The following is a 72089-nucleotide window of genomic DNA, read 5'->3' as shown; positions in this document are numbered from 1 at the left end:
GACAGCATTCTGCCCGCAGTTTATTCCCCAATGACCCTTCATGTGATTTGTTGGTATCTAAAGAGATTTCAATATTAGGTATTTTTTATGAAGCAGGATACAACCAGTTAACAAGAAAATAGAAAGCAGTATACACTGAGCTTCAAGTGAAAGAAAGAGAAGCAGTTATGGGGTTCTCATTGAAAGTATGGGAGAGAGCATTTCCGGTTCTTTCAAGTTCCTTGGGAGTATCTGAATGTGCTCAGAGGAGAACAAGGATCATAAAGATCTGTGGGGAAGACATCAGTCGTTTAGGATCTTAAAGGGTGTTTTTCCTAGGACATGATTATACTTCTTTGATCAAGAGAAATAATGAAATTATTAGTTGTTTGTACTTTCAAGATTTTCTTCCAAAAAAATTAATGATTACTGTTTATTTGGGAGAAAATTTCTCCAAAATCTAAGTGTGTTTCTTTTTCCACTATTTTTTAAACTTTAATAGCTAGTTTTAATAATATGCTCACAGCAGTTATTCAGTTTTCTGTATCCATCACATGTGTTCAGATATTTGAATTAGAATAATATATATTATTTGCCTGATACGTGAAACATTCTTGTTAAGAAAGAAAATGAAAGAACTGTATCAACTAGACAGAGAAGAGATGATTATGACTCCTGGTAAGTAATAAGAAAGTCAATTTCTGAGACCTCCGAGCTAAGACCTAAAACAACTAAAAGACTCTGAGTTCACACATGAAGAAAACATTCACATATTTATCAACAGTCCTTCAATGTTTTGTTAAATTCACACTATTGAATTACTGAAACAATTATTAACTGGTTTTAGCCAAGGTTACCTATATGTTGTGTTTTAAAACATAAAAACAGCAATTTGACCTGCCATCTTGTCATTATTTTTAATGTCTGCAGCAATGCTACAAGGAAAAGTAGATGCCTAAATTCTTAAGTAGTAGCCACTGTGAACTGGATTATATCAGGATTAAGGAGCCCCTAAGGTTTATAAGCATTAAAACATCCAATCCTATTTTACATAATGTGACATTTATTGAATTTTTCTATGTATACACAAGAATATGTTTTCAATGGAAAGCATGTAGATTAACCCGATTAACAACCCTAGAGTTTTGCATCAAGTTACTGTTGTTATTAGCATTCAAAGATTCCCTAAAGGGGGGCTGAAGAGATGTTTTGTGCTCCTCAATTGCTTTCTGCCTACTTTTTGAAGAGACATGGTCTCTTAATAAACCTGCTAATTTTGCTAGACTGACTAACTATCAAGCTTCCGGGATTCTCCTATATCCTTTTCCCCCAGCATTGGAGTTACAGGAATGTGCACCCTAATCAACATAGGTGTAGGGGACTGAACTCAGGTTCTCATGCTTGTACAGCTAAGCAGTTAGCTGCCAAGCCATCTTCAAAGCCCTAAATGTCACATTATTTATTGCAGTGAAGTCTGCTTCTTGTCTGGTGTCTAGAATCAAGTCAATGCACAAGCTTACTGATCCATACTGGAAGAGAAATTCTCACCTGCATGAAGAAGTCCCCTTTACCACAGCTACATCCATCTTTTAAAGAGAAACCCAAGTCCATTGATGGTAATTAACATGTTTAAGTCACAGAGAAATACTTAAAACTGACCTATAGTCTTTGCAATTGAAACTCATTCTTAGGTACCAAAAATGCCAGTAGTCAGGGGCTAGGATATTAGAGTTAGTCCAGTTTAGAAATTAGTCTAAGCCTCACCTCGGGCTTCTACGACCAGTCTCTGAAAGCATGACTATAGCAGAATGACCAAACCACTCTAGAATCCTTGGTTAATAGGGTGAACATTTTTTTTTTTTTTTTTTTTTTTTTTTTTTTTTTTTTAGAAAGTTTGTCTGGCGAGATTGCTCAGTGATAAACTTGTTTGCCTCCGAGCCTGACACACCAAGTTTTATCCCTGGGTCTGACATGGTTGAAGAAGAGACATCACTCCAGCAATCTGACCTCTGACATTCACATATGCACAGTAGCAACCATGGCACACACATCGTTTCCTGCACACAGAGATTTAAAACGGATAAATAGAGATTTTTAAGAAAGTGTTAATTGTGGGTCTCAGTGTGCATTAAATGGCATTAAGTTTTTGTATATTCTTCCAGAATACAAGAGATAATTGGTTCTTATAATATATTTGCTGCTTTTGTACTCTGATGAGATTATTACCAGCCTAGAACACAACAAATTTGTATGCTGTTAAAAATAGCTGAAAAAAAGAAGGAATGTCAGAAGCAATACTGCATTGTAGAGGGGATGTTAGATATTTGTGATATAAAAAACAGTCTAACATAAGCAGAAGCAATATTATGCCACATGTTTTATCTTCCTTGAGATGAAACCTACTATATATGAATTCCATATGTAAGTTAAAAACTGAGCCTACAAAGAGATGAGAATGATATTGGAGAATAGTATTGTAGAACTAACATGTCAATGATTTTAATCATAGCTGCTGTTGACACACACACACACACACACACACACATACACACACACACACACACACACAGGGGTGGGGGGGAGATCAGTGAAACAACTCATCACTTGGAACTTAGTTATCCACAGCTCTGGGCCAGCTGTCACTGTCAGAAGCTGAGAAGGTATATCTAATGTGATTGTGGGGTCTACAGAACTCTGGGTATTTTTGACATTCAGAAAACATGTCACTCTTTTATTATATTGGTGATGCTATTCTTATTAAAAATGATTATTGGAAGTGACCAAATTTTTAGTACCTTTAACAAGACATATGTAGATTGAAGGATGACTTTAAAAAGCACAGCTTGATCTTATTAAGTGGAACCATCAATTTTCTACATGTCGATGTGGGAACATTATCGTTTAGAGAAGAAAACACAGGGATGCTGTATAAACAAAGCCATGTAGTAAATCAGTTCTTACTGTCTCTCACAGCCAAGTTCTCACGTGAATTCTTCGGGAAAAGATTTCACCTGATACACATTAATTTGACAGCAAGAATAGCATGTGATTTGGTCTCAGAGGATGAGGAGAAATGGAGGAGACAATGAGGAATGAATTACTGTTGCAATGCCCTTGTCTGGCCAGGTTCCTACATCTCCCATTTTCCAGCTCCTCATAGCCAGCAGCATCTGAGGAAGTTGGTTCCACATCAGAAAGTTGCCACCAGCAACCTCCATGCAAATGACATCCCAGTATAAAGTTGTAGGATGGAAAGGTCAGTATAAGAATACCTACTGGGATGACTCTGGCCAGAGAAGCATGGGCTAACTGCAGGTCTTCATCTTTCCCTTATCCCCTCAAAGAACAACTCACAGTCTCATCCCCAGGTCTGCAACAGAACACCTCTGCAGCCTCTCTTCCACACTGGCCCCATCTTTAGTGCATGCCTTAAATCTGTTTTTAAGCTCCTTCCCCCTTATTACTTTATCCCAGCCCCCACCTCCAACAAGCACTCTGCAGGAACCCACAGGCCACTCCTACCAGGGAAGCAGGTATGATAACTGAAGCTCTTCACTGCTTCTCCATTCCCACAAGTCCAATCTCATAGTCTCATCCCCAGCTCTGCAAAAGAACACTTGATGCGACTCTTCCCTTCTGAACCCAATTCCAGTGGATCACAGTTTTCCCCATCAATCTTCCTTTCTTCCACTCATTGCTATGTCCCAGCCTTCAACCTCAACAAGCCCCTCATTTGAATCCACAGGCCACTGTAACCAGAAAAGCAAGCAGGCTAACTGCAGATCACTTCTTTCTGGATTTCTCCAAGTCTGTCATTGTTTATCCACAGATTTGTATAAATAAACTGAAGAGGACAATGATAACGCTATTAGATGCAGAATAGGTCTTTAACAAAATCCAAAGCCCCTTCATGATAAATTGCCGAAGGAGACTGGGGATACAAGGATATAACTAAGCATAATAAAGCAGGTTACAGGGAGCTCATAGCAAACACCAACTTAAGTGAGATGAAATTGGAAGCAATTTCACTAAAAGCAGGAAGAAGACAAGGCTGTCCACACTTGTCATACATATTGAGTGTAATATTTAGGGACACATCTAGCTGGAGCAATAAGAAAACTGAAAGAGATCAATGGGCTACAAATGGGAAAGAAAGAAGTCAACGTATTTATATTACATATGATGTGAGAGCATGCATAAGTAACCATAAAAATATCTTGTATATTTATGTAAAAAACACTTGAAATACTTACAGATATGAACACTTTCAGGAATGTTGCTGAATATAAAATTAACTGGGCAAAAATCAGAATCCATCCTATATGCAAATATCAAACTGGGGAAGAAATCACAGAAACAGTACTATTCAAAGAGCCCACAAACATTATAGAATATCTTAGGCAACTCTAACCAATCACATGAAAGACTTGTATGATAAATCCTCAAGTCTTGAAAAAAGAAATTGACAAACACATCAAAAAATGAAAAAATGCCCCATGCTCGTGGATCAATAGGATTAATATAGCAAAAATGGCCATCCTATCAAAAGCAGTCTACAGATTCAATGCAATCCTTGTCAAGATTTCAACATTTTTTTCATTTTGCTTTTCTTTTTTATGTATTTTCTTTATTTACATTTCAAATATTATAACTTTCCAAGTTTCCCCTCCAGGAACCCTCTATCCCTCATCCCAGCTTCTATGAGGGTGCTCTCCCAAGCACCCATACACACACTCCCTCCTGCTCCCCACCCTGGTATTTTCCTAATTTTGGGGCATTGAGCCTTCACAGGACCAAGGGCCTCTCCTCCCATTGATGCCTGAAAATGCCATTCTCTGTTACATATGCGGATAGAGCCATTGGTACCCCCATGTATACTCTTTGGTTGGTTGTTTAGTCCTCTAGAGCTCTGGGTGTCTGGTTAGTTGATATAGAGTTTCCTACAGGTTGCAAAATCCTTTAGCTTCTTCAGTTCTTTCTCTAACTCCTCCATTGGGGACCCTGTTCTCAGTCTAATAGTTGGCTATGAGCATCCATCTGCTTTCTACTTCTAATTGATCTTGAAAATACAATTTTCATGCAAGCCACAAAAAGAAAAGGTAGCTAAAACAATCTTGAATAAAAGAAGAACTACTGTGTTTACAACAATTTCTGATTTCAGTTTGTACAGCAAAGCTATAGTAGTAAAAAGAACACTGTATTGGCAGTAAAACAGACACAGTGATCAAAGAAATTAAAGAACAAGGCATAAATACACACATCTATGGACACATAATTTTTTTAATAAGGCAGCCAAAAATATATACAACAACAGCTCAAAAATGGTGCTGGTCAAACTGATTGGCAGCACGTGGGAAGAAGGACACAAATATTCTATACTTGTCACAAAACTCAACTCTAAGTGGATCAAAGGCCTCGTGACAAGACCAAATACATGGAAACTGAAGGAAGAGAGAATGGGGAATAACACTGAACCCAATGATTTAGAAAAAGGCTTTCTGAACACCATAAGTACTGACAGTAAGCAACAATTAAGAAATGGGTCTCATATAAGTTAATGCTTCTTCTCAGCAGAGGACACTGTTTTCAGAAAAGTCAACTGCCTTCAGATTAGGAGATGATTTTTAACAATTATATATATGATTTAAGGCTTATATTCAAAATATATAAAGAACTCTATAAAGATATCAATAAAACAAAATATCCAATTAAAACTGCGGTACAGATCAAATCGGAGAATTATCAATAAAGGAAATTCAAATGATTAAGAAACATTTAAAAATTAAAGAGATGTTATTCAACAACCCAGGCCATCAGGAAATACAAATCAAAACTACTTTAAAATTTTGGTTCACACCAGTCAAAATGGTCAAGATCAATAAAACAAATAACAGCTTATACTAGCAAAGATGTTCGAATTAAAAAAAAAAAAGAATACACATACATTGCTGGTAAGGAATGCGAATTTTTGGAGTCAATATGAAAACTAGTTTGGTGGCTCCTCAGAAAGGTGGGAATTTATCTACCTCAATATCTAGCAATCCTACTCTTGGGCATATACATAAAGAATGAGAAATTCTTTATCCTACTAGGAGAAATTTACAGAAACATGTTCATTTTTTCTAACCCTAACCCTAACCCTAATCCTAGTTCTAACACTAACCCTAAACCTAACCCTAACCAGGCTGGATCTAAGGCAGCGTTGATGGAAATAGAATATGTTGGATATGGGTACACAAGCTTCATAAAAAGGAAATATAGAAAAGGGTAAAAAAATTCTGCTCTATTCATAATAGCCATTAACTGGTAACATCCTAGATGCCCCTAAGCAGAGGAGTGACTAAAGTATTGACTATTACTCCGCCAATAAAAAGTGAATGTAGCTAGAAAAATACCTTTGTGAGTAAGGTATCTCAGACAACTACGTGCTCACTTATATGTGAATATTTGCTGCTATGTCAATGATAACCAAGCTATAATCTGTAGAGCCACAGAGGATAGGCAGAGTAGGGGACTAGTTGGAGGTGGGGAACTGATAGGTCTCTTTACGAAAAAGAAATAGAATAGATGTCTAAGAAGGAATGAGGTGGGTGGGGGTGGCACAGGAGAATTAAATTAAACAATTATGAGGGAATACACTAAAATCAAGGGGGAAATTAAAGGTTAGCATGGAAATGTAATACAATAGGAGCTTCCTGAAACATTTATATATATGAAGAGATATAAATGAAATCACCGAATAATAAAAGAGACAAAGTCCCAACTGGCCATCTCTTGTCACCTAATGAATCTTCCAGTACAGCGATTGGGTTACATGTAATTGAGTTAATGGCCAAAGGCATCCCATTCGAACCTCCAAACAACCCATGGTATTGCCAAGTCTACAGCTTGTTTTCCACAAACTAATGGCTGCATTGCTGAAGAAAACACCTACACAATTCAATGAATATGAAGTTGAGACTTTACCTTTATGTTGTAGCATCTTTGGTACAGGAAAGTACTCTTTATGCTACCAAAGACAACTGTAAAAACCACGTTTGTAGGGGGAGGTGCTGATCCTAAGGTCTGGTCCCCTAATTGGTTCTTGATTAGGTCAATATAGGTGCCTGGGAACAAATTGCTGGGCAGAAGGCACAAATGGGACTTTCAGGTCCTAGGAGTTAAAAACGTAGACACATTGAAAGAGAGGGCCTTTTGTTCAGGCTTTGGAATGAGAACATGCAGCAACTATGGAAGTTCTCCGGGAAGTTAAAACCAAACCTCCGCTACCGGTGATGGCCAGGGAGGTTGGCAGGAGCTATTTGAGTGCAGGAATTGTACTAACAGGTAAATTCTAAAGTAATAAAGCTGTCAGAATGTTTTTATTTTCATCTGTGGAGCAAGGTTGGGGAGAGAGAGAGAGAGAGGGGAGAGAGAGAGAGAGAGACAGAGAGAGAGAGACAGAGAGAGAGGAGAGAGAGAGAGAGAGAGAGAGAGAGAGAGAGAGAGAGAGAGAGAGAGAGAGAGAGAGAGAGAGAGAGAGAGCCAGGTCAGTGATGGTAGCTTGGTGGAGTTAAGCCTGGAGAAACAGAAGGGAACTGGGAGGGATCAGAGCACAGCAAAGCAAAGGCAGAAGTGTGCTTTTAAAATTACAGGGAACACAACCTAGCCTCAAACACTTGATTTATAATGGCGCTCTCCCTTCCTCCAATATATTTTAGAGTAATGGTGGCACAAGGCTTGTAGGAGTTAACAACCAATATCTGATTTGACATACAGCTTGCTTCATCAGATGAAACCCATAGTCAACACTGCTCAGGTGACCAACAAGCTGGCATTAGCTAGCCCAGGGTCATGGGAAAAACTAAATAAATGTGGTCTAAATTTCAATTACAAACAAACAAACATAACACAAAACAACCAACCAACAAAAACCGAAGTGGTGACTCCTAGTGTCAGTCTGCTAGGCTCATTGATCAATACCTTGCTTAGCCATCAACAGAGAAACTTATTCCTGCAGCACGTGGAGACAAATACGGAGACCCACGGTCAGGCATTATTCAGAAAGAGAGAGAGCCAGCACTAAGAGAGATGGCTTCCTCAAATCCCCCTCTTCTGGCCTCATGGAACTTCTATGAAGAGAAGTAGAGAGGGTTTAAGAGTCAAAGTGGATGGATGACACCAAGAAAATAAGGTCCTCTAAATCAACATGGTTCCTCACAGAGACTGAGGCAGCATGCACAGGGCCTTCCTGGGATGTGCCAGGTCCTCTGAGTACATATTATGTCCCCAGGGACATGAGGTAAAACCAAATAATCCTGGTCTAAAATTTAACAACAGACAATAAAAAAAAAATCAAAAACGAAAGTGATAAAGTGACTCCTATAACATTCTGCTATACACACAGATCAGCTCCTTGCTTAGCCAACATCATGAGAGGAAGTTCCTCCTGCAGAAGTGTTTTTTATAGGTTTTCTGAGTGTGCAATTTAGTGAGCATCTGTTTCTTTGTCTTTCTCTTGTGGTTTTTCTTAGGTTTGTTTGTGTTATTCTTATGTGTTAAAATTTGTCTTATCATTTCTTATTGTATTGTATAATATTATATTACATGGTGTTAAAAATATTATAATCACATAGAAGTCTCTGTTTGCTGATGAGACACACAAAGAGAGTTGATTTGAATAGTTGGTGAGGTGGGGAAGAACTGGGAGAAACAAAAGCAGGGAATGCAAAAAAAATTCATTAAAAATGTAAAAAACATACCCTGGGTCTCTACATTATTGCAATATAAAAATTAAAATCCAATATGGCAGGAGTAGTGCCATTTACAATATATTCCAACATGAAACACTTCAGTAAAGTACAAACTCTAATGTTTAAAAATACCAAACACCTACATAAACTTTCTGGGAAGACATAATTGAATAATAGATTTATTGTTCCTGCACCAATTCTCAGCCAGTCCACCTATAGATTGAATGTAACCCTTTTCAAACTTCCATCACTGGGAATTGAGAGATGGTTAAGAGCATTTGGTTACCAGCATCTTCAAGGAATAGTCCAAAACCTTCTGTAACTCCAGCTTCTAGGAAACTGGAAACCTGTCCTCTGAGAGAAACTCTTACACACACACACACACACACACACACGCACGCACGCACGCACACACACACACACACTTTTCTAATTATAAGTGTCAGACCATTATGGTGACATAGTTGCTATGTAGAGTCGTTTGTCTTTATAAGTCAAAGACAGAAGGATCAGAAGCTCCATGCCAGTCTTGGCAGTCTCTGCTAGATGAGTTTTAAATAGCTAGGGATATTTCAAGTAAAAAATGAGTACCAATAAATTGATCCTGAAATGTATATGAAGATATAGAAAGAGTAGAAATGGCTGGGTTAAGTCACATCTGCAGCTCAGGGACTGTGGCAACTCCTGCAGTCGTCATATGGTCTAACCTTAACAAGACCCTATAATCCCAGATGAACCCTTCTCATAACTTCTCCCTCTGTTCAAATTGTAGTTGTGGACCCAGTAGGGTCTGTCTTCCAAGAGATAAGTGAACATCTGTTCCATTACCCAGCTATGTGTCATAGGATGTCAGCACTGATTTCAACTCCCCAGACTACACATTCTCTGTTATAAAACTTTGGATTCATCATTAAAAATGGAAAGACGCATGTGTGTGGAATACCATGGCCATTCAATAGAGGTCCGGTTTGCTTTAGCGTGTCATGTGCTAGGATGGATACTTCCTGTTACCAGTTCTGTGAATTAATAGGGAACAGTGAGCTCACAGACAGATCCAAAATTCTTTTTTCTAACTTTATTCATGTCCAACAAAACAAGCCATCTGATATGAATGAAGTTATTTTTAAAAACCTGTTGACACTTCTAAAATGTCCTTACATCACCTCCTGGCTTCAGGGCTCCTGGCAAGAAACCAGATTTCCTTCTTGTTCTTCTACATGTGTTGGCTGTTTTTAAGATGCACCCCTGCACTGGTTTTTTATCAGCAAGATGAGATATACCTATAAATGGTTTTCTCTGCATTTATTTTTAATACATACATTATATACAGCTTGATATCAGTTATCATCTTGACTGGATCTAGAATCAGCTAAAAGGCAAACACCTGGGAAAACCTGAGAGGGAACTGCTTGATCAGATTATTTAAAATGGGAAGAGGATCTGTCCTACATGTGAGCATCATCTTTCTGCAGTGGCTCAGATGAAAACTGGAAGAAGGAAGCATGCCATTATGGGTCCCCTCAGTCTCACTGTCATGCTTATCCCAGTTGCTGCCATGGCTGTAGTCTTCTGCTAATATTGGGAGATAGCTCTAGGCTTTGTGTGCACTGACAACCTATAGCTCTTGAGGAGTTCTCCAGGCCTTTGGTGCAACATTGGACTGCTGAGACAGCCACACTTATGACTACCTGAGCAGCTCTTACTGTGTAAATCCTTAACATATATGTATGTAATATGTACACATATCAAGTATAGCATAATATATAACATTACTATGATATATATATATATATATATATATATATATATATATATATTATGTGTACATATGGACATATACATTCCTTTTACCAGTTCTTTTACTTGAGAGAACCCTGACAGAAAAATATTAGTTGCACTACTCTTTTAAAACCAAAACTGGGCATTTTAATGAAAGATTTTTAAAATACATTTATTTTTTTTTTTATTTCTCTCTTCTTTGGTGTCCTAATTATGTTAATGGTAAAATGATGGTGATTATCTGTGAGAACTCTTCTCACCCTTCAGTTTTATTCTCTTTTGACTCCTATTAGCCTGACTGTGAACAACCCTTTTCAATATCCATGATGACTTTGGAGTGTGATCTGACATTTTTTTTTTCTTTGTGCCCTGGAGATGCTATTCCAGAAACACTATTTTTGGCCTTGGGCTTCCTTTGGTCCTTTTAAGGACTTCAAGTAACTTCCTAAAATTCTCTGCCTTTTCACACACTACATTTTTACTTTAGTGTATGTCTCTCTTGTATTTATCATGTTATTATATATTTTATACTTTTAGATATGTAATTGTGACTGTTTTAAAATATTTTAATAACCTCCATTTTGTCGTCTTTTCATTTGTATTTGAAGACAAATTCATGATCTTAATTCTAAGTTACTGTGCTGTTTTGTGTTTCCTTTAAAGCTTTGATTATATAAATGTCTACAAAATCTATTGTGCGCCTATGTGTATATATGTATAGGTGTGTGAGCATTTGTGTATGCATATGTCTGTGTGTATAGGTGTGTATGTGTGAGCATTTGTGTGTATATTTGTATGTATTTGTATGTGTGTATGTGTACATGTGTATGTCTATATGTATGTGTTTTGTGTTTTTTTTCCAACCTCTCCTCCAGCTCTTTTTCTCATTAAATCTCCCTCTCAGGGACTTAGCTGACCGAGTCATCTCAGACCTCTGTGTTTAGTTAGATGCAGGGTGTCTGGTCCATCTGAAATTTACTGCTTTTTCCTTGTTTCCACTATTAACAGCTTAGCCACTACCCCTTCCAAGCCCTGCCACCGCCCTCAGAATCCATTCCCAGAAGAATCTCTGTTCCTCACTCATGCAGGAGTCATACCATCTACACCTTAGATCTTTTAGGGCTCTTTCTATCTACAGCTCCTCATGAATTTTAAAGAGGTTTAACTAATTTTTATCGAACTGTTACCTGGTAATTTTGGATTTTAGTGTAATTAGGTAAAGATATGACTCAGCATCGGTAGTCGGCACAGACAAATGCTTTTGTGAAAGAAAGTGCCAGGTAATAAGATCCTGCAAGTTAACCTAAAAAAAAAAAAAAAAAAAAAAAAAAAAAAAAACAGATGAGAACAACTGGAATGCCATTATTCACTTTTTAGGTATTTACATTAGGAATTTATTTTTCAGACTTCATAATCAGAGATAATCATTATTTAATTAAAACTATTTTGTAATTGGAAATTTACTACTTTTATAGTCATGGTCACATGTATGCCAGTATTTTTATTTTAAAAACAAACTGAAATAGCCCATACAATTCTGCAATATAGTTTCACAATAAAGCATGTGGGATCTTGTTCTTGGTCATTATTCTGGAGAATATTTTTTTCTTGACACATTTCATTTTTACTCACAATCTTACACTGACAGCCATTCTGATTGGCTCCATTTTCAGTATACTAGAGATTTTATAATAATATCTTCAAACATTTTAAGAGAATAATTTGTAAGGTATGCTATATCTTAGAATATTTTGTATCCTGAATCTAACCAATAATTACACACACACACACACATGCACACATGCACACACACACACACACACACACACACACACACACACACACACAAACATACTGTGAGCCCAGTATAACAAAGAGAACAAGTAAGGCAAACCATTTCAGGCGGGGAGGAAGGACTGCATGCTAGTATTAGAGTTAGGTTATGAAAGGGGATATAACACTAATTGTTTTTCTAGATTTAATTCTGTTGTGGTTTTTTTATTTTGTTTTTACTAGTGGATAAATAAATAAAATATATTTAATTCTAAAAGTGTAAAATATAATGTGAAGTTTCATTATGAATGCCAGTTATTACTATGTGGAAATTCATTGCATTGTATAAGGCTCTGGGGTCTGATAAATTTCAGTGTGTTTTGTTTTTATTAATTTTCAAGGAAATTTTTTAACGGTAAAGTGAATAAAAAATTAAAACAAAAGGAAGTACAAATTTAATAGCTATACAAGCAAGTTAAAAAATGTTAAAGAGACCAAATTAGAGCAAAGGGTTTAGAGTTTATATTTTCTACATAGTAGACAGCCACACAAGCTTGTCAGTCACTGTTTACATGCCTACACTTAAGCTTGCATTGGCCAATCTGCTTGGATTCTTAGATATTTTATACAGAGTTATAAATGTTGAAAAGTCTTTGAGAAACACCAGAAAGGTGTAAGGTTCTATTTGCCATGGATCCTGAACTGACCATGGAGTAAGTGCTCTTGGATAATTTTTTGGAGGGCCCCATGTTTGGAAGTTAAAATGATTTCATAACAGCTATGTGCATTGTGATAGTTATGAGAATCAAATGAATGTTTATAAGGTGCTGAGACTCTCAACAGACAGGTGCTTGGTAGCTTCTGTAGGACCTGGTTGTTATCTTAGAAACACTGATTGAATAAAAGGAGAGCAATGATGGAAAATGCAATGTAAAATCACTCATAAGAAGATGGAGAGGTGGCTTGGCAGTTTGGAGCATTTAGTGCTCTTTCAGAGGAACCAGGTTTGGATCACAGCACCCATAGTGCAATTTACAACCACTTGCTACTCAAGGTCCTGGAACAGCGTTATTATGCACTTTTCTGACCTCTGTGTGCAGAAGGTATGCACGTAATATACCTGCAAGCAAAAACACTAATACAGGTAAACATCCTTTAGAAACAGTACTCATGAACAATTTAAATTTGATTATAGGAAAAACTTGTGTAATTATGCATAAAGTGAAAGAATCCTGAATCATTGAAATATTTCCTAAAATTTTTTACCTCAAAAACCAGGTAGTAGGGCTCAAATGTGATATTATCATTATTTTATCTGGTACAAGACCATAGAAAACACATAGAGGACCATAGGCTAAGCATAGCTCAAATAAATCAAATATGTTATGAAAAGGAAATTAAGAGGAGTGTTATTCATGTTTCTGGTAAATTACTAAATAAATGATGTTCTGTACAGACATTTTGTCTATAAATATTAAGCAATAAACAATGAGGAATATCATCCATCTGTACATATTGAGTGGGTCAGTCCAGGCACAAAAACTAAAACCTAATCACGTCTATTCTGAGATCATTTTCCAACACATTATTACTGCATTAAGTGTAATTTTCTGACAAAATAATGTCTGTTCAAACATTCATTGCTGCAGCTATCTGTGAGGAGAGATAATAACTGGGGAATGGAATTGGGCAGCATGAGGCCCTTCAGATACCACACAACATAAACACAGATGGAAGGGTGCTCCAGTAGTGGCGAAGCTGTAGCAAGGAAAACAAGTCACCTTCCATTTTTAGTCACTCCTGTGACCTCGGGAAATTCCTCTGTTTCAAGTGTACCTGAGAGGCCTGAGCAGGGAAAAAGAGTGATAACTGCCTCCACTGGGCTCCGTGCTACACAGAGTGTCCATCATGGCTGGCATTTCACAAGCAAAATGACCACAGAGGCTACAAGCTGAGCCAGAGCTGTAGAAGAAAACAGACTGACAGACAGACCAACAATCAAGGCAATAGTACTTGGGAAGATGGCTCAGTGGGTAGAATGCATGTCTGCAAATGAGAGCACCTGACTTTGAATCCCCACAACCCATATAAAAAGCAGGGTACCATGGCACAGGTCTGTAAGGTCAGGGTGCTGTAACTCCATTATGGGGAAGTGTGCACAGTAGGTCCTCTGGGCTTTACCAGTCCCAGGAGTCACAGAGCTCCAGATTTAGTGAGAAACCTTGTCTCAGAAAGCAAGGTAGAAAATAACAACACATGCATCACCTTCACCTTTGACCTTCCCAGGCACAGTCACGGGCCACAGGACTGCACACATAACTGCACACACAAGAATGCACTGAGGCAGAGACAGAGATACAGGGAGAAACAGAGAGACAGAGACAAAGAAAGAGAGACAGAGTGAAAAGTGGAAGGACAATGAAGTTTTTTAGTAAGAACAAGAAAAAAAATACTAAAATTTAGTCCGTTTCTTTCATCAAATGCAGATCTAAACAAAGCCAAGTGTCACAGCCCCCTATCCTAGCCCTTGAGTATCTAATTCTGTGCACAGAAACACAGTAACTACTTCATAGTGGAAACTGACCATGTTGTTACTGAACTCTTCTGTGCATAAAGAATAAACAGGCAAAGCACTCATAACCATGGGAATGTAGGCTGGTGTGTAATCTGTTCCTTCTCTGTAAGGCTTGGTGTTTCCCACTGCTGAGAAGGGCTCCCCCCCTGTTCTCCACCTCCCCTCTCCAATCTGAAACCCCAGGCACAGCAAGAATAATGAAGTTAGATTATAACCAATTTCCTTTGGCAGTCTTGTTTCCCAGACTGGGGACCGTCAAACACGAAGCAGACAGCTCCAACATCTTTCTTTGCTAAGTTTTGAAGTCTAGCTGCAAGTTTCGGAGATAACTCATACCTGCAAAATTGATCATAAAAATCAAAAAGAAAACATATCTCCAGCACTATTATACAGTGATAGTCCTATAAACTGGGCGGTTTCTTCTTCATATTGGACTATTTTTTAACACAGCTACAGAAGAAATGGGAGAGATAAGGTTAATTTTTAGTAGCTATTTTTGGGTTCTTTCTGATATAACACATTAAACAACACATACAGGTACACCACAGTTCACTGTCTAAGCCATTGTGAGTTTTTCGGGATTCTGAAGACCTCTACCAAGAGATTTTCATAAAAAATGAGTGTCTATGGATCTTATTTAGACTTTCTTTCTTATATTTCACTTTTAATTTGTATTATTTTATTGTTGTGTCATCATTTTATACTGGGTTTCATATGAAGATTTTAATTTAAATTACAGAATACTAAGTGTTGTTAAACTTCATTCATTCATTTGTTCATTTTGAAGTAATTCTTTAATATTTACTACTGTGTTTTTCTTTCATTAAATTAGACTGAATCAGTTGAGACGCAAGCTTCTTTGATAAATATTTGCTGTTTTTAAAAGCTGCATCCGCTAGTATATAGCTATATTTCCAACTACTCAGAAGGCTTAAGCAGGAAAATCTCAAAATAAACAAAATTTCTGTATTATGGCATTAAATAGTATTCCCAATAAATGAAGGAATTCATGTTTCCATTATGACATTAATAGCAAAATAATAACAAATTTATTTTTATATGATTGATAAAAATTTTCAAATAATTTACAAATAATTTTCTAATCTTGAAAGAATCATGAGGTAAACATCAATGCATATTATATATGAGAACTATTGAATATATTAAACTAAGACATTGCATTTCTGACATTCAATCTATTGACAGTTATGAATGAAATCACTAGAGAGAAGAGATTACAGAGTCAGGTAAAACCATGACAGAAAAGGCTTAGCAAGGACAGAGTCCAGCATCCTTGACCCAAAGTAGTTCCCAAGATAAAGAGACAAAGTTTAGAGGTTGATGAAGACACAAGGTTGTTGTGATTCATTCCATTGAGGTAATGTTCTAATGGGAAAAAGAACCTGAAGGCAGACTTTAAGTCATGGATGATTCTCTCATTCAGCAATTGGGAAGTTGAGAGATCTGACTCTCAGAATGGCCTCTGCCCAGGTGAAGAATTTTATAAAGAATGATAAGATGCAGCCTAAATAGGCCACACTGAAACTAAGGATAAGCTGCCTCAGCAAGGTCAAAAAGGTTCTTTGCAAACAGAAAAAAGTTACAAGGGCAAGGAGATAAAAGGTCTTTTATCTCTAGTTACAGAGCTCAGCTACAGACGCTGGCTGAGCAAATGCTAACCTGTTCTGCAAAAATAATCTTTAGGAAGCTCAAGACCTTTGGAAGAAATTCGTGCAAATCATCCATTAGGACCACACCTGCTTTGTTGTTAATGCTTTGGACATCTGTGAAAAGAGCAGGAAAAACAGAGGGTGTCTTAGTTAGAATTTTGGTATGTTGAAGAGACACCATGACTAGGCAATTCTTATACATACAAACATTTAATTAGGGCTAACCTACAGTTTCAGAGGTTTAGTTTATTATCATCATGGTGGGAGGCACCAACCCTGCATGCAGTGTTAGAGAGGAAGCTGAGAATTCCATAGCTTCATCCAAAGATAGCTAGAAAAAGACTGTATGTAATTCTACAGTGAGCAGAGCATAAGCTTAGGAGAATGCAACATTTAGCCCAACAATGACACACTTCCTCCAATAAGACCACACCAATTCCAACAGAATTATACCTCCTAGTAGTGCTATTCTCTGTTGGCCAATCATTTAAGCATATGAGTATGTGGGGGCCAAATTTTTCAAATCACCGCATTCCACTTCCTGTCTCCCCATGATTGTAACCATAACATAATGAAAAATGTATTTAATTCAACTTCAAAAGTTCCCAGAGTTTATCACAGACTAAAAAGTGTTTAAACGTTCCGAGTTCAATGTCTCTTCTGAGATTTATGAATCTCTTAAGTGTAATCCCCCATAAAATCAAAATAAAATGCAGATCACATACTCCCAATTTTAAAGGATATGTGTTGTCCTTCACAAACATTATAATGAGGAAATAGTGGACCAAAATAAAACCAAAAACTATCTGTTCAAACTTCAAACATTGCATCTCCATGTCTTATGTCTGACTCCTTTGTTGACTGCAACACAATTCTTTCTTGTGGGATGTTTCTACTTCCCGTTAGCAGCTTTCCTCTGTATATATCCCTTGGCTCTGGCATTTCTGACATCTTGTGGTTTCCAAGGCAACTTCAACTTTACATCTTCTTGTTCTAATGTCTAGGAGTCACATATGATTTTTTGGTTTCCTCCAAAGAGCTTGGGTCACTTTTCCAGCTCTGCCTTCAGTAGCTTGTTTCTGGCTGATGCAACTCCATTGTTGCTGTAGTTTTTGGTGGTCTTCCAATGGTACTAGCACATCCAATATGCTGCATTTTTTTTGCTATAACTAAACTGGACTTTTACCAATAGCCCAACTGCCATTAAGGCTTTGCCAATGACCTTTTCTGGCCTCTCACAGTGGCAAGCCTCAGCTGCTTTTGATGGCCTCTTTTACCTTCAAAACAAGTAGCACATGGGTGATTCTTACACATTACCAAATCTGGCTACCAGCATAAAAGTACAATTGTGGCTGTCTCTGGAACATAGCTTTGACGTGCTCTCAGAAAACACTTCCCAGAAGATTTCACCCCTTCTGATGATAACCTTTTTGTAATCACTACTAATTTATTAGCTCCATTTAACCAGCACAGACTGTCCTATTATCCCCTTCTATTCTTGATTCTAAAGCCAGAGCCATGTGGCCAAAGCTGCCAAGTTTTGTTGCTTTCCAGAGTTGGAATATAGCTCATTCATTCAATTATATTTTCATCAGATTCCTGTTTTCATTACCTGAGGTTGGCTGTTCTAGAAGTTGCTCTGTGAACTCACTTTAAACTTAGAGATCTGCATACCTGTCTCCTGAGTGATGGGATGAAAGGTATGTACCTAAACCTTTCTTCAATTCCCTTTCACAGGAACTTTATTAGCACAGTCACTGTGCCTCAAGATCTGGATTAAAGTCATGTGTCAATCTGGATCAAAAGCTTGTGTCCTCCAGGATACAAGATCTGGATCACAGATGTATCTGCCATTTCTGGATTGTAGCTTCTTCCAAATATAGTCAAGTTGACAACTGAGACTAGCTCTCACAATCTATCGATTGTCAACTTGACACAAAGTCATATCTTCTTATGTCAAAATGAAAACAACAAGATCATAATAACATCTAACATGGAATAATTATTCCTTGTGCAATCAAAAACACATTAACAATAAGCTTAACTAAATTGGACCTTACAAAGAGGTCACCACTCCATTAATTTCATTTAATACCCTAGAACATAAGATTTAGCATTTCTTGGTGCCTATCTAATTTTTGAACTATACATTTTGTAATTTTTCTTTCTCAATTTGCTACATCTGATCAAACCACTCTTCATAACAGTCTACAGTAGGCTGTTTTTATATTTCCTATGTCAATATAATTAATCTAATTCTCTTCACTTTAGCATCAGGTAAACTCCTCAGACAAGGGCAAAAAGCAGCTACATCCTTCACCAAAGTATCAGAAGAACAGTCTCTATACTAAAATTCTTTTTCTCTTAAACCTTTGGAGCAAGGTCCCTACAGTTAAAATTACCCCAACACCACTATCTTCCACATTTCTGTAATATGGTTGACTAAGTTTCACTTAAAACATTCAACTTATCTTTTAATCCATATTTATAAAGCGCATATTCTTCTGAACAAAAACACACATATCACAGAAATATCAAACAGTCCCAAAATTCATTTTGCTCAAACAAAAACATTGTCAAGCCTATCAAATAAATACCCCATTTCTGGTATAAACTTCCATCTTAGTTAGCATTTTATTGCTCTGAAGAGACACCATAACTGAAGCAACTCTTATAAAACATTTAATTGGAGTGGTCTTACAATTTCACAGGTTCAGTCTATCATCATGGCAAGAAACATGGCAGCATAAAGGCAAACATAGTGCTGAAAAAGAAGCTGTAAGTACCATATCTTGCTCCAAAGTCAGCCATATAGAGACACTAAATCCACACTGAATGGAGCTTAAGCATATAAGACCCCAAAGGCCTACTTGCAGATTAACACACCCATTCGAATAAGGTCATACATAACACCAAGTAGTGCCCTTTCCTGTAAGTCAAGCATTCAAACACAGTAATCTATGGAGACCAAACCTGTTCAAACTATTAGAAAAGGTGAGATAGTCAAAGTTTAAAAATGATACTATATTCCTAGAATTCTATTAGCATATGAAAAATGAAGTCACTTTCCTTATGATAAAGTAACATGGACACAATGGGACAAGGATTTACTGTTTCTCATGAATCCATGGAATGGGGATTTTGGAAGGCATTTCCCTCTCCTCCTAAAATCTGAAAAAGGGGTGGAGACAGAGAAACACAAATGGAATAGATAATCTTCAATATCACTTTGGCTAGTTAAGACATGTCATGGAAATTGTCTAGAGACCCCTTTTAGTGTTTCTGGGGGCTTTCCCAAAAGGAAATAAAGAAGGTAAAGAATCATCCATAATATGGACTTTGTTATTAAAGAAGCCATGTCTTTAATAACAGGTCTTTTGGAAGGAAAAGGTCAGTTGAGCATGAGACGTCTCCCTTCTTGATCTGAAGTTTAAGGAGTTCCCACCACAGCATCCAGACTCTCACACCTTCCTTTCACTCTTAAAATTACTTCTTGTCTAATATTGATTCATGGCAAGGAAAAATTAACAAGTAGTCAAAATTTATGAAGGTGCCAGAGGATGATGGAAATGTCTAATTAGAAATTTTAACCATTATCTGGGCACTGAGTTTTGGGTGAGTGTGTGTGTGTGTGAGTAAGAAATTTCTGGCATACACAATCCTAGGTGAGTTCACACTCTCATAACTTTTACACAAAAGAATTAATTTATGTATATATGCATGCATGTATGTATGTACATTTCACTGTCTGGGTGCAAACAAACAATTTGGTACATGGTACATGTGCACTGTGTCACTAAGCTCAGTCCTTTCTATGAAACATCTTCACATGGTGAGAGGCCAATAAAAAACCTCTCCTGTTTGTATAAAAAGAAGAAAAAAAAAACTTTAAATAGTCTTTTTACACTACCCTTATTGAAGATTCCTGTCCAGAAATGACCAGAAGACTTTACCAGTAGCTGGTCTTAGCTAAACAAAAGAGGTTAATTAGCCAACTTTAAGTTAGTTGTATTTCTGCTTCTGTGACAAAATATTTCTAACAGAAAGAAGACAAATAAAGTTGTCCAATTAAAAAAAGAAAGGAAATACATCATTCTGAAAAATGTTTATCATATTATAACCCAGGAACTCAAGCCTACGTAAGGAGTGCAATTATGTTATTTATGGCAAACTGTTTAACTACAGGGCTCTTTAGAACCATGCCAACTATGCTCTAACATAATGAAAAATTCTAGTTAAACCCCAAACAATATTTATGTAATTATTTGGGAAACTCAAAAATAGAGAGACTAAATAGTGGGATTGTGATCTCGGAAAGCAGTACAGTGGTTAAGAGCACTTGCTACTCCTGTAAACAACATGGGTTCTGTTTCCAGAACTCTTATTATTACTCACAACCTTTTTTAACTTCTATGCCTTGGGATCTGGTACCCTGTACTGGCCTCCCTGGGTACAAATGCATACATGTAAACAAAATACTTATGCATATAAATACAAATTAATGTATTACACCAGGCTTAACAAAATTTCAGGTCCTCGGTATTTAGATCTGTAGCAGGGGAGAATATCAGTTCAGTACAATATTTAGTCATATTAATCCAATACTCACTCTCTCAGGTACTATTCTTTAAAATAATTTTAATAGATGGTAAATTTGACCCAGCCATAACACTTGTGTGCATATATCCAAAATATGTTCCAAAATATAATAAGGATACATGTTTTACTATGTTCATAACAGCCTTATTTCTAATAACCAGAAGCTGGAAAAAACCCAGATGTCCTTCAATAGAAGAATAAATTCAGAAAATGAGGTACATTTACACAATGGAGTACTACATAGCTATTAATATCAATGACTTCATGAAATTCTTAGGCAAGTGGATAGAACTAGAAAATATCATCCTGAGACAATGACTTCATGAACTTCCTAGGTAAATAGATGGAACTAGAAGGTATCATCCTGAGTGAGGTAACCCAGTCACAAAATAACACACATGGTATGCACCCACTGATAAATATATATTAGTCCAGAAGCTCAGAAAACCCAAAATACAATTTATTGACTACATGAATTTAAGAAGTTGGAAGACCAAAGAGTGGATGCTTCAGTTATTTAAAAAAGGGAACAAAATATTTATAGAAAGAAATACAGAGACAAAGTGTAAAGCAGAAAATAAAGAAAAGGCCATCCAGAGACTGCCCCTCCTGGAGATCCATTCCACATACAATCACCAAACACAGATAATATTGTGGATGCCAAGAAGTGCGTGCTGACAGGTTCCTGGTATATTCTGAGAGGCTCTGCCAGATCCTGAGAAATAGAGTCAGATGCTCTCAAACTATTGGACTGAGTGAGAACAGAATCCCAAATGGAGGAGTTAGAAAAAGGTCTAAAAGAGCTGAAAGGGTTTTCAATCCAACAGGAAGAACAACAATATTAACCAACCAGACCCACCATGCTCCTAGAGACTAAACCATCAACCAAAGAGTACACAAGTCTCCAGCCAAATATGTAACAGAGGATGGCCTTATCAGACATCAACAAGAGGAGAAGCCCTTGGCCCTGTGAAGGTTCAATATCCCAGTGTAGAGTAATGCCAGGGTGGAGAGGTGGGAGGCAGTGGGTGGGTGGGGGAACACTCTCATAGAGGTAGGGATAAAGAGGATGGGATAGGGGAATTCCAGAGGGGAAAGGGAAACTGGGAAAGAATATAACATTTGAAATCAAAGTAAAGACAATATCCAATAAATAAATAAATAAATAAATACATACATACATACATACATACACACATAAATACATAAATAAATAAATAAATAAATAAATAAATAAATAAATAAATTTAAAAAAGATAGCAAATTTTCCCAGTCATTTAGAGAAGATACATTTTCTAGCTTTACTTCCCATTTGATTCTTTTGTTTGGGGGGTTGGCTAAATTTTTTAAGGTTGTAATTAAGTATTTGTGCATACATACACATACACATATGTCTATATGTAACAATAATATAGGAAAAGAGGGTATTAATTTGAGGGGATAGGAGAGAAACTTGGAGGGGCTGGAGGGAGTAAAGGGGGATGTGATACAGTTCTGTTTTAATTAAAATATATTCTTTTTATGTTTTTGTTTTTCTTGAACTTCACATAGTCTGTGACTTGCTTCTGGGGTGTTCAGAGCTTTCTGGGGTTAGTATCCCATTATCAGTGACTGCATATTATGTCTGTTCTTTTGTGACTAGGTTATCTCACTCAGGATGATATCCTCTAGATGCATCCATTTTCTCAAGAATATCGTTAAGCCATTTTTTCTGATGGCTGAGTAGTATTCCATTGTGTAAATATACCACAATTTTTGTATCCATTCATCTACTGAAGGACATTTGGGTTCTTTCCAGCTTCTGGCTATTATAAATAGAGCTGCTATGAACATTGTGGTGCATGTGTCTCTCCACTATGATTAGTCCCAGCAGCAGCAGCAGCAGCCCATCTAGTTCCCTTGGTAGGGTGCTGCCATGTCAGTCCCATGCAATGGCTGCCCCTCTAGAGGTTAGCTGTCACAGATCTCTGTAACCCAGCAAAATAGAAACTCTGGATGCTTGTAATTTATCAATCAGAGTTATATCAGTAAATTTGCATCTCACAAAACACCCATATAATAAACTCAGGACCAATTAATATTGATATAAACTTCCCATATCTGTCCCTTACAAGATATTCATAGCTACCTGTAGTTGTTTAAAGCCACAGAGGTCTGAGTCATTTTTCACTTCCTCCACTTTGTTTCTTCTCCTTTCTCCCTCACCTCTCAAAAACCTCTGCCCCCACACTATTTTGCTACTGTCCAATCACGAGCCTTGCCTTATCTTGTGCCTGCCTTCACCTGCATATAGACATCAATCTACTGTCTTGCCTTTGGAACAAGAAAAATTTATCCTCTGTTACAAATTTAGTTTGATGTTCAAGAATAAAGTAATATAATCCATATCACAAAGCTAATGAAACCAACATGCAATCATATAAATTGGTGCATGATAAACTTTGACAAAAATTAATGGTCACTTGTGATGAGATTTACTAATACACTAAGAACAAGGGAGATTCTTTATGTTGATCAAACTTCTTCAGGAAATTCACAGTTAACATTGTAGTTACCCGCGGCTGCCATAAAACACCACGACCCAAAGCAACTTACAGGCTTGTTCTGACTTATAGTTCCAGAGGGATGAATGTTATATTCATCACATCAAAGAAGGCTTGACCGGAGCATCATGACCATACACAGAGAAAGCAGAGAGAGGGGAGAGAAAGAAGAGGTAATTTATAAAGCCTCAAAACTTTTCCCCATGGCATCTTTTTCTCCTCAATACTCCTACTACAGTGTCCATAACCTTCCCAAACTACAGTACCAATTGGCAACTAATTGTCCAAACAATAGTCCAAACAAATAGCTCTCATGTGCCTATCAGAAGTACTTCTAATTTAAACTGCCATGTCAGGTTATTACACAAAGTCAAATACTTGCCACCAATAAGCAATTGAAATTTAGAATTAAAAGCACAATGTCATTTACAATAAAAAAATTATATGTAAGTCTAGCAAAATATGAGAAGTGTGTAGAGCCATAAAATACCAAGATTCAGATTTTAAAAGAATATAAGCAGATGTAATTAAATGGAGATATGTTCCATGTTCATGGACTGAAAGTTTAATATTATTGTCAGTCAGCTTATTTTATAGGTTCAATTCAAACAAATTCACGATCCCAGCATGCTAATTTGTAAGTATTGACAAACACTGGAAGTTTATATGGAAACATAGAAGACCCCAAGGAGCCAATATAGCATTGATGAAGTACAGAAACACAGAACAGGCATTATCTGACTTGAAGACATTTTGTTAAAGTAATAACCAAGGCAGCATAATACTGGAAAAGGAAGAGACACATTGATCAATAGAAAATGTAAGAAGCCCAGAAACAGACCCAATAAAATCAGCTAACCTTTAACAGTATAGTTAGGTAAGCCCAGTGGAGAAATTACCCTCCTAACAAATGGTGTTATAACAATTGAATGTACAAAAGGCAAAGAAATGAACCTCTGTAGTCTTTGGGTTTCCAAGGAGGCTCCAGAACAATGAATGGTAAGAACACTATCCATGAAGGCAGAACAAGCAAAACTTAACTACAAGCAAACTCATGCTCTGTAAAGTACACAAAAAAGTAATAAAAGCAAGATTTTGGGAGAAAATATATACAAAATTTATATTTGTAAATCATATGTGTCCAAAATATGAAGCCAATTCATTTTTATGTGTAGTTCCATGCATAATTCTCTCTCTCTCTCTCTCTCTCTCTCTCTCTCTCTCTCTCTCTCTCTCTCTCTCTCTCTCCCTCTCTCTCTCTCTCTCTCTCTCTCTCTCTCTCTCTCTCTCTTTCTTCTTCTTCTTCTTCTTCTTCTTCTTCTTCTTCTTCTTCTTCTTCTTCTTCTTCTTCTTCTTCTTCCTCCTCTTCTTCTTCTTCTTCTTCTTCTTCCTCTTTTTCTTCTTCTTCTCTCTCTTTCTCTGTGGTGTGTGTGTGGTATGTGATAGACATCAATCAACCTTGAGAATTTTTCTTAGATACCATATGTTGATTAATAACTATATTATTTCTTAATATGACCCAGTAAGGTTCCCAACAATTAAGACTGAGTACTATTGATTTATTTAATCATCTTTAGCACAACTACTAAACAATTATCCGTAAATATCTTTTTTTACTACAGTCTGGTTATTCCCCAGATGCACAACCTAATTATCCTGCTGCTCATATCATGCTCTGGCTGCTTTAGTTCCATCCCTCTGTCCTTAAGGGGCACTTGTCTTGGCCACGTGCTCCTTCTGTTCTATCCTGTCTAATAGAGATCTTCTATTCTCTCCCTTTTCTTTATCTTTCTTTTTTTATTTTTGTGATTTCTACCTTTGACCCCAGCCTCATAACCAAACCACACCTATCTCTATTCTTTCCAGTAACTGTCAGCCATTTTTATTTAACCAGTCAGAGACAATCAGGCAAGAAAAGTGTACTCAACATCATTTGGTGTATGTGAGAATATGTTTCTCAAGACAGCAACGAGGTCTTGGGAGGTGGTACTTGGTATTTGTATCTGTGTTTTCTTAGATGCATGCATAAATTGGCCTGATACTTGCTGATTACCGTAGATGGGGTAGCTAGCATACCCCATGGATCCACACAACTCTGCATCTCCTGTGCTTGAGTTGCAAGCAAACACCAGTATACCCAGGTGTTCATTGTTGCTGTTTGTTCTTACATAATTTTGAAAGGTATGATGTTGTAATTAAGTATTTAAGGATATCATACCTGCATACAATATAGTTAGCTTATATACCACTTCTGTTCTTCCACTTAACATTCTTTCACATTTATCTCCTCAGAACTTCATGTTCTTCCACTCTCTTCTCCCTGAGGTGTTTATCTAGAGATTCTAAGTATTGCAGTCCATATACTCATGATATAGACACATACATACACACAGACACATGCAGAAATATGCACACACATACACACTGAAGCTTATCTGACCTACCAGGGGACACACTCTTAAATAAAACTGACTTTCCTTCTTTCAGAAACCATCAGCTGTCCATAGCTCCTCAGTTAGGGTTGAGGGTTCATCAGCATCTCTTTCCCCCATGCTGGGATGCCATGCCAACTTCCCTTACAATCTTTCTACTCACTCTCCAGAGATGGGCTTTAATCCTTGGAGGGTGTATATATAATACTGATGTTGCATTTGTGGCTAAGGACTCTACATTCATTTATTCTCTGTAGTGTGATCAGTCATGAGTTTCCATCTTAGTCCTTGTTCACTATACAAAGAGCAGTCTCTAACAGGGTTTGACACTATATTACCAGCATTTGTGTGTATTCTGGTGGGCCAAACTCAGATTCTTCAGGCTTGTACAGCAAGTATTTTACTTATAAACTAATGTCCCAAACTTAAAGGCCACTCTTTTTATATTAATTAATTTATTTATATACTTCCCATCCTGGTCTCAGCTTCTCTTTACTTCCCTCCTCCTAGTCCTTTTCTCTCACTTACCCTCCTCACTCCCCCTTCCTTAAGTAGGTAAATCAACAAATCTATATTAGGGCAATGAAATTATTCTTCATGATAATCTACTGATATGTACTTTACAATCTTCAGTCAAGAGATCTAATTGTGTGGACATTGGTGATGTAAACTGAAGATGGGAATTATGTGCTGATTTAAGCCATTTGGAGAATGAATGAAATGCTAGACTAGATTCAGTCAAAGCTTCATCTATGCAGTAGACTCTAGTTGATTACATTATTCCTAGGTGTGGTGAGGCGTAACATTCTGCTATTATGCTGTCTTTAAAATGGAGCTGAACAATTAGATAGTTGGAAGGCAGGTGATGAGAGCTAGCTTTCACCAAGGAGTTGAAATTTCAAGTTATGGAGAAGTAGGAGAGTAAGTTGATACCCACAGTGATAAAGAAGAATCTAAAAAGAGCTAGGAGAGGTGAATATGATCACATTGTATAAAACTCTCAATTAATAATAGGTAAGAATTAATTATTATTTTTATTAAATGAAACATATATATGCATTATGTGTACACATACACAGACATAGGTATTTATACACTGAAGTATTTAAATAGAAATTTGCAAACATGAGCAAATAGGCACATGGATGTTCCTTTAATCTCTTAGCTGCAAAGTTCCTGGGGTAGCTATAACCTATCTGTTTCTCCCTCTCCACATCTCCATCTGTCTATTTCCCTCCCTGCCTCTGCCATCTCTCTCTGTCTCTGTCTCTGTTTCTTTCTCTACTCTGTATTACCTTCTTTCTCTCCTGTGTGTGTGTTTTTATTGCTATACCTTTCCATTGTTCTGTTCCAGAATACCAGAATACCCTATCAAAAATCAACCTGGGAAGAAATAAGTTATTTAGTGTATACTTGGCCCATAGAGTGACACTATTTGGTGATTTGGCCTTTTGAGAGTAGGTGTGGACTTGATGGAAGAAGTGTGTCACTGTGGGTGTGGGCTTTATGGCCCTCACCTTAGCTGGCTATAAGCCAGTATTTTCTAGTGACCTTCAGATGAAGATGTAGAACTTTCAACTCTTCCTACACCATGCCTGCCTGGATTCTTCCATGTTCCTGCCTTGATAATAGTGGACTGATCCTGTAAGTCAGCCCCAATAAAATGTTGTCTGTATAACAGTTGCCTTGGTCATGGTGTCTGTTCACAGCAGTAAAATTTTAACTAAGACATTTAGCTTCCAGTTACAGAAGGGCATTTATTGCAACATGATGGGAAAAATGTGATGGCAATCATGGAAGGCCTAGAGTTAGGAGCAGAAAACTGATGTATTTATTCCAGGAAGGATCCACCTCCTCTACAGTGAAGAACAAAGATTGCCCTCATCATCTGCCATGCAACTATGTAATTGTTAAGCTCTGTTTCATATACAGCATAGTAATAGATGTTGAATGACTTAATCAACTGGAATCTACTGCATAGATGAGTCTTTGACAGCATTCAATCTAGTGTTGCATTCATTCTTCATTATAATGAAGGTTCCAGAACCTTCCCTAAGAACAGCATCAAAGGAGAAATTAGTGTTCAAATGTTTGAGCTTGTAGGAAAATTGCACATACATAGATTCATATATTTATTTAATGTCATCAATAATCTTCATAGTGATATAAATAAATATTTAATCAAATAAGTATTTGGAAGACAAGGACAAAATACCCCCTTATATCATTTATATAGAAACTGTCTTAAGAAGATGCACTGAAACTGAGTGTTGGCTCTGCCAAACCATTTCTCTTCCAGGAACTGCAGATGTGATTTTATTTTGCAAGAAATAGTCTTTATAAGTATAATGATGTTAAAGGTCTCAGATGAAACTATCTTGGACTATTCGGTATATTGATTGGATGCTAAGAGTATGTCTCAGTAGAGGAAAAGCTGCAGAGAAGAAGGCACAGTGGTAAACAGAAAACAAGCAATGTCTGGAGTCATGGGAAACTGGAAGATACTTCAAAAAGTTTAAGAAGGTTTTAGAGATTTTTAAGACTCTATTATCAATCATTTTCATACTTTTGTTTACATAAATGTGAAAAATGTTTTTGAATAGCATCCTATTCTTGAAGTTTTGTTAGAGGTCTGACAAAGTAAAGAGAGGGAGTTAAATAAAACCCTATGTCGTTATTACACACTATAAGAACAGTCAAAGGTAGTGAGTGAAAGGCAGAAAATATAGAGTAAGATTTTTGCAGAAGATGCTTACAAGTACAACTTTGATGAGAACGAACAATGCCAATGTCAATAAGGTTGTATCATGCAAATGGGATGAGAATGTTACTTTGACTCTCCTCTTCCTCCTCAGACTTCTCACCCTCAATTGCTTCATTAGGAAGACATCACACAAATTCTGGCTGTAGCACACATGGCTAAATACTTAACTGCTCTTCAGAACCATTACAGCCATCAGTACCCATTAGTGTCAGGCAAAGTTGCAGAATCAACAGGGGTTAAACACACACACACACACATACACATACACACACACACACACACACACACACACACACACACACACACACACACACACAAAAGAATAGTGTTCCTTATATGAGATAATGGAACAGCAAGATAAGCAAATCTGAACAAACTAAGTAAGACCTTAGTTACTAGTTGGCCTGTGTTATTTTATTAGTGACAACCCATATTGTGCTCATGAATAATGGCAGAGACAGGGAAACAAGACGAACTGTGCAAGAGATCTTCTGACTTTTTAACTTTGTAGCTATTTGTAAAGGTGAGCGTGCACTTGTGGCTGCTTTACAAATATAATCATGTGAAATATCTGCAAATGCCTATTCTAGTGAAATTAATCTGACTGTGTCTGGTGGATGGTAGCTTTCTACTACTCTAGTGCAGTTAGTCTGACTGTGTCTGGTGGGTGGTAGCTTTCTAACTGCTCACCCATATGCTCTTCAGCCATCATTTCTGACTTTCTAGACAGAATAAATATTGTTTGTAACAATGTCTCCAATGATAAAATGGGGTTCCTTTAGTGGCAAAAATTTAAAACATGAAGATTATCATAAAAAGGTGTCACAATAAAAGTCACTTCAAACTACTACATCATATTTGACTAAATTTAATATTTGAATTCCCTTCCAGCTAGCTCTCCTCACCATCAACATAAATACTCATTTTCTCTGCACTTCTGAGAATAGTGTATATAAACTGCTCACATAAAGAAAGAAAGAAGAGTCATATAGTGAATGGTAAAGCTTAAGGATCAGATTGCAAAGTCCATTTTAAGATGAAGAAAGCTTACCCAAACATATAATACTCTGGCTTCCAGACAAACTTTGGAACACTCAGGGTAGACTCACTTCAACATCTGAAATAACAAATCTCAGACAGCCTGACCAATTCAGGTTCTTATCACAAGAAAAGACACAGACAAATTTATGGCAGAAAAATAAATGGTTCAATACAATTGTGGAATAAACGCAAAATGAACCTACAGTGAATATTTCTACACAAATAAAATAAATGAATGAAATTTCTTTTTAGTAGCAAACAATAACAAAACAAAAACGAACAACAAATCTACACAGAGAGATGAAAACCAAATTTAGTTATCCACAATCAAAATAGTAGTAACTTGTTTGACTTTTATGTCTAGAAAATTCTGGTAGATGTGGATCAAAATTGTACTGACTATCTGGATGTTCTCTAATTTATCACGGCTTGTTGATATTTCTTTATTATTATTAATTTATCGGATATTCTCTTTATTTACATTTCAAATGTTTTCCCATTTCCCCTCCCCATTTTCATTCCCCTGCCCCTCTACTTGTCTCCACAAAGGTGCATCCTCTCCCAATCACCCTTCTCACCTCAGTGTTTTGGCATTCTGCCACATTGGGAAAACACAAACTCACTGGACCAAAGGTCTCTTCCTACATTAATGCCAGAAACTGCTATCCTCAGCTACATATACAACCAGAGTCATCTGTCTCTCCATATATGCTCAATTGTTGGTGTATTAGTCCAAGGGAGTTGTGGAGGGTTTGGTGGTTGATAATGTTGTTCTTCCCATGAGCTTGCAAACACTTTTTACTCCTTGAGTCATTTCTCTAGCACTTTCATTGTGGTCCCCATGTTCAGTCCAATTGTTAGCTGCAAGTATGTTCAGCCATACCTGTACGACTCCAGCAGAGCCTCTAAGCAGGCATCCATATCTGGCTCCTGCCAGTAAGTACTTCTTGGCATCAGCAATAGTGCTTGGGTTTATTGGGTACATATGGAGTGGATCCCCAGGTGAGGCAGTCTCTGGATGATCTTTTATCCAATCCCTGATCCTCTGTCCCTGCATTTCCTCCCATGAATGTGCTATCTTCTAAGAAATACTGGGGCTTCCACTTTCTGAAGTTTCTTCTCTTTGAGCTTCATAAGTTCTGTGAATGGTTTCTTGGGTATTCTGAGGTTTTGGGGCTAGTATCTGCTTATAAGTGACTACATACCATGAGTGCTCTTTTGTGACTGGGATACCTGACTCAGGATGACAGCTTCACGTTCCATCCATTTGTCTAGGAATTTCATGAACTTGTTGTTTTAAATAGCTCAGTAGTACTCCATTGTGTATATGTACCAACATTTCTGTATCCATTTCTCTGTTGAAGGGCATCTGAGTTCTTTCCAGCTTCCGACATTATATATAAGGTTGGTATAAACATGGTTGAACAAGTGTCCTTGTTAGATGTTGGAGCTACTTTTGGGTATATGTGTAAGAGTGGTATAGCTGGGTCTTCCAGTAGGACTAAGTCAAATTTTCTGAGGAACTGACAGACTGATTTCCAGAGTGCTTGTACCAGTTTACAACCCCACCAACAGTGGAGGAGTGTTGCTCTTTCTCCACATCCTTGCCAGCATCTGCTGTCATCTGAGTTTTTGATCTTAGCCATTCTGAGGTGTGAGGTGGAATCTCAGGTTGTTTTGATTTTCATTTCCTGATGACTAGGGATGTTGAGCATTTCTTTAGTTACTTCTCAGTCATTCGATATTCCTCATTTCAGAATTCTTTGTTTAGCTCTGTAGCCCATTTTTAATAGGATTATTTGATTCTCTGGAGTCTAACTTCTTGAGTTCTTTGTATATATTGGATACTAGCCTCTAGAAGATGTAGGATTTTAAAGATTTTTTTCCAATCTGTTGGTTGCTGTTTTGTCCTTTTGACAGTGCCCTTTGTCTTACAGAAGCTTTACAATTTCATGAGGTCTCATTTGTTAATTCTTGATCTCAGACTGGTGTTCTGTTCAGGAAATTTTACCCCTGTGCTGATATGTTCTAAGCTCTTCCCCACTTTCTGTTCCATTAGTTTCATTGTATCTGGTTTTATGTAGAGACATTTGATCCACTTGTACTTGAGCTTTGTACAAGGAGATAAGAAAGGATCAATTTGCATTCTTCTCCATGCTGACTGCCAGTTGAACCACCAACATTTGTTGAAGAGGCTGTCTTTTCCATTGAATGCTTTTAGCTCCTTTGTCAAAGATCAAGTCACTATAGGTGTGTGGGCTCATTTCTGGGTCTTTGATTTTATTACATTGTCTATATATCTGTTACTGTACCAATATTATAGAATTTGAAAATTGCTATTTCTAACTCTATGAAGAATTGAGTTAGAATTTTGATAAGGATTGCATTGAATCTGTAGATTGCCTTAGGAAAGATGGCCATATTTACTATGTTGATCCTTCCAATCCATGAACACAGGAGATCTTTCCATTTTCTGAAGACTTCTTCTATTTCCTTCTTCAGAGTCTTGAAGTACTTGTAATAGAGACCCATCACTTGCTTGGCTGGGTCATACCAAGGTATTTTATATTTGTTGTCACTATTGTAAAGGATATCGATTCTCTAATTTGTTTTTCAGCCTATTTGTCTTTTGTGTAGAGGAAGGATAATAATTTTTTAAGTTTATTTTATATCTGGCCCCTTTGCTGAGGGAAGGTAGCAGGTTTAGGAATTATCTGGTAAAATTTTTGATGTCACTTATGTATACTATTATATCATCTGCAATAAGTGATATTTTAACTCCTTCCTTTCCAATTTGTATCCCTTTGACCTCGTTTTGACCTTTCAGTACTACATTGAATAGGTAGGGAGAGAGTGGGCAGCCTCGTCTAGTCCCTGATTTTAGTGGGATTTCTTCAAGTTTCTCACCATTTACTTTGATGCTGGCTACTGGTTTGCTGTATATTGCTTTTATTATGGTTAAGTATGAACCTTGAATTCCTGACTTTTCCAAGACTTTTAACATGAGGTAGTGTTGAGTTCTGTCAAATGCTTTCTTAGTACCTAGTGAAATGATCATGTGGTTTTTTTTGTTTGTTTGTTTGTTTGTTTTGAGTTTGTTTATATGGTGGATTTCTATATATTGAACCATCCTTGAATCCCTGGTATGAAGTCTACTTGATCATGTTGAATGATTGTTTTGATGAGCTCTTGGATTCAGTCTGCAATAATTTTATTGAGCAGTTTTGCATTAATGTTCATGAGGGATATTGGTCTGAAGTTTTCTTTCTTTGTAGGGTGCTTATACAATTTAGAAATGAGCATAATTGTGGCTTCCAAGAATGAGATGAGTTGAGTAGTGTTCCTTCTGTTTTTTTTTTTTTTTTTTTGTTTGTTTGTTTGTTTTTTGTTTGTTTTTTTTTGTTTGTTTGTTTTTTTTTTGTTTGTTTTTTTTTTTTTTTTTTTTTTTTTTTTTTTTTTTTTGGAGAGTATTGGTAATAGGTCTTCTATGAAGGTTCTGATAGGATTCTTCAATTAAGCACCTCAGGCCCTGAACTTTTTTTATTTGGGGGGCTTTTGATGACTGGTTCTATTTCTTTAGGTGGAATGGGGCTGTTTAAATAGTTTATCTGATCCTGATTTAACTTTGGTACCTGGTATCTGTCTATAAAATTGTCCATTTCCTCTAGATTTTCCTGTTTTGTTGAGTATGGGCTTTTGTAGTAGGGTCTGATGATTTCTTGAATTTCCTCAATTTCTGTTGTTATGGCTCCAATTTCATTTTTGATTTTGTTAATTTGGATACTCTTTCTGTGCCCTCTTGTTATTCTGGCTATCAGTTTATCAATCTTGTTGATTTTCTCAAAGAATCAGCTCTTGCTTTTGTTGATTCTTTGTATAGTTTTTTTGTTTGTTTGTTTGTTTCTATTTGGTTGATTTCATCTCTGAGTTTATTTCCTGTGGTCTACTACTTTTGGGTGTATCTAATCCTTATTGTTCTAGAGCTTTCAAGTGTGCTGTCAAGCTGTTAGTGTATTTTTTCTTCAGATTTTTTTTCTTTTTCTGAGTAACTCAGCTATGAGTTTTCCTCTTAGTACTGTTTTCATCGTATCCCATGAGTTTGGGTATGTTTTGCCTTCATTTTCATTAAATTCTAAGAAATCTAAAAGTATTCATTTCACTTCTTTATTTTTTCCTTGACCAAGCTACCACAGAATTGTTTAGTTTGCAGGTATATGTGGGCTTTTTGTTGCTATTGAAGACCAGCCTTAATCCATGGTAATCTGATAGGATGATGGATTATTTTGATATTCTTGTATCTGTTGAGAGGCTTGTTTTTTGACTGACTATATGGTGCTGTGAGGTGCTGAGAAGAAAGTGTATTAATTTGTTTTAGGATAAAATATTCTATAAATGTCTGTTAAATCCATTTGGTTAATAACTTCTGTTAGTTCACTGTGTCTCTGTTCAGTTTCTGCTTCCATGTTCTGTCTAGTGATGAGATTGGGGTTTTAACTAGCCCCAGTGCCTCTTTCTCCATACCTCTTCTCTCTCCCACCCTCTTTTTTCCTTCCCTCCCTCCCTCCTTCCCTCCTTTCCTGAATTTCTCATCTGTCCCTGCTTCTTCCCCCTTCTCTGTATTTCTTTTGTGTGTAGGACACAATCTCACTATGTAGCTCTGAGTAACTTGAAACTTTCAGTGTATACCAGGTTAGCCTAAAACTTTCAAAGACCTTCCTGCCCCTGCTTTCCTCATGTGAAAATTAAAGGCACTGTCCACTGTCTACCATGACTGTTAAGCATTTATTTTCTTTTTCAACAAAAATAGAGAAAGAAAATCTAGCTATTGCTGAGGAATGAATTAATAAATGTAATCAGGCTTTCAAGTGTTGTAAATTAGCCAAAACCCTTTAGTAATTAGCTAAAAGCTCAAAAGGTGTTTAAAGAACAAAAACATATTAACAAAATTAAATGTTATATTGTTAACTGCACACAAATATGTAGCATATGACTGCACTGTATGGAATTAAGTAAGTTAACTTATTTGTTCTATGGTGAGGATTTGGTTCAAGGTAAAAATGTACATTTCTGCTTTCTACAATAATAAAAAATTGCATAACTCTAGTTGCTTCAGCATAACAAAAATAATACTGTGAAAAATAAATTAAAGCTCCAAAGCTTCACTTTTAACCAGGAGGAAATATTTTCTTTTCAAGTCAGATGGTCTTAGTGGAAATCCTGATAGAAAATAATTATTAAGTACATTAAAATTCATAAGGTTTACTTTAACTCATTAAAATCTTGCTTTTATCCCCTTACTCAAATAGCTTCTGTGTAGAATGGCTGAATAAATTTAAAAGGTAAAATGGAAAAGAAAGAACCCCAGAGGTTGTGGTATGTTTAAAGGGTGACAGAAAAGGCAAAACTGCAATGGCCTGTGTAGAAACCTGGGAAATGAGCTTTTACAGAGACTCAGAGCACATTTTTCCTCACACTTCAGACAAACCCTTCCCCCTCCATGCAGGTTTGATGTCCAAAGGAACTCATCCAGCCACTTTCCAGTCTACCGTTTTCCAAAACTGTCAATGCCTGAGGTAATACTGGAGTTGCGTCCCGTTCAAGGAGGGACAGCCATTGCTGTCACATCCTCTTGCTCTCTGCTCTATGTGCGGCAGAGTCACTGGGCCTGCCTATCACACATGCAGCTTCCTGAGTCCCATTCTTCAAGTCAGTTCAGATAGCAGAAATTTAGGATCCCTCAAGGTTAATCTCAGCATCCCAGAGACACACTGGCTTATTAATTACAGCGAAAGATGTACACTTATGGGTAGGAAACATGGCTCTGTAGGTAAGAGTGCTTGCTGCTCTTGAAGAGGATCTGGGAACAGTTCTCAGCTCCCATTTTGCAGCTCATACCCATTCCTGACTCTGGAATCATTTCTGGTTCTCACATGCACGGCATGCACGTGGCTCAGATGCACACAACAAAATATTCATACAAGCAAACTAAAAAGTAACAAACTTTTATAGTGATTTTCAATTACTGAATGCAAATTTCAAAGTGATATTGATATAATACCTGAATTATTTAATTACAAAATTAAGGAACACATCTAAGAGTATGAAAACATGACTAAAACATTTATCATTATTGATATATTTCAAGTAGATTTTAGTATTGTTGGAAATATTTTTTTGCAAATTATTATCTTTCTCTCTCTTCAAAACATCCTGAAATTTCTGAATTTGAGGTAAAAAAAATTAAAACACTGTATTAGCGCAATATAGGTGATTGTTTTGCTTTTATTGTTACCCTCAGATAATTTTCCAAGGTATTTCTTTTATAACTATGATTCCCCAGAGAAAAGAGACAAAGGGAATAGAAGCAAGGGAGTTAAGAGGCCACTTCTACCCAGTAGATAGTAAATAAATATTTTTACAAGTCAGAAAAGTGAATATAAAATTAGTAGTTCCATCATTCAGTCTGAATGAACAGGTACTGATCCAGAACTGGAAAACCAAATTGTGATTAATTAATTTAAGATCACCAAGAAACACAATTCTAGTGAATATAACTCACCTTCTTAATTTAATGCATTAAAGATAACACATTTCTGATCATGTCAACATAGGAGACAGAAAGCCTTACTCTTTCTAGGTTTGTATGCAGCTGCTTCCATAACACACACACACACACACACACACACACACACACACACACACACACACACACACACACACACAAAGATGAGGCCTCCACTCATGCCTAGTCACATCCATCCAAAGCCAAAATCTCACTGAAATCCTTGTAATCAATGTTATGAATTATTGGCCACACAGTTACTTTTGAGTTTTCTACACTATTTTCTTGATAGCGACTGTTCAGTCTCCCTATATTAAATGGTTCATTCACATTTCTACATTGGAAAGAGTCTGAAGATGTTCATAGTCCTCAAATCAGAATATTTCTCCTTAGGCTCATCTAAGAGCAATGACGTTTGGTAGGTCATTCAAGACCCAAGGAACAATTGCTTCCTCCGGGAAGGCTGATTCCTCTTCAAAGGCATCCTTTCCGGAGCGGCTGTTCGCCATTTAGCTGAATGAAGAGTCTGGAAAACAGAGGAAGCAGCCACTGGGTGGCAGCAGAAATGTGATAAATACACTGCATGAGCGTAATTCCTTACTGCCTTAGTCTGTTTGCTTAGCACACCAAAAGGCAGCTTTATTGTCATCGAAGTATCTCTGGAAAGGAAATGCTCATGAAATTTATTGCTATGATGGAAACAGCAGGATCGGTGCTGAGAAAAACAAGCAGTAGAAACCATGAACTTTACAACTCAACCCTTTGTGAATACAGTATAAATGTTAATACCATTCAGCATGACTTCAGAGTTGAATAGAGATTAATTCCTAGGCATTAAAGATTTCCATTCCTTTATTAGTTTGTTCTCAAATTCATGCACATTCAGAGAAGAAATACTGAAAAATTCAGAGCAAAGTTACTTAAAATAGCTAAGTTTAGATTTAAATGTTAACAATCATCTTCTACCATAGATACTATCATATTCATCATGTAATTATTGAAATTAGTTTTATATATTTTTTGTTTAATGCGCTGAAAATTATCTCCTCTTGCAATTAAATATTCTTTGATAATTCAATTTAATGACTATATTATATTTCCTAATTTGGCTAGATAAATTGAAATAACTAATTCCTCTTTGTTAGATATTTGCTATTTTTTCCAATATTCACTGTTACAGAAAAATGTTTTTGAAAGGCAGATAGCTGCCATGGTGTTTAGTCTTCCAATTCTCAATGGTAAGTTCATATTTCTCTGATAAAATCACCAGAACTTGTACCCTCACACCTTCCTGATGGCTGCCTTCTGCTTAGAAACACTTAAAGCTGTCATGTTATATACTTTGAAGTCCAGGATTCTCAATCTCAACACGCTGGGTGGACTATTTTAATGCACCCTGAAGTTTCAGAGTCACTATTAGACTGAATAACATTATACAGCCAGTAAGCCTCAGAGGTCACACTGAGAATGAATGCATAAACATAGGAAAAGCTCAAACGCTGAAGCTAGCTCAGCTTCCTTTATTAAATGATGACATATCTTGATGCTATGGTCCTGTTAAAGGGATGCTAGCATCTATCAATAATTCATTTTGAAGTTTTGGAAGTGGTTGTATTAAATTAGCATTTTCATATACACTTTCATTTTACGGCTCTCTCTGTCTGTCTCTGTCTCTCTGTCTCTGTCTCTGTCTCTGTCTCTGTCTCTGTCTCTGTCTCTGTCTCTGTCTCTCTCTCTCTCTCTCTCTCTCTCTGTCTGTCTCTCTCTGTCACTCTCTCTCTCGTCCCCTAACCACCTGCTTCTGACTGGCTTGTCCCTTCCTTGCTTTAATACCCTTTCTGATTTCAAGTCATGTACATTCTCCTTTGTTCCTTATTTTCTCCTCATTTCACCTTAAAATCCTTCACCCCTTCCAGAACATTCTCCCTAGTTCCATGATTCCATAGAGAGACAAATTAGTTCTGATTTACATCTGTGTATTAGAAAATATATGACACAAAGAGAATACATGTGGTAAGTCCAAGTGATTTTGGTTTATATGTATGGTTCTCTGAGTCCTATTTAGTTCCCTCAAAGTACCATGAACTCATTTTGTTAGACGGCTAAACATAATTCACTGTGTATGTGAGCCACGTTTTCTTTTATTTTTAAGAATTTATTTGCTTTAATTTATGTGTGTCTCCGTGACTGAATGTGTCATTGATCACAGCATATGTACTGGTGGTCACAGAGGCAGGAGAGGGCATCGGATATTTGGAACCAAAAAAAATCACTAGAATGTTTCTGGTAACAGAACCATTTTCACAATATTGGTTATGCCTAGCCATGAGTATGGACATGGTCTCCATGAATTTCAGCCTCTTCCATTTTTAGTGCCTTAAAGTTTTCCCTGTACAGTCCTTTACCTACTTGGTCACATTTATTTCAAAACATGATATTTCTGAAATCTAATAAGTAGGTTCTTTTAAATTTTTCTTTTCATTCATATATTACTTCTTCACAGGAAATCTACTGACTTTTGTGTATTGACTTTGTACCATGATATTCTACTGAAAGTATCAGATCTAAGTTTTCTAGTAGAATCTTCAGGTTCTTTTAGGTATAGGATCATTTACTATGCAAACATGGATAATTTTCATTTCTTCTTTTCCTATTTGGAATGCCTTTTATTTTGTTTCCATGTTTTATTGCTTTGGACAAGACCTCAAGCACTGTATGGAAGAAGAGTCGGGACAGAGGCAGCGCTGACCAGTTCTAGCCTTATTTTTCGCAGTTGGTAGTATGTTGGACATGTGTTATTTTATTCATCATGAGTGCATATTAAACTTTGCCAAATACCCTTTTGACACTGATGGAGATGATTATGTGATCACTGTGATCTCAAATGAGTATTTGAAAGTATTTTGTTGAGAACTTTCACATCTCAATATATTCGTTTGTAGTTTTATGTTTTTACTAATTGTTTTTCTTCAGTATTGATGTCAGTATAAAACGATTTTGTTCAAAGAGCTTTCAGAATTCAGATACCCACATCTTTCTTTAGGTTTGAAGTGTTTTCTACTATAATTTGAATAACAAAATATTCTATGCCTTTAGATTTTATCTCAGAATTTTTCTATGCTATGGATTCTTACATTTGATTTTTTTGGTACGCTTATTTTTTTTTTCAATTTATTAGATATTCTCTGGGTTTACATTTCAAATGTTATACACTTTTCACCCACTCCCCTTCGTTCTCCCCCTTAACTTGATTCCATGAAGGTGCTCCCTCTCCCAATTACCCTCTCCACCTCAGTGCCTTGGCTGATGACGATGTTGTTCTTCAGAGGGTGCAAACCTTTCAGCTCCTTCATTCCTTTCTCTAGTTCTTTCACTGGGGTCCCAGTGTTCAGTCTGATGTTTAACTTCAAGCATCCTCAACTGTATCTGTGTGACTCTGGCAGAGCCTCTGAGGAGACATACATGTCTGGTTCCTGCCAATAAACAATTCTTGGCATCAGCAATAGTGCTTGGGTTTGGTGGCTGCATATGCTATGGTTCTCCAGGTGAGGCAGTCTCTGTAGATCTTTTCTTTAATTCCTGCTCCTCTATTGGACCTTGTATTTCCTCCTCCCATTTTGTTCTCCCTTCTAAGAAGGACTGAGGAATTCACATTCTGGATTTAGCTTCAGAAGTTCTGTGGATGGTTTCTTGGGTATTCCAAGATTTTTTATTGCAGGGGAGGTAGTATCTGCTTATAAGTGAATGCATACAATGAGTTTTCTTTTGTGTCTGGGTTACCTCACACAGGATAATAGCTTCAAGTTCCATCCATTTGCCTAGGAATTCCATGAACTCATTGTTTTTAATAGCTGACTAGTACACCATTGTGTATATGTACCACAATTTCTGAATCCAGTCTTCTGTTGAAGGACATCTGAGTCCTTTCCAGCTTCTGGCTATTATAAATAAGGCTGCTATGAACATTGTTGAACATGTGCCCTTGTTAGATATTGGAAATACCTATGAGAATATGCCTGGATATGGCTGGGCCCTCAGGTAGCACTATGTCCAATTTTCTGAGGAACTGCCAGACTGATTTCCAGAGTGGTTATACCGGTTTACAATTCCACCAACAGTAGAGAAGTGTTCCATTTCTCCACATTCTCAGCAGCTTCTGCTGTCACCTGAGATTTTTATCTTAGCTATTCTGACTGGGGTGAGGTGGAATCTTAGGGTTGTTTTGATTTGCATTTCCCTGATGATTAGGGATGTTGAGCATTTCTTTAGGTGCATTTCAACCATTTAATATTCCTCAGTTGAGAATTCTTTGTGTAGCTCTGTACTCCATATTTTAATAGGATTCTTTGATTCTATAACTTTTTGAGTTCTTTGCAATATATTGGATACTGGCCCTCTATCAGATGTAGAATTGGTAAAGATCTTTTCCCAATCTTTTGGTTGCCGTTTTATCCTTTCAACAGTGTCCTTGGCCTTATAGCTTTGCAATTTCATGAGGTCTCATTTATTGATTCTTGATCTTAGAGTATAAGCCGTTGGTGTTCTGATCAGGAAATATTTTCCTGTGCCTATGTGCTCTAAGCTCTGTCCCAATTTCTGTTCTATTAGTTTCAGTGTACCTAGTTTTATGTAGAGATCTTTGATCCACTTGGACTTGACCTTTGTATAAGAAGATTAGAAGGGATTGATTTGCATTCTTTTGCATGCAGACTGCAAGTTGAAACACCACCAATTGTTGACGAGGCTGTTTTTTTCTCCATTATATGTTTTTATCTCCTTTGTCAAAGATCAAGTGACCAAAGGTTTGTGGGTTCATTTCTGGGTCTTCAATTCTATTTCATTGGTCTACCTACCTGTCCTTGTACCAGGCAGTTTTTATCAAAATCCATCTTCAATACAGCTTGAGATCAAAGATGGTGATTTTCCCAGATTTTTGTTTTTTGTTTTTGTTTTTTTTGTTTGTTTTTGTTTGTTTGTTTGTTTTTTTGAGTATAGCTTTTACTTTTCTGGATTTTTTATTTTTCTAAATAAATTTGCAAATTACTCTTTCTAACTCTATGAAGAATTAAGTTGGAATTTTGATGGAGATTGTATTGAATTTGTAGATTGCCTTAGGAAAGATGGCCATTTTCACTATGATCCTTCTAATCCATGAGCATGAGAGATCTTTCCATTTTCTGAGGTCTTCTTCAATTTCCTTTTTCAGAGATTTGAAGTTCTTGTCATACAGATCCTTCACTTGTTTGGTTAGGGTCACACCAAGGTATTTTATATTCTTTGTCAATATTGTGAATGGTGTTGATTTTCTAACTGCTTTCTCAGATTGTTTGTCCTTTGAATAGAGGAAAGCTAATGATTTGATTGAATAAATTTTATATCCAGCCACTTTGTTGAAAGGTGCTAATCAGCAGTATAAGTTCCTTGGTGGAATTTTTAGGGTCACTTTAGTATACTATCATATCATCTGAAAATAGTGATATTTTGACTTCTTTCCAATTTGCATGCATTTGACCTCTTTTTTTTTTTTTTTTTTTTTTTTTTTTTTTTTTTTTTTTTTTTTTTGTTGTTGTCTTATTGCTCTGGCTAGTACTTCCAGTAGTACATTGATTGGGTAGAGAGAGTGGGATTCCTTCAAGTTTCTCACTATTTACCTTGATGCTGGTTACTGGTTTGCTGTATATTGTTTTTACTACGTTTAATATGATCCTTGAATTTCTGACCTCTCCAAGACTTTTAACATGAAGGAGTGTTAAATTTTGTCTAACACTTTTCAACATCTAGAGAGATAATCATGTAATTTTTTTTTTTGAGTTTGCTTATATAGTGGATGACATTGATGAATTTTCATATATTGAAACATCCTTGCATTACTTGGATGAAGCCTAGTTGGTCATGGTGAATGATCACTTTGATGTGTTCCTGGATTCAGTTTGTAAGAATTTTACTGAGTAATTTTGCATCAATGTTCATGAAAGAAAAAGTTTTCTTTCTTTGTATTGTCTTTGTGTGGCTTAGGGATGAGTATGATTATGACTTTGAAGAATTAGTTGAGTAGTATTTTCTCTTTTTCTATTTTGTGGAATAGTTTGGAGAGTGTTGGTATTAGGTTTTCTATGAAGGTCTCTTAGAATTCTGCACTAAATCCATAGGATCTAGGCTTTTTATTTTATTTTATTTTTGGTTGGGAGCTTGTGTGATGATTGCTTCTATTTTCTTAGTGGTTATGGGGCTATTTAGATGGTTTATCTGATCCACATTTAACTTTGGTACCTGGTATCTGTTTTAAAAAATGTTCATTTCCTCTAGATTTTCTTTTTAGTTGAGTATAGGCTTTTGTAATAGTATCTGATAATTTCTTTAAATTTCCTCAGTTTTTGGTGTTCTCTCTCTTTTTTAATTTCTGATTTGGTCAATTTGGATGCTCTCTGTGTGCCCTCTCGTTAGTCTGGCTATGGGTTTAATCAATCTTTTTGATTTTCTCAAAGAACCAGGTCTTGGTGTTGTTAATTCTTGTATAGTTCTTTTTGTCTATATTTGTTTGATTTCATCTCTGAGTTTGATTTTTCCTGCTGTCTACTCCTCTTGTGTGTATCTACTTGTTTTTGCTCTAGAGCTTTCAGCTGTGTTGTCAAGTTTTTCGAGTATGCTCTCTCCAGTTTCTTTTTGGAGGCATTCAGTGCCATGAGTTTTCTTTTTAGCACTTCTTTCGTTGCATCCCATAAGTTTGTGTATGTTGTCCCTTCAGTTTTGTTAAATTCTAAAATATTTAATTTCTTTCTTTATTTTTTTCTTTACCAAGCTGTATTAGGTAGAGCATTGTTTAACTTTCATGTGAAGGCAGGCTTTTTTGTGTTGTTGTTGTTCTTGTTGAAGTCCAGCCTTAGTCCATGGTGATCTGATAAAAATGTATGGAATTATTTCCATCTTCTTGTATGTATTGAGGCTTGTTTTATAACCAACTATATGGTCCATTTTGGAGAAGGTGCCCTGAGGTGCTGAGAAGGTATATATTTTTTTAACATGAAATATTCTATAGATGTCTGTTAAATCTATTTGGTCCATATGTTCTTGTTAGTTTCACAGTGTCTCTGTTCAGTTTCTGCACTCATGATCTTTTCATTGATTAGAGTTGGGAGTTAACGTCTCCCACAATTATTGTGTTGGGTGTAATATGTGCTCTGAGCTCTAATAGAGTTTCTTTTGTGAATGTGGGTGCTCTTGTATTTGGAGCATAAATGTTCAGGATTGAGAGTTTATCTTGTTAGTTTTTTTCCTTTAATGTGTAAAAAGTGTCCTTCCTTGTCTTTTTTATGACTTTTGGTTGAAAATCCATTTTATTTGCTATTAGGATGGCTGCTCCAGCTTGTATCCTGGGATCATTTGCTCTGAAAATTTTTTCCCAACCTTTTACTCTGAGGTAGTGTTTTTCTTTGTTGCTCAGATGAGTTTCTTGGATCCAGCAAAATTCTAGATCCTGTTTGTGGATCCAGTCTGACAGTGTATGTTTTTTATTGAAAAATTGAGTCCATTGATATTAAGAGATATTAAGGAATAATGATTGTTGTTTCCTGCTATTTATGTTGTTAGAGGCAGAAAATTTTTTTGAAGTGCTTTTCTTCTTTGGTGTTTGTTGCAAGAGGATTAGTTTCTTGATTTTCCTAGGGTGAAGTTTCCCTCTTTGTGGTGGTATTTTTCATCTATTATCTTTTGTAGGGATGGATTTGTGGGCAGGTATTGTGTAAATTTGCTTTTGTCCTGAAACATCTTGGTTTCTCCACCTCTGGTGATTGAGAATTTTGCTGGATATAGTAACCTGAGCTGGAACTTGCTTTCTCTTAGGGTCTGTATGATGTCAGTCTGTATTTCCTAGCTTTCATAATCTCTGTTGAGAAGTCTGGTGTAATTCTGATTGGTCTGCCTTTATATGTTACCTGTTCTTTTTCTCTTACTGCTTTTAGTATTCTTTCTTTGTTTTGAGCATTTGTTGTTTTGACTATTATGTGTCAGGAAGAATTTTTTTTCTAGTTCAGTCTATTTGGGGTTCTGCAGGCTTCTTGTATGTTCATGGTCATCTATTTTTTTTTTTTTTTTTTTAGGTTAGGGAAGTTTCTTTCTATAATTTTGTTGAAGATGTTTACTGTGCTTTTCAGATGATATTCTTTGCCTTCTTCTACACCTATTTTCCTTAGGTTTGGTCTTCTCATTGTGTCCTAGATTTCCTGGATGTTTTGTGCTAGAATCTTTTTTTATTTTTGCATTTTCTCTGATTGTTGTGTCAATGATTTCTATGTTATCTTCTGCTCCTGAGATTCTCTCCTCCATCTTCTGTATTCTGTTGGTTACATTAGCATCTATGACTCCCGATGTCTTTCCTAGGTTTTCCAACATCAGGGTTGTCTCCTTTAGTTTTTTCTTCATTTCTTTTCTATTTCTGCTTTCAGTTCCTTCACCTGGTTGTTTGTTCTTTTCTTTAGCTCTTTAAGTGATTTTTGTGTTTTCTCTTTAAAGGCTTCAACTTGCTTTTGTGTATTCTCCTGGTTTTCCTGTATTTCTTTAAGTGTGTTATTTATGTGCTTCTCAAAGATCTCCATCATCATCATGAAATACTATTTTAATTCTAAATCTTGTTTTTCTGGTGAGTTGGGATGTCCACTAATTGTGGTGGTTGGAGAATTGGGTTCTGATATTACCAGGTTGTTTTGGTTTTCATTTCTTAGAGTCTTGCACTTGCTTCTTGCCATCATGTTATAGGTGATGTTAGGTGATCTTATTGTCTCTTACTTTTCTTTCTTTTGGGTCTGTGGGCCATGGTCTCCAGAATAAGATTGTTTCTGGGTGTTCCTCTCGCAGGGTAAGTTGTGAATTCTGATGGCAGAGTCCAGTCCTGATATGCCTGTGCTGGATCTGGCCTTGTGCTGGAAGCATACACTCTCAGGCAGTACCTTTGCCTGCGCCTCAAGAACCTGGGCGGCCTCTCCCAGGGTAGCATGTGGACAGAAAATGTTGACTCACCCTTTCATTTATGATGTAAAGCATCCCTGCAGCTCTTTTCAGATCCCAGAAACCTGTGGATGGGCAGGCCACTGGTCCTGATGTAACTGAGCCAGGACTGACCGTGGACTGGAAGTGTGTACTCCCTGACAGCACTGATGCTTGTACCATTAGAGTTTTGGGGGGTTTCTCTAGGGGTAAAATGTGGACAGAAGTTGACTCACCCTTCCACTTTAGATGAAAAGTGCTCCTGCAGCTCTTCTCAGCTCCCAAGGAACTTGTTTGCGGGTGTACCACCGGTTCTGGTCTATATTTGATTTTTTATGTACCCCATAGTTTAGAGCATCCTTACTAATATTTTGATACATATATATACAAATAATGACATTTAGACCTTATCTTCTATCCTGATATTTGGTTATCTGTTGTTGGCAATTTCTCCCTTTGATTTTTATTTGATTTGACTTCTGCATTTTCAGCATTTCTGTTTGGTTCTTTCGCAATTTGCTTGTTGAATTTTTACTGCATTTTTAAGTGTCTCTGTTCAAAATTCCAAAAATTATTCACTTTGGCAACTTCCTCTCTTAGGTCCTGAATTGTTCTTTTTACTCCATCTACCTGATTTATTGAGTAATCTAGGTGTTCATTGGTTCTTTAAAAGCAAGTCTCTGCCATCTTTATCAGACTTTCAGATGTCTTTGGTGTTTTCTGTATCTAGTATTCAGGGTCGCGGAACCGGTGCAACTTCTGGGAAGTATGTGTCCTCCAGTTTTGATATGCCTCCTTCTACCACTCTTTTTTATTTGTTTTGTTTCATATTCTGTGGATTGTCACAGTGTGTGAACTTTGTGCACATTTATATTTTCTATTGGTATTTAAGAAAGGAACTAATGACAGAAACAGGTATGGTGGTGATTTGTCTGCAGCCCTAATACTAGCTCTTAGTAGAAGACACACATACAGTTTACTCGTATCCTCGGTAAAGTTCAGACACAGAAAACTTGTGGTCCCAGTTGGGGTAATGTAGTCCATAAGTTTTCAGAGCTACAGGTAGCTTTAAAGTGAAATGAAGCTGAAGTGGGAAAGGAGAAAGGCTGATGCCATAAAGTAAGAAACAGGTAAACATACATCTTATACTTTGGGATGTGAGAAACAGTTAAGAAATCCAATAAAGTAGATGTAGAAAAAGAGAGGGCAGTCCTGAAAGCCTGCCTTAAAACACGTAAGAAATGAAATGAACATAATGGAGCAATAAATAAAAGAACAAAGGTAAAATAAGAAATAAAATAATAAAATGAGATGAATAAAATGGGCGACAAGGTAAATTAAGCACAGCACAACCTAAGTAAGCATATTCTCCCCATGCAATGGCGGTTTACCCTCTTGTCTTCTCTCTAAGACTTCACAAATATTAGAGGGGAGATATTAGTCTCAGTACTTCAATCTAGTTAAGCTAGTATGTCCTTTAAGACATAGACCTCCTGTAAGCCACTTGCAAATGCATCTCTCATGTTTTATGGGCTCTCCTTTTATGTACAGCAGTGGCAGAATGTCTGGTAAAATATGGAAGGCCCACCTATCTCTGTGTTTTACTTTTGCCACTAGGAGTTCTCTTCCACAGCCACAATGTCCACCATGAGACTCAATACATAAGTTCTCCAGTGCACTTCCTACCATCTTGAGTAAGGTCCTGTGACACACATCTGCTTCTTTCTCTATGGCCTGCTCTACCTCAGCCATATGACCATATACACTGTACTCAATGCCTGCTATGTCTACCCAACCCTGGTGGCATCTCTGTTCTCCATGTGAGAGAATTTCTTGACAGGTACTTCTCACTCTGATAAAGAGCTATATGACTGCTTATATGCAGAAAAAAATCCCATTTTACTGTATTAACTTTTCTTTAGCTCCTTTTCCTATATGAATAGGACATAACACTTGTCTTTTACCCAGTCACACAGAAGTGGCTAAAAAATGTTATGCCATTTTACCAGAAAACCTTCATTTCCAATTCTATACTTTTATTTTTATAGATACTATAAAGAGGATATTTTTCTGTTAACATTACAGATGATTTCTTGTAAGAAAAATATCTAGGTGTACTATGTCCTTATCCCCATGTGCCACACAAATCCAGTAGTAGTGAGCTGTGCCTTATACCATGTGCATTATATTTCCTGGTCCACAGCTCTGACTGTACCCCCAGAGGCTTTATGGCACTAGAAACATCCAGATGAGACTCCCAATCCCCTGCTACCCTGGTTCCTCTTTGGTGTATCCAGCAGCACCAAACTACTCCCTGTCCCCTGAACTCTATTTGTTAGTTCATGCTGTACCTGCATTCATGGAGGCCTGACACCACCAGGGATGGCCAGATAGCTATAGGTCAGACTAATGTACAAGAACCAGGAAATATGGTACCACCAATTTCAGCTATCATAATACAGCAAGCACTAATATTATAAGACAGCAGAAGCACAAAAAGACAACCTTAAATCCAATCTTTTGTTGTTGTCTTCTCTTTCTTTCTTTCTTTCTTTCTTTCTTCCTTTCTTTCTTATTCCCATTGTCTATATCTCAAATAATATCCCCCTTATCAGTTACCCCTCCAAAACATCCCCATCCCATCTCATTCTTCCCTTTCCTCTTACGAGGATGTTCCCCCACCCACCACTCCACTCCTGGCCCATGGCTCCAGCATCCCTCTACACTGGGGCATCAAATCTCCACAGAACCAAGGTCCCCCTCCCAAGGCCATCTTCTGCTACATATGTATCTGGAACCATAGATCTCTCCCTGTAAACTCCTTGGTTTGTGGTCTAGTACCTGGGAGCACTGGGTGGTTTTAACAGCTGGCATTGTTCATCCTATGGGGTTGCAATTCCCCTCTGCTTCTCCAGTCCTTCCATCATCTTCCCTACTGGGGTTCCTGAGCTCAGTTTGACAGTTGGCTGTGAGCATCTGCATCTACAATCTTATGAAGATGTTAGATGCCTTTAAGAGAAATGGAAAAATTGACAAGTGATATTTCCATATAGTACAATGGAGATTCCTTAAAGAAATACAGGAAAAGACAATCAAACAGATGAAGAAAATGAATAAAACTGTTCAAGACCTGAAAATTGAAATAAAAGCAGTAAAGAAAATACAAACTGAGGAATCCCAGATATAGAAATCCCAGGAAAGAGAACAGGAACAATAGATTCAGGCATCACCAACAGAATACAGGGACACAAGAAAGAATTGCAAGCATAGGAGATACCATAGAAGATGGTGACATATTGGTGAAAGAAAATGTTAAATGTAAAAGATTTTTTGACACAAAATGTAAATGAAAAGACTAAACAAAAATATTGGTAATAGAAGAAATAGAAGCTATCCAACTCCAAGACCTAGAAAATACTTTCAACAAAACCGTAGTGTCAGGAAAATCTCTAGTGTAGTATATGGAAATATCACTTATCAATTAAAATCTAATGGTCAATCAAGTGAGGTGAGAGTAGGAGGCAGAACTTGGGATTGAAAAGAATAAGGCAGCTGGAGAGATTTTTTTTGTTTTTGTTTTTGACCAGAATGTGGAAATGACAGATGTAAGATGCTGAGAAGAGGAAATCATCTCCATCTCTGGTTTTAATGAGATCTAAGTTAAGAATGACTTGAAGAACAAGCCTAGATTATAGCCTAGGCATTTATTAATCATATTAAGCCTCTTAATTATTATTCGGGAACTGGGACATAGGTGAAAAGCTGGGTCTTACATAAATGTTACCCAACATACATGCTCTTAGAATTCAGGCTTAGATCTTGAGAAGCCACAGGGAAGAACAATTTAGCATGCTGCTCTGTGACAGGGTGCTCTGCAAGTGGAACAGCTGAAGTCCAGCTGGCCACATGAGCCAGTGAACAGTGGGGGAAGAAACCACATAGAGACCAAGTATGGTAATGATGATCCCTTACAGAGAGAGAGGGGGGGGAGGGAGGGAGGGAGGGAGGGAGGGTGGGAGGGAGGGAGGGAGAGAGAGAGAGAGAGAGAGAGAGGAGAGAGAGAGAGAGAGAGAGAGAGAGAGAGAGAGAGAGAGAGAGAGAGAGAGAGAGAGAGAGAGAGAGAGAGAGAGAGATTCTGCTGCTTGGGAGAAGGGAGTCCAGTGAGCAGCAAGTAGAGCAGGGAGCCAGAGTCTCAGGACATAACTCAACAAGCAAGAACTTCTCAGAGCTATAAGCTGCTCTGGGAAGCTCTGGAGCAAGTGCAGCTCATGATGCAACCAGTGGAAATAACAGTATCTCAGTCAGAGAACACTGAATCCTCAGCCTGGTACCCAGTGAGAGGGGCTGTCTAGATCAGTGTGGGATGGGCCACAGGTGAAGGTAGGTCAGTGAGACTTGGACAGGGCCAGCAGAAGGCTGAATCAGTGAGGTGTTTTCTGAGCTGTGAGGGAGGAGTCAACAGCCAACACCAGGTGGTAGCAGAACTGCAGAAGGAGCACCAAAGACAAAACACAAAATAAATCCAAGCCCAGACATAAGCCTCTGACCAGGTAAATATCTTTGTAATCCTACTAAGTGCTAAGAAAGAAAGAAACTGAATACAGAAAGTTATAGGGTGAAAGTCCCTGAAGGAAGGAAAGAATGAGATTAAAAAATATATATTTGGGGCTGGAGAGATGGCTCACAGGTTAAGAGTGCTGACTGCTCTTCTAGGGGTCCTAAATTCAATTCCCAGCAATCACATGGTGACTCACAACCATGTGTAATGGGATCTATTGCCCTCTTCTGACTTTCAGGAAGACATGTGGTGGGGCATTCTTGACTTAACAAGGTTGCCACAAAACTGGGTGTCTGGAAGAGGTGTGTGTATGACATCACCAATGTCTTGGATGGCATTGGTGGAAAAGAAATCTAAGAACCACATTTGGTGGATAGAATATAACCTGAACAATGTTGAGGTTACACCTCAAAAGAACAAGCAGCAGGCAGAGCTCTCCAACCTGTCGGCGATGGAAAAAACTTTGGACAAATTGATTAAAGATTATGGGCTGTCATGGTGGGCTTGCTGAAGACCACTGGCCTTGTGGGATTGGCCATGTGTGACACTTCATACGAGAGGCTAACAATATTGTATACCAAGATTCTTGATCCTTTGAGGCACTTTTCTAACACACAGCCTATAGAAAACACACAGAACAGATCACAAATGCGAAGATGGATATGGTCAAAGCAGAACCAGATGTTAAAACATTGAAAGACTTCCTTCGAGGTGGTGTAGAAGAGTTGAATTTTCAGGCTTAAAGAGAACTAAGTCTGGCAAGAAAACTGTTGCAGTGGGAGACATGGGAGTCATTTGTGGAAGAGCCTCCTTCTGACCAGTGGAAATGGCCAATATGCTCACAGTATCTGATGATGGATGTGAATTAAATGTGCAGTTATATGTTCTGTGATGCTGAAATGTGCTCCCATTACTGGCTTTTTAAAACTAGAAGTGCTGTGTGTACTATATTTCAGAGATATCTAGAGGGCAACAGAACAACATTGGTGTCTTGTTCTTCATTGAATTTCTCCAGTAGGGTTCTGGGTGTTTTTTTTTCTTCTTCTTCTTTTTATATAAATTTTTCAGTTTTTATAAAAATAATTTATTTTCAGTTGTCTTTACTTTATTCCACCTGCTAGTTCACCCTTTTCGCCCCAAGTATCATGCCAAACTCTTATGGCTGCCATTGCCTGGCTTTAGTTAGTTCGGTACTTAGAATTACAGTCAGTGTTAAGTTTCTTTTTTTTTTTTTTAAACTTCATTTTAAAAAACAAAGATAAAAGAAAAAAATTTAAACATTTTTGCATAAATGTATGCAAATACAATTGTGTCAGTGCTTGGCTTTTTTTTTTTTTTTTTTTCTTTTTTTAAGGTTGGATACTCTGCCTTAAGGTCTTACTAGTTACAATGAGCAAAAAGTACATGTAAAAAAGGAAGTAACACGGAATTAGTCAACGTTTTCTTGGTGTGTAAGGATTGAGCATGACTTTTTGTTGTTTTGTTTTGCTTTGCTTTCTTTTTTTTCTTGAACTTCACATAGTTTGTGAGTTGTTTCTGGGGCAGTCCGAGCCTCTGGGGTTAGCATCCCACTATCAGTGACTGCATATTATGTCTGTTCTTTTGTGACTGGGTTATCTCACTCAGGATGATATTCTCTAGATGCTGCCATTTTATTAAGAATTTCCTTAACTCATTGTTTCTGGTGGCTGAGTAGTACACCATTGTGTAAATGTACCACAAATTTTGTATCTATTCATCTACTGAAGGACATCTGTGTTATTTCCAGCTTCTGGCTATTATAAATAGAGCTGCTATGAACATTGTGGTGCATGTATCTATGTTATATATTGGAGTGTCTCTGGGGTATATGCCCAGAAGTGGAATAGCTGAGTCTTCAGGTAGTACTATGTCCAATTTTCTGAGGAATCACCAGACTGATTTTCAGAGTGGTTGTATCAGTTTACAACCCCACCAAAAGTAGAGAAGTGTTCCTTTTTCTCCGCAACCTCGCCAGCATCTGCTGTCATCTGAGTTTTGGATCTTGGCCAATCTGACTGGTGTGAAATGGAATCTCAGGGTTGTTTTGATTTGCATTTCCCTGATGGCTAAGGATGTCCAGCACTTCCTTAGATGTTTCTCAGCCATTCGATATTCCTCAATTGAGAACATTTTGTTTAGCTCTGTACCCCATTTTTTAATAGGGTTATTTGATTCTCTGGTGTCTAGCTTTTTGAGTTCCTTGTACACCGTGGATATTAGGCCTCTATCTGATGTGGTGTTGGTAAAGATCTTTTCCCATACTGTTGGTTTCCGTTTTGTTTTCTTGATGACGTCTTTAGCCTTACAGAAACTTTGAAATCTCATTAAGTCACATTAGCTAATGTATGACCTTAGAGCTTGAGCCATTGGTGTTTTGTTCAGGAAATTTTCTCCTGTGCCTATGTGTTCTAAGGTTTTCCCTACTTTCTCATCTAATAGTTTCAGTGTATCTGGTTTAATGTGGAGATCTTTGATCCACTTACACTTGAGCTTTGTACAAGGAATTAAGAAAGGGTCTATTTTCATTCTTTTGCATGCTGAGTGCCAGTTGGACCAGCACCATTTGTTGAATAGGCTGTCCTTTTTCCATTGTATGTTTAAGGCTCCTTTGTCAAAAATCAGGTGACCATATATGTGAGGGCTCATTTCTGGATCTTTTATTCTATTCCATTGATCCATGTGCCTATTTCTGTACCAGTATCATGCAGTTTTCAGCACAATTGCCTTGTAATATAGCTTGAGGTCAGGGATAGTGATTCCATTCCCGCAGATGTTTTCTTGTGGTTGAGGATGGATTTCGATATTCTAGGTCTTTAGTTATTCCAGATGAAATTGCACATTGATCTTCCCAACTCAATTAAGAACTGGGTTGGAATTTTGATGGGGATTGCATTGAATCTGTAGATTGCTTTTGGTAGGATGGCCATTTTTAAAATGTTGATCCTTCCAATCCATGAGCATGGGAGATCTTTCCATTTTCTGAGATCCTCCTTGATTTCTTTCTTTAGAGTTTTGAAGTTCTTTTCATACAAGTCCTTCACTTGCTTAGTTAGAGTCAAACCAAGATATTTCATAGTTTTTGTGACTATTGTGAAGGGTACCTTTTCCCTAATTTCTTTATCCAAATGTTTGTCCTTTGAATATAGGACGGCTACTGATTTGTTTGAGTTAAGTTTGTTCCAGCCACTTTGCTGAACTTGTTTATCAGCTGTAGGAGTTCTTTGGTGAAATTTGTGGGGTCACTTAAGTACACTATCATGTCATCTGCAAAGAGTGATGCTTTTACTTCTTCCTTTTTGATTCATATCCCCTTGATCTCCTTTTGCTGTCTAATTGCTCCAGCCAGGACTTCCAGTACTATGTTGAATAGGTAGGAGGAGAGTGGGCAGCCTTGTCGAGTCCCTGATTTTAGTGGGATTGCTTCAAGTTTCCTACCGTTAAATTTGATGTTGGCTGTTGGTTTTATTATGTTTAAGTATGGACCTTGGATTCCTGTTCTTTCCAGGACTTTTAACATGAAGTGGTGTTGAATTTTGTCAAATGCTTTCTCAGCATCTAGTGAGATGACCATGTGATTTTATTCTTTGACTTTGTTTATATAGTGGATTAGAGATTGCAACTTTATTTCTGCTTGTTATTTCTTTAAGATCTACAAAATCTGTGTGTATATTAGTCCAACAACTGTATCACTTTATCCCATCAGGAAAGGGAACAGTCTTCTTCAAAAAGAGGGAGGAAAGGGCTAGGACATCATCAGAATCCTGTTCTATTTCAGCCAGGACTTAACCCACGATCTTCCCATCCTCAGCAATGGAGGAGAGCTTGGGCCATGAGAGGTCATGATAGAAATAATACTTCATCTGGTAGTTCTCGGGCAGGCAGAGCAGGTTGCAGTGCTGCGTGTTCATCGGGTCATCTGGCCGAGCCCGGCGGATTTTCATCTTGGCGGTCGATAGGCCTGTGAGACTCCGGAGAATCAGAGAGGATGCCACAGAGTACAAGCCACACCAGCACCGTTTACTTTAAAACAGCTGGGATATCCAAACAGAACTCAAACAAGATAAGGATGATCTCCCACTATCCTCCTTTTTTTTTTTTTTTTTTTTTTTTTTTTTTTTTTTTTTTTTTTTTTTTTTAGCGATGCTGTACAGAACTTCATCCATCTTCATCTGAGTGGACTGCCAGTTGTGTCCAAAACAAATGAAGACCATGCACTCTTCCTCCTACAGGATGGCCTGGTCTACCTGACAGCCATTGTGCAGATTCAGAAACATGTACGACATCTTGAGCACGCCTGAGTAGCCGGATGCCACAAGCTACCTCGTGTGAGCCCACATGGCCCAACCATTCGGTCCTCCACGCAGCACCAGTGCCTGTTTTGGGCGTCTTTGACAGATGTAACTAGGCAGACAAGAAAGTGATCTTCAACTTGTGGTCTCCTGTCCTTGCTTTGCACATCTGAACTTAAGTCTGACTATTCCAATTACTGGACAGTTTTTCGAAATAAAAATGGCTTTTACTTTGAATAATCATGGATATATTCAGCTTGGGATGATTGTGAATTGGTGTGTAATGATGTCATAAAGATGATAGGTATACACTAGAACTGTCCTGAACAAACAGCATGTGATACCCTACCAGAGTAATGTCAGGCTGCCACTTACTGTGAGACCAGCAAGAAGCAGTTTCCATGGTGCCCCTGGTCTCCTTCTCCCTTGTCTTTCACTTGCATTTGCAGGATAGAAGAAAAGACTTGTCTTGATTTTTTTTTCTCCTTTGCTAAAGAACAGCAGCGTACCGTTAACTAACACTGGGAGTTTCTTCAAAAGGAAAATTAACATGTGTGGGGCAAACTCATGTAAAGGCTTCTTAGAGGTATATGAGTTATGCCCCTATATACGCATGTGCTGGGCATTAGTGAAAGATGCTAAATGCTAAACACTATGCAATTTTTGTTTACATTCAAGTTTTCCATAAAAACTTGGATGAGATCCTAAATTGTACTTTCAGATTGAAGTTAGTTGTGGAGACTACAGAGATGTATATGAAAGTCTCTTGTGAGGTACTCAACTAAAACTAGAGAAGTAGCACAAAACAAGCTAAATCAGAGGTGTGCATGTGTGGGTGTTCAATAGTACATGAGATTGAACCTAGACCCTCACACAAGTGAGGCAAGCACACCGTACATGTGTGTGAAGAGCCACAGGACAACTTGAAGTGTGTTATTTCCCAAGCACTATTCACTGTTTTCTTTCTAGATTTTACTGGTTTGTTAGTTTTTTAAGACAATTATCTCATTGACCTATGAAGGTTCTCCTGCATTGGAATTACAAGTATGTGTCACAAACCCTGTTTTGTAAACATGGCTTCTTGAAGTCAAATTTTTGTTTCTTGTATAAATCAAGCATCCTATAGATTGTTTCTCTCCAGGTCTCTGTTATGAATTTCATATTTTTTTCATAGCACATGTGCGGGAAGAGAAGTTGAGAAAGAGCTCCTAAGAGGTCTATCAGGGACACACATGGAGCTGCTAGTATGAGAATATTCAGTGAGCATGGCTGTGTGGAATTGGAACATAGCTAATTGCATAAATAAATACAAAGTATGTTATGAATGTGCCATAGAACTTTTAAACTGTGTGCTCTACACTGTGAATTTTCAAAGCAGTCTTCAAATGTCATATATCTAGGTGTAATCAATGATTTATTAATTTCTGTATATGACTGGGAATTGCAAGATGTTTCAAGATATCATGATTCTCAGATTTTGTGTGAACCTTGTAGCTTTCATAGAGATAAACACACCACCATGTTACAGAATATCTCTCCTTACTCTTTTTTTCTGAGAATGGATTCTTTTTTTTTCCAGGGTAAAACAGGCCTGTAAATCTCTGGAATAGGAAGTTTTCTATAGCTCATTCATAAATAAACCCACCTAAGTTAAAAAAAAAGGTTATGGTCAGTAACTGTTGGAGTTAACAAATGACAAACAAAATGGAACACTAGCATATGTAACCTATCAGGATATCCACAGCATTCAAGCTTTCCATGAACAGATTGTCATTGCAGTGAAGGCTCCAGAGAAAACCATACTGGATGGTCCGGCTCCCAGGGAAGATTCTACCACAGTCCATATAAGGAGTACCAAAGGACCCATTGCTGTATATTTCTGTGAAGTAGAACAGAACCACTCAACTAGTAAAATGGTTGTTGGCATGGGGTCCTGTCCATCTAAGAGCAAACATCCACAGTGCCCAGAGAAAGAAGACAAGCCTGTGAAGAACTCAGAGAGAGGGGCTGACAGCAGTGAAGAGTGATGAAGGTCTTTAGAGCATCCTGCATGGGTGAGTCATGTGCTCCATTCTGTGTGGGAGAATCATGTGCCCGTCTGATCCTCAGCAATAAGTCTCCTTCCAGTGCTCTTGTGCTCTTATTCTAGACTTGTAGCAGCACTGAAGGCCAGTAGTGTTCTCCCGAGTATCCTCTGGCAGAGGTTACTGGGTGGGGAGACTTCTTGCTGCCTGAAATCACTTTATCACCAAGACCAGCACAATGACAGACAGCTGGCGAGCTGGTCATGAACTAGGTCCTGCCCTAGTGGACAGTGTTTGCTTCACAGAAGAATTGTCTTATCCTCGTTCACATTGCAGTTAGGTGTTGTGCACTGGTGAGCTGTACACAAAGGGCTAAATGTGCCACCTTCATATATATCTGTATAATGTTTAGTTTGCATATTAAATGTGTCTGAGTGACACTTCTACTCTAGAACACACAAAATAATGTATGTCGGGAAAGTGACAGACAGATTTCCAGTTCCTCAGTTCTGCATCTTATCAGAATACTCTGGATGGGGGTGAGAAGAGTTTTATAAATTATTACATGTAGAAGATTCATGGATGCCTATACATTTAATTTCATACACTTAAAAGTATTTTAATATGATTCATAGTTCTACAATTGGAGTCATACACTTGATTTGAAGCTGCCTACAGAGACACCATGTCCCCGTAGATTAATGACATGTCTCAACGCACTGGGGAGAAAATACAGAATTTCATCTGGCAATAGATCACTTTGCTACAATGTGAATTTGGTCCTGGTGAAATTAGAAGCATCATTACGCTTTTGTGAGCAGATTTTATAATGTGTTTCTGTGCAGCCTTGCTCCTCAGTCCAAGAGCCTTACCTTTTGTGCACTGTGCCCTGCTCCACCTCTCATCCTGCCTTCCCAATCACCTGCTTCAGTAGCAAAGTCATGTGTGCCTCTGTGCCTCAACTGACTCAGTAATTTACCACTAGACTGTGAGCTCCAGGAGAGACATTTGTTCATCGTCGCTCTCAGTGCCGTGTACCACGCCTAGTCCAGAACAAGTGCCCAGTGACCATCTAGCAAACTTTTCAATGGGCAAGTGCAACATGGGGCTGATGGAACCTGGCTTGTAGCTATACAAGAGTCAGGGAAACATCATTAGTGGGTTAAACCTCTCTTTCTTTACAAAATATTTGAAGCAGCTTCAAATAACAATCAAGTATACAAAGTAGAGATAGGAAATTAAAGTATTAAAAGAATAAAAGTAAAAATAAAGTGAAATATGCTGACAAAATGTATCTGGATCTCATGATTTCGTTTTAGTTGTCAGCATACACATACTTATTGTTAATAACATTTACAATTTTATATATCATTTTAAATATAAAGATCAAAAGAAGACAGACTAAAGGGACTAAAAAAATCCTTGTCATGTTAAAAACAATAGAACAGGACTTAACAGATATAGAGCATAATCTGTGGATAGAACAAGAGATTCTAAAGATACAAAGAAACACATATTTTGCAAACCACTATAAATAAGATACAAAGAAACAAATATTTAGGCAAACCGCTATAAATAAGAGACCAAAGTTAAAATTAGAGTTAAATGGAATTGGTACTGATTAGGAGATATTGGAACAGATGTGATTATAATTCCTAGAAACCAACTTGGCCACTTCAAAGGGTTTTTACACATCTTGTAGGAGTTGGGACATTGTCTCAGGTAAAATGGAGTCTAAAATGCATTAACTTCCTAGGAACAAGAGGTCAAATAGAAAAATTAAGTCCATATGTGGTTAATACAGCCAAAAATCTATGGAGAAAAAATATCTAATGCAACAATGGGAAGCACAGGTTAGAATTCTTCACAGCTTCAAAGACAAGGTATAAAAGAAAGAGTTTCTAATAAAGAAATAGGAAAACTGTTATTGAAGACAGTTACAGATTACTTCTGCTGTCCATAAGCAGGATACAAGAGAGGCTAACTTCCACTTTAATCAGGGAGCCATCACTGGGAGATCACTAGGTGTCCTCCCACTAATGTGGCAGACTCACACTAATGTTTGAGTAAAACTATGTCAAAAGAAAACTGCAAGCACTAGAACAGCTGATCCAGGAGTAGATAGAGCCTCAGCATATGGAGAATCCACAATCCCTTGTAATTCTCCTATATTTGTCATTTAAAAGAAATCAGGAAAATGGAGTTAACAGATCTGAGAGCAGGCAATAAAACTCATTCAGCCAATAGGTTCTTTATACTTTGGGATTCCATTGCCTTCCTTCTTACCTAGGGCACTGGTTTTTGTACTGATATAAAAGATTGGTTTTCTATACCTCATTTGCATAACCCAGATAGGGAAAGCTTTGATGCCAAGTCCTGCATGCTATGTGGAAGGAATGGCATGATATGCTTCTTGCCATTGAAACAAAGACAGCAGGACATGGACATCCATGAAAGTTGATAGTCTGATAGTTGCTGTGCATTTGGTGTGTGCACGTGTGTGTGCATACATTCATGCATGTGGGTGCATGTGCATATATGCTTGTATTTTATTTTATTTTATTAAAATAATAGACATTTACTACTTTCACATATAGAAAAACCAAAATTATATTTGTGAGAATATTCCAAAACCTATTATTCTTGTAAGAATTTTTTTTCATGTCCATGAGTTACATTTTAATGATTTTTTTTCTTTTTATTTGGAACAACTTTATTTTAAAAAACAAAAATAAATGTACAACTTTTGAGCATTTTTGCATAAAAGTATACGAATACATTTTTGTCAGTGCTTTGATTTTTTCCCCCAAGGTTTGATAGTGTGCATTAAGTTCTTACTAGTTACAATGAGCATAAAGTACATGTAAAACAGGATGTAACCCATAATTAGTCAGTTTCCTTGCTGTGTAAGGATTGAACATAATGTTTTTTTTTTTCTTGCTTTTTCTTTTCTTGAACTTCACAGAGACTGTGAGTTGTTTCTAGGGTGTTCTGAGCTTTCTGGGGTTAGCATCCCATTATCAGTGACTTTATATTATGTCTGTTCTTTTGTGACTGGGTGGTCTCACTCAGGATGATATTCTATAGATGCATCCATTTTCTTAAGAATTTCATAAAGTCTTTGCTTCTAAAAACTGAGTAGAACTCCATTGTGTAAATATACCACAATTTTTGTATTAATTCATCTAATGAAGGATATCTGGGTTCTTTCCAGCTTTTGGCTATGATAAATAGAGCTGCTATGAACACTGTGGTGCATGTCTCTTTGTTGTATATTGGAGTGTCTCTGGTCTGAATCTTCAGGTACTACTATGTCCAATTTTCTGAGGAATCGCCAGAATGCTTTCCAGAGTGGTTATACCAGTTTACAACCCAACCAACAGTGGAAAAGTGTTCCTCTTTCTCCAAATCCTCACCAGCATCTCCGGTCATCTGAGTTTTGGATCTTGGCCAATCTGACTGGTGTGAGGTGGAATTTCAGGCTTGTTTTGATTTGCATTTCCCTGATGGCTAAGGATGTCCAGCACTTCCTTAGATGTTTCTCAGCCATTTGATATTCCTCAATTGAGAACTTTTTGTTTAGCTCTGTACACCATTTTTAATAGGGTTGTTTGATTCTCTGGTGTCGAGCTTCTTGAGTTCTTTGTATACCTTGGATATTAGGCCTCTACCTTATGTGGGTATAATAAAGATCTTTTCCCACTCTTTTGGCTGCCATATTGATTCTTGACAATGTCCTTAACCTTGCAGAAACTTTGAATCTCATTAAGTCACATTTGTCAATTTTTGACCTTAGAGCATGAGCCATTGGAGTTTTGTTCAGGAAATTTTCTCCTCTTCCTATGTGTTCTAAGGTTTTCCCTACTTTCTCATCTAATAGTTTCAGTGTATCTGGTTTAATGTGGAGATCATTGATCCACTTATACTTGAGATTTGTAGAAGAAGATAAGGAAGGGACTATTTTTATTCTTTTGCATGCTGAGTGCCAGTTGGACCAACACCATTTGTTGAATAGGCTGTCCTTTTTCCATTGAATGTTTACTGCTCCTTTGTCCAAATTCAGGTGACCATATACATGAGGGATCATTTCTGGATCTTCTATTCTATTCCATTGATCCACGTGCCTATTTCTGTACCAGTACCATGCAATTTTCAGGCCAATTGCCTTGTAATATAGCGTGAAGTCAGGGATATTGATTCCCGCAGATATTTTCTTGTTTTTTTTTTTATTTTTTTAAACAACGTTATTTTACAAAACAAAGATAAATGTACAGATTTTAAACATTTTTTGCTTAAAATTATACATTTTTTGTCAGTACTTTTTTTCAGATTTTAACGTAATTTTTATATAAAACTATATGAATATATTTTTTAGTCAGTACTTGATTTTTTTTCAAGGTTTGGTTGTATGCCTTGAAAACTTAATAGTTACAATGAGCTAAAGTACATGTAAAACAAAATGTAACATGGAAATAGTTAAAATTTTCTTGTTTTGTAAATTTTTTTTGTTTTGTTTTGTTTTCTTTATTTCTTGGACTTCATACAGTCTGTGAGTTGTTTCTGGGAGAGTGCAAGCCTCTGGGGTTAGCATCCCACTATCAGTGACTACATATTATGTCTGTTCTTTTGTGACTGGGTTATCTCACTCAGGATGATATTCTCTAGATGCAGCCATTCTCTTAAGAATTTGGTTAAGTCATTGTTTCTGGTGGCTGAGTAGTATTCCATTGTGTATATGTACCACAATTTTTGTATCCATTTGTCTTCTGAAGGACATCTGGGTTCCTTCCAGCTTCTGGCTATTATAAATAGAGCCGCTATAAATATTGTGGTGCATATATCTTTGTTGTGTATTAAAGTGTCTCTGGGGTATATGGCCAGCAGTGAAATAGCTGGGTCTTCAGGTAGTACTATATCCAATTTTCTGAGGTATCGCCAGACAGATTTCCAGAGTGGTTGTATTAGCTTGCAACCCCACCAACAGTACAGAAGTGTTCCTCTTTCTCCGCAGCCTCGCCAGCATCTGCTGTCATCTGAGTTTTTGATCTTGGCCAATCTGACTGGTGTGAGGTGGAATCTCAGGGTTGTTTTGATTTGCATTTACCTGATGGCTAAGGATGTGGAGCATTTCCTAAGATGTTTCTCGCCATTCGGTGTTTCTCAACTGAAAACGTTTTGTTTAGTTCTGTACCTCATTTTTTAATAGGGTTATTTGATTCTCTGGTGTCTAGCTTTTTGAGTTCCTTGTACACCGTGGATATTAGGCCTCTATCTGATGTGGTGTTGGTAAAGATCTTTTTCCATTCTGTTGGTTGCCGTTTTGTTTTCTTGACGATGACCTTAGCCTTACAGAAACTTTGCAATCTCATTAAGTCCCATTTATTAATCTTTGACCTTAGAGCTTGAGCCATTGGTGTTTTGTTCAGGAAGTTTTCTCCTGTGCCTATGTGTTCTAAGGTTTTCCCTACTTTCTCATCTCATAGTTTCAGTGTATCTGGTTTAATGAGGAGATCTTTGATCCACTTACACTTGAGCTTTGTACAAGGAGATAAGAAAGGGTCTATTTTCATTCTTTTGCATGCTGAGTGCCAGTTGGACCAGCACCATTTGTTGAATAGGCTGTCCTTTTTCCATTGAATGTTTAAGGCTCCATTGTCAAAAATCAGGTGACCATATACATGAGGCCTCATTTCTGGATCTTCTATTCTATTCCATTGATCCACATGCCTATTTCTGTACCAGTACCATGCAGTTTTCAGCACAATTGCCTTGTAATATTGCTTGAGGTCAGGGATAATGATTCCCTCAGATATTTTTTGTTGTTGAGGATAGATTTCTCTATTCTAGGTCTTTTGTTATTCCATATGAAATTGCACATTGATCTTTCCAATTCCATGAAGAACTGGGTTGGAATTTTGATGGGGATTGCATTGAATCTGTAGATTGTTTTTGGTAGGATGGCCATTTTTAAGATGTTGATTTTTCCAATCCATGAGCATGGGAGATCTTTCCATTTTCTGAGATCCTCCTCAATTTCTTTCTTTAGAGGTTTGAATTCTTGTCATACAGGTCCTTCACTTGCTTAGGTAGAGTCGCACCAAGGTATTTCATAGTTTTTGTAACAATTGTGAAGGGTAGGTTTTCCCTAATTTCTTTCTCCACATGTTTGTCCTTTGAGTACAGGAAGGCTACTGATTTGTTTGAGTTAATTTTGTATCCAGCCACTTTGCAGAACTTGTTTATCAGCTGTAGAAGTTCTCTGGTGGAATTTTTGGGGTCACACAAGTACACTATCTTGTCATCGGCAAACAGTGATGTTTTTATCTCTTCCTTTCCGATTTGTATCCCCTTGATCTCCTTTTGCTGTCTAATTGCTCCAGCCAGGACTTCCAGTATTATTGTGAATAGATAGGGAGAGAGTGGGCAGCCTTGTCGAGTCCCTGATTTTAGTGGGATTGCTTCAAGTTCCTCGCCATTAAGTTTGATGTTGGCTGTTGGTTTGCTGTATATTGCTTATATTATATTTAAGTATGGGCCTTGGATTCCTGTTCTTTCCAGGACTTTTAACATGAAGGGGTGTTGGATTTTGTCGAATGCTTTCTCAGTGTCTAGTGAGATGACCATGTGATTTTGATCTTTGAGTTTGTTTATATGGTAAATTACTTTGATGGATTTCCTTACATTAAACCATCCCTGCATCCCAGGGATGAAGCCTACTTGGTCATGATGAATGATCGTTTTGATGTGGTCTTGGATTCGGTTTGCAAGGATTTTGTTGAGTATTTTTGCATCAATGTTCATAAGTGAGATTGGTCTGAAGTTCTCGTTTCTTGCAGGGTCTTTGTGTGGTTTAGGTACTAGGGTTATTGTAGCCACAAAAAATGAGTTGGGTAATATTCTATCTGATTCTATCTTTTGGAATAGTTTGTCTAGTGTTGGTGTTATATCCCCAATAAATGTCTGATAAAATTCTGCACTGAACCCGTCTGGTCCTGGGCTTTTCTTGATTGGCAGGCTTTTGATGACTTCTTCTATTTCTTTAGGTGTATAGGGTTATTTAGATGGTTTACTTGGTCCTGGTTTAACTTTGGGACCTTGTATTTGTCTAGTAAAACGTCCATTTCCTTCAGATTTTCCAATTTTGTGGAGTATAAGTTTTTGTAATAGGATGTGATGATTTCTTGAATTTCCTCAGTTTCAGTTGTTATGTCACCACTTTCCTTTCTGATTTTGTTAATTTGGATACTCTCTCTTTGCCCTCTAGTTAGTCTGGCTAGGGCTTTATCAATCTTGTTGATTTTCTCAAAGAACCAACTCTGTTTTGTTGATTTTTTTCAATGGTTCTTTTTGTTTCTATTTGGTCTATTTCTTCCCTAATTTTGATTATTTTGCTCTCTACTCTTTTTGGGTATATCTGCTTCCTTTTGTTCTAGGGCTTTTAGCTGTGCTGTCAGGTTGCTGATGTGAGCTCTCTCCAACTTCTTTTTTGAAGCACTTAGAGCTATGAGTTTTCCTCTCAATACTGCTTTCATTGCATCCCACAAGTTTGGGAATGTTGTGTTTTCGTTTTCTTTGAATTGTAGAAAATCCTTAATTTCTTTCTTTATTTCTTCTTTGACCCTGCTATCCTTTAACAGAGCATTGTTTAGTTTCCATGTGTATGTGGGCTTTTTGTTGTCTTTGTTGTTGTTAAAGACCTGCCGTAGACCATGGTGATCTGAGAGGATGCATGGGAGTATTTCAGCCTTCTTATATCGATTTAGGCTCGCTCTGTGTCCAATTATGTGGTCAATTTTCGAGAAGGTGCCATGGGGTGGTGAGAAGAAGGTGTATTCTTTTACTTTAGGATAGTATGTTCTGTATATATCTATTAATTTTAGTTATTTCAAATTCTCTGCTAGTTTTGAAGTTTCCTTGTTCAGTTTCTGTTTCCCGGATCTGTCCATTGGTGAAAGTGGGATATTAAAGTCTCCCACTATTATTGTGTGGGGTGAAATGTATGTTTTGAGCTTTAGTAGGGTTTCTTTTATGATTGTGGGTGATTTTTTATTTGGAGCATATATGTTAAGGATTGAGAGTTCCTCTTGACAGATTTCCCCGGTTATGAGTAAAAAGTGTCCTTCCTTATCTTTTTTGATAACTTTTGGTTGGAAATTGGCTTTACTTGATATTAGAATAGCCACTCCAGCTTGCTTCTTGGCGCTGTTTGCTTGCAAGTTTTTTTCCCAACCTTTTACTCTGAGATAGTGTCTGTCTCTGTTTCTGAGATGAGTTTCCTGTATGCAGAAAAAGGCTGGATTTTGTTTATGTATCCAATCTGATAGTCTATATCTCTTTATTGGGGAGTTGAGACCATTTATGTTAATAGGTATCAAGGAATAGTTGTTTCTGTTTCCTGCCATTATTGTTTTTTGGGTTGAGTTGTGTCTGTGTTTTTTTCTTCTTTTAGTTTTCTTGTTTAGGAGTTTTCTTGTTTTTACTTGGCTGTATTTTCCCTCATTGTATTGGGTTTTCCACCTATAATTCGTTGTAGTGCTGGGTTTGTGGTCAGATATTGTGTGAATTTTGATTTGTCTTGAAATATCTTCGTCTCTCCATCGATGGTGATTGATAGTTTTGCTGGGTATAGCAGCTTGGGCTGGCACTTGGGCTCTCTTAAGGAGTGCATGACATCTGTCCAGTCTCTTCTAGCTTTCATAGTCTCTGTTGAGAAATCGGGTGTGAGTCTGATTGGTCTGCCTTTATATGTTACCTGACCTTTTTCCCTTACTGCTTTTAGTATTCTTTATTTACTTTGGGCACTTGATGTTTTTACTATTATGTGTCGGGATGTATTTCTTTTCTGGTCCAACCTATTTGGAGTTTTGAAGGCTTTTTTTATGCTCGTGGTCATCTCATTCTTGAGTGTAGGGAAGTTTTCTTCTATGATTTTGTTGAAGATATTTACTGTGGCTCTTAGTTGATACTCTTCTCCCTCTTCTATTCCTGTTATCCTTATGTTTGGTCTTCTCATTTTGTCTTGGATTTCCTGGACATTTTGGGTTAGGAGCTTTTTGTTTTTTGCATCTTTTCTGGCTGTTTTGTCTATGTTTGCAATGTTGTCTTCTGCCCTGAGATTCTCTCTTCGATCTCTTGTAATCTATTGGAAATGCTTGCTTCTGTGACTCCTGATTTCTCTTTTTGGTGTTCTGACTCTAGGGTTATCTCTTTTAGCGTTTTCTTTATTGTGTTAATTTCTTTTTTAAATTCTCTCTTCCATTCCCTTATTTTTTTTTTCTGTTTTCTTCTAAATCTTTGAGTTTTTTGAGTGTTTTTCTTGTTTCTTCTTTAAACACTTCTGAATCTTTTTGCTTTTCCTCCCTTTCTTGTTTAAGTAACTCTATCAGCGTCTTGAGGTATGATTTCAGGTTTGTGTCTTCTTTTTCTGGAGTGTTTGGAATTCCGATGTTTGCTGTTATGGGAGAGCTGGGTTCTGGTGTTGCTAGATTCTCTTGGTTTTCCTTGGGATATACTTTTTCTCTTTTCTCTTGCCATTTTGTTGTCAGTGAAATGTTCTAGTCTTTCTCTTCTCTCTGGTCTGTGTCCCTGGTTCTCCACTGGTCCAGGTTACAGATGGGTCGAGCCCTATTCTATGCCTCAGAGTAGTCGGGTGTGAGCCGAAGTTTCAACTTTCTGTTTTTGGTTGCTGGATCAGGCACGGCAGGGCAGGGCAAGGCAGGGGGTACACTTTCTGTGTGTACTCCGCAGAGATCTCTCTGCTCCCGGCAGCCCAGGTCTCCCACCCACCAGTTGCTCAGCCTCTACAAGCCTCTGTTCCAGGTGGCAGATGGGCCAGGCTCTGCTCTACGTCCTGAGGTCGCCTCCGGGTGGAAACAGAAGTTCTAATTTTCTGTTACCAATAGCAGTTGCTCAGCCTCTATAAGCTGCCGTTCCAGGTGGCAGATGGGCCAGCCTCTGCTCTGTGTCCGGAAATCGCCTCCGGGTAGAAACAGAAGTTCTTATTTTCTGTTCCCAATCGCTGGATCGGGCAAGGCAGGACAGGGAAAAGTTAGGGTGTGCAGTTTCCATGTGCACTCCGCAGAGATCTCTCTGCTCCCCTGCTGTCTAGGTCTCCCACTCACCAGTTTCTCAGCCTCTATGAGCCGCTGTTCCGGGTGGCAGGTGGGCCAGGCTCCGCTCTGCATCCGGAAGTCGCCTCCGGATGGAAAGAGAAGTTCTAATTTTCTGTTACCAATCGCAGTTGCTCAGCCTCTATGAGCTGCCGTTCCGGCTATTTTCTTGTTGTTAAGGATGGATTTTGCTATTCTAGGTCTTTTGTTATTCCAGATGTATTTGCACATGGATCTTTCCAACTCAATAAAAATTTGGGTTTGTATTTTGATGGGAATTGCATTGAATCTGTACATTGCTTTTGGAAAGATGGCCATTTTTACAATGTTGATCCTTCCAATCCATGAACATCGGAAATTCTTCCATTTTCTGAGATCTTCCTCAATTTCCTTCATTAGAGGTTTGAAGTTCTTGTCATACAGGTCCTCCATTTACTTAGTTGAAGTCACACCAAGGTAGTTCATAATTTTTGTGACTATTGTGAAGGGTATATTTTCCCTAATTTCTTTCTCCACATGTTTGTCCTTTGAATATAGGAAGGCTACTGATTTGTTTGAGTTAATTTTGTATACAGCCACTTTGCTGAACTTGTTTATCAGCTGTACAAGTTCTCTGGCAGAATTGGTGGGGTTACTTATGTAAAGTATCATGTCTTTGGAAAATAGTGATATTTTTACTTCTTCCTTTCCAATTTATATCCCTTTGATTTCCTTTTTCTGTCTAATTGCTCCAGCCAGGACTTCTAGTACTATGTTGAATAGGTAGGAGGAAAGTGGGTAGCCTTGTCTAGTCCCTGATTTTAGTGGGATTGCTTCAAATTTCCCACCATTAAGTTTGATGTTGGCTGTTGCTTTGCTGTATATTGCTTTTATTATATTTAGGTATGGGCTTTGGATTCCTGTTATTTCGAAGACTTTTAACATGAAGAAATTTTGAATTTTGTCAAATATTTTCTCAGCATCTAGTGAGATGACAGTGTGATTTTTTCTTTGATTTTGTTTATATTGTGGATTACATTGATGGATTTCTGTATATTAAACCATCCCTGCATCCAAAGTATAAAGCCTACTTGATCATAGTGAATGATCGTTTTGATGTGTTCTTGGATTCGGTTTGCAAGAATTTTGTTGAGTATTTTTGCATCAGTGGTCATTAGGGAGATTGGTCTGAAGTTCTCTATCCTTGTAGGGTCTTTGTGTGCTTTACCATGAGGGTTATTGTAGACTCAAAAAATGAATTAGGTAGAGTGACATCTGATTCTATTTTGTGGAATAGTTTGGAGACTATTGTTATTAGGTCTTCAATAAATGTTTGTTAAAATTCTGCACTGAACCCATATGGACCAGGGCTTTTTTTTAGTTGAGAAGCTTTTGATGACTTCTTCTATTTCTTTAGGTGTTATGGGATTATTTAGATGGTTTACCTGGTCTTGTTTAACTTTAGTGTCTGGTATCTGTCTAGGAATTCATTCATTTCCTCCAGATTTTCCACCCTTGTTTACTATAGGCTTTTGTAGTAGAATCTAATGATTTCTTAAATTTCCTCACTTTCAGTTGTTATGTCTTCCCTTTCTTTTCTGATTTTGTTATTTGGATACTCACTTTTTGCTGTCTAGTTAGTCTGGCTAAGGGTTTATCAATCTTTTTTAATTTTCTCAAAGAACCAGCTCATGGTTTTGTTGATTTTTTGAATGGTTCTTTTTGTTTCTATTTGGTCTATTTCTGCCCCAAGTTTGATTATTTCTTGCAGTCTACACCTCTTAGGTGTATCTGCTTCCTTTTGTTATAGAGCTTTCAACTGTACTGTCAGATTGCTAATGTATGCTCTCTCAAGTTCCTTCTTGGAAGCACTCAGAGCTACGAGTTTTCCTCTCAGTACTGCTTCATTGCATCCCGTAGGTTTATGTATGTTGTGCTTTCATTTTCATTGAATTTTAGAAAATTCTTAATTTCTTTCTTTATTTCTTCTTTGACCCTGCTGTGGTTTAATATAGCATTGTTTATTTTCCATGGGAATATGGGCTTTTTGTTGTCTTTGTTGTTATTAAAGACCAGCCTTAGACCATGGTGATCTGAAAGCATGCATGGGAGTATTTCAATCTTCTTTTTTCTACTGAGGCTTGTTTTGTGACCAATTATGTCATCAATATTTGAAAAGATGCCGTGAGGTACTGAGAAGATGTATTCTTTTACTTTAGGATGATATGTTCTGTAGATATCTATTAATTCCAGTTGGTTCATAGTCTTTGCTAGTTTTACAGTGTCCTTGTTCTGTTTCTGTTTCCATGATCTGTTCATTGGAGAGAGTGGAGTATTAAAGACTCCCATTATTATTGTGTGGGGTGAAATGTATTTTTTGAGCTTTAGTAGGGTTTCTTTTTATGAATGTGGGTGCTTTTGTATTTGGAGCATACATGTTAAGGATTGAGAGTTCCTCCTGACATATTTTCCCAGTAATAAGTAAAAAGTGTCCTTCCTTATCTTATTTGATAACTTTTGGTTGGAAATTTACTTTATTCGATATTAGAATAGCCACTCCAGCTTGCTTCTTGGGGCTGTTTGCTTGGAAGTTTTTTTTCCACCATTGAGCTCTGAGAGAGTGTCTGTCTTTGTCTCTGAGATGAGTTTCCTGTATGCAGCAAAATGGTGGGTTTTTGTTTATGCATCCAGTCTGATAGCCTATGTCTCTTTATTGGGAAGTTGAGTCCATTTATGTTAATAGATACCAAGGAATATTGGTTTCTGTTTCCTGCTATTATTGCTTTTGTAGCTTGAGTTGTGACTGTGTCTTTTTCTTCTTTTGGTTTTCTTGCTTAGAAGTTTTCTTGTTTTTACTAGGATATAGTTCCCCTCATTGTATTGGGTTTTCCACCTATAATTCGTTGTAGTGCTGGGTTTGTGGTCAGATATTGTGTAAATTTAGATTTGTCTTGAAATATCTTCATCTCTCCATCTATGGTGATTGATAGTTTTGCTGGGCATAGCAGCTTGGGCTGGCACTTGTCTTCTCTTAGGGTCTGCATGATGTCTGTCCAGACTCTTCTAGCTGTCATAGTCCCTGTTGAGAAATCGGGTGTGATTTTGATTGGTCTGCCTTTATATGTTACCTGGCCTTTTTCTTTTACTGCTTTTAGCATTCTTTCTTTGCTTTGGGCACTTGGTGTTTTGACTATGTCGGGAGGAATTTCTTTTTTGGTCCAACCTATTTGGAGTTCTGAAGGCTTCTTTTATGCTCGTGGTCATCTCATTCTTAAGGGTAGGGAAGTTTTCTTCTACAATTTTGTTGAAGATATTTACTGTGTCTCTTAGTTGATATTCTTCTCCCTCTTCTATTCCTATTATCCTTACGTTTGGTCTTCTCGTTGTTTCCTGGATCTCCTGGACATTTTGGGTTAGGAGCTTTTTGGTTTTTGCATCTTCTCCAGCTGTTTTGTCTATGTTTACAATGCTGTCTTCTGCCCCCAAGATTCTCTCTTCCATCTCTTGTAGTCTATTAGAAATGCTTGCTTATGTGACTCCTGATTTTTTTTTTTAGGTTGTCTACCCCTAGGGTTATTTTTTTAGTGTTTTCTTTATTGTGTCAATTTCAGTTTTAAATTCCTTCTTCCATTCCTTCATCTCTTTGGTTCTGTTTTTCTCTAGTTCTTTGAGTTCTTTGAGTGTTTTTATTTCCTCTTTAAAAGCTTCTGATTCTTTTTGCTTTTCCTCCCGTTCTTGTTTAAGGATCTCTATCAGTGTCTTGAGGTATGATTTTAGGTCTGCATCTCCTTTTTCTGGAGTGATCATAATCCAATGTTTGCTGTTATGAGAGAGCTGGGTATTGGTGTTGCCAAGTTGTCTTGGTTTCCTTGGGATATACTCTTTCGCATTCCTCTTGCCATTTTGTTGTCAGTGATATGTTCTTGCCTTTCCCTTGTATCTGTTCTTTGTCCCTGGATCTCCACTGGTCTAGGTGGCGGATAGTCCGAGTCCTGTTCTGAGTCCCAAAGCCCCTGGGTGGGAACAGAGGTCCCAATGCTGTGTTCCTGGTCCCTGGATCAGGCAGGGCAGGGGCATGCTTTCCGTGCATACTCGGCAGAGATCTCTCTGCTCCCTGGCTGCCCAGATCTCCTTCTCACCAGTATTTAAACCTTTGGGAACTGCTGGTCAAGGTGGTGGATGGGGGGGAATTTTGTCTTCATTACAATAGAAGAAGGAAAGACATGGATTCCATAACAACTCATTGAATTATATTTGATTTGGGGTGACCTCCTGAATTTCTAGAGTATACACATAAAGGAAGAAATCAAGAATAACAAAAAATGGGCAAAGTATATGCTTATTCTTTTATAATATAAACAGCTCTTAAATTGGCTGAGGCATAAATGTCTCCAGCCAGGAATTCAGCTAAGCATAGTCAGTAATCCTTGTTGGCTACAAATTTGTCAGAGCTTATCAAGCATCTGGCTTGGGTTGGGCTTTCCATTGCTGTGAAGAGACACCGTGATTGAGGCAGTTGTACAAGGGCAAACATTTATTTGGGGTTTGTTCACAGATTCTGAGGTTTTTGTCCACTATCATTACGGTGGGAAACATGGCAGCATGCAGGCAGACATGGTACTAGAGAAGCAAAGAGTTCTAAATCTTCATCCAAAGACATCTAGAGGAAAGCTCTCTTCTGTCCTGGAAGAGTTTAAACATAGGACCCCAAAGCCTAGTCCTAGAGTGACACAGTTCATCCAGCAAGGCCACAACTACTCCAACAAGGCCATACCTCCTAATAGTGATGCTCCCCTTGGGCCAAACACATTCAAATAGTGACATTTCACTCTCTGGCCTCCATAGGTAGTTCAAACAAAGGAGTCAATGGGGCTCTAACGAGCTATACCATAATGCAAAAAATATATTTAGCCCAACTTCAAAATTCTTCCTAGCCTAACACAATCATAACAATGTTAAAAGTCCAAAGTTCAATGTCTTTTCAGAGATTCATGAAATCTTATAACTGTAATCTCCTATAAAATTAAAATTAAAAAGCAGATCATATACTCACAACACATCACAATGATGAAATGCTGCAAAGACCACACACAATCTAGGCAAACTCTAAATTCTGCATCTCTAGTTCTTTTGTCCAACTTCTTTTCTTTCTTGATGATTGCAAAAAAGTTCTTTACCTTGGTCTGGTTCCTCTCCCTGTTGGCAGATATCCTGGACAGGTATCCTACAGCTCTGGCATCTGTAACATTTTGGGATCTCCAAGGCCACTTCAAACTTCCAGATTATTTTTCAGTGTCCAGGATATACATATGGATTTCTGAACTCCTGCTAAGGGCTTGGATCATGTATTTAGCTCTTTCCTTTATGGGTCTTTAGGCTCTAGCTAACTCCACCCCATTACTGCTTCAGTGCTTGGTGGTTTATTCCATAGTACTAGCATCTCCAACACACTGAGTCTTCTGCTTCAAGTAGACTGCACTTTCACCAATTGCTTTTCATGGGATCTCTTCATGATTTCAAGCCTCAAGTTTTTTACATGACCTCTTTAATACTGAGCCATCCATTGCAACTGAGGCTGCACTGTAACCAATGGCCTTTCCTGGCCTTACTCAGTGCCAAGCTTCATCTGATCTCCATGACACATTTATGCCTTCAAAACATTACCACCTGGACGATTCGTA

At 37.5% G+C, this 72089-nt stretch overlaps 2 pseudogenes across 2 annotated transcripts; both read left to right on the top strand.

The window, feature by feature from the left end:
- Positions 1-50253: 50253 nt before the first annotated feature.
- Positions 50254-56323, top strand: LOC308423744 (transcription factor E2F6-like; annotated as a pseudogene). Its single transcript has 2 exons — positions 50254-50478; positions 55970-56323. The product of its transcript is annotated as a transcription factor E2F6-like (transcript).
- Positions 50482-50855, top strand: LOC308423688 (NADH dehydrogenase [ubiquinone] 1 alpha subcomplex subunit 5-like; annotated as a pseudogene). Its single transcript has one exon. The product of its transcript is annotated as an NADH dehydrogenase [ubiquinone] 1 alpha subcomplex subunit 5-like (transcript).
- Positions 56324-72089: the final 15766 nt, after the last annotated feature.

The sequence above is a fragment of the Micromys minutus genome, assembly GCF_963924665.1.
Source record: "Micromys minutus genome assembly, chromosome: 8".
Taxonomy (NCBI): Eukaryota; Metazoa; Chordata; class Mammalia; order Rodentia; family Muridae; genus Micromys; species Micromys minutus.
The sequence above is the reverse complement of the archived record's forward strand: the minus strand, read 5'-3'. Positions and strand labels throughout refer to the sequence as shown.